The sequence below is a fragment of the Notechis scutatus genome, chromosome 1 (genome assembly GCF_049901735.1).
Source record: "Notechis scutatus isolate UNSWTSFEM ecotype Mainland chromosome 1, rNotScu1.2, whole genome shotgun sequence".
Lineage (NCBI taxonomy): Eukaryota > Metazoa > Chordata > Lepidosauria > Squamata > Elapidae > Notechis > Notechis scutatus.
The window spans coordinates 96,663,505-96,735,593 of NC_142009.1; the positions used below are offsets into that span (position 1 = coordinate 96,663,505).

At 38.7% G+C, this 72,089-nt stretch overlaps 2 protein-coding genes and 1 long non-coding RNA gene across 6 annotated transcripts in view; 2 read left to right on the top strand and 1 right to left on the bottom strand.

Moving 5' to 3' along the window:
- The first annotated feature begins 1,252 nt into the window (after positions 1–1,252).
- KIAA0408 (KIAA0408 ortholog) lies at positions 1,253–18,863 on the top strand. Of its 2 annotated transcripts, XR_015750741.1 has the most exons (6): positions 1,253–1,390; positions 3,440–3,748; positions 6,210–6,289; positions 7,060–8,314; positions 13,482–14,366; positions 14,468–18,863. XR_015750741.1 is itself a non-coding variant. In XM_026666085.2 (5 exons), exons 1-5 carry the CDS (start codon positions 1,253–1,255, stop codon positions 13,626–13,628), a joined length of 1,929 nt encoding a protein of 642 aa, XP_026521870.2. In that variant the 3' UTR covers positions 13,629–18,863. The 2 variants fall into 2 exon arrangements, 1 of the variants encoding a protein (XP_026521870.2); XM_026666085.2 differs by having other exon boundaries at positions 13,482–18,863.
- LOC148132918 (uncharacterized) lies at positions 14,405–41,241 on the bottom strand. The gene is made up of 3 exons (XR_015750743.1): positions 41,151–41,241; positions 40,909–41,018; positions 14,405–14,819 (listed from the first exon to the last, which is right to left on the bottom strand). It is a non-coding gene; the product is annotated as an uncharacterized LOC148132918 (long non-coding RNA).
- Positions 41,242–51,603: 10,362 nt separating this feature from the next.
- The window catches only part of ECHDC1 (ethylmalonyl-CoA decarboxylase 1), a 34,829-nt gene continuing 14,343 nt past the window's right edge, over positions 51,604–72,089 (top strand). Inside the window, exons 1-3 of one of the 3 annotated variants that reach the window (XM_026666083.2) lie at positions 51,604–51,916; positions 59,732–59,953; positions 60,436–60,578. In XM_026666083.2, coding sequence (XP_026521868.1) covers positions 59,734–59,953; positions 60,436–60,578 — 363 coding nt within the window. In that variant the 5' untranslated portion in view covers positions 51,604–51,916; positions 59,732–59,733. Of the gene's footprint in view, positions 51,917–59,715; positions 59,954–60,435; positions 60,579–72,089 lie in introns of those variants that run through there. The other 2 variants (XM_087972350.1, XM_026666080.2) reach the window with 2 other exon arrangements.

Consider the following 72,089-nt stretch of genomic DNA (forward strand, 5'->3'; position numbering starts at 1 on the left):
GGTGACTAAAAATCCAATTCTAATGTTACAAAAGTCTAGAATGTTGAAAATGTATTAATCAATGTTGGGCAATGACCAAAAGGTTATTTTTTAGTAGCAGTGATATGTATATACTTATTCCGAGATTATTTCTGTTTCGGTATACTGCATACTTTCCTATCAAAAACGTAATCATACCTCTAGAAATGATTTGTTCCATAATCATAATCAATTTGTTATTATTACATTCTCTGCACATTGCATTATTCTTGCTACATTTCTAATCGCACTACTTTTCTAACTGAGCTGAGCAATTATTTCAGCTTTAAAAGTATTGTAGTTCTTGTTTCAATTTGTATAGCTACCCATTTTAAATATATAATTCTGGGTAGATCACAATGATTAAAATATATATATTTAAAATAAAATAAAAAAATACATAAAACAGTATTTTTAAAGAAATAAAAAACCAGACAATAATTAAAACAGCTTTCCATATTTTGCATGTTTTTCCAAAATAATGATTAAAAAAAGGTCTTGTTGAACACTTTTGTACATTTTAGAAGAATTATTGTGAACATACAGAACCACTGCATTACAAAAAATGAATAGCATATGTTACAATTATGGAGAGGAACATCTGCTCTTTCATAGATGTAATTCCAACACAATGCTTTGGAATTTTTTTCATTTTCATCTTGTGTCCCAACCCTGTTTCATATAGCTGTAAAGATCTAGCTCTTTTCCTGGGCACTCGGCTGGTGCAATATCTGAGCCTGTTCTGTAATGTTTGCTTGTTGTTGTTGTTGTTGTTGTTGTTGTTGTTGTTATTATTATTATTATTATTATTATTATTATTATTATTATTATTATTATTGCAAGCATCAACAGTATATTGAATGTTTTTATTCTTTTGGGGAGTTTTGTTTTGATATTTTATTGTATTTTTAAACATTTCTTTTGTAAGCTGCCCAGAATCATCAAAATATAGAATGCCATCAGAGGGCTAGCATTCTATATTTTATAAATAAATATATAAACAAACTAGCAGAATTTGTAGAATACAGTCTATAAACTAACCTTTAATGCAATAGAATCTTTTGGTTTTTCAGTGTTCCTTTTCCTTTTTTCCTCTACTGCTCTCATCCAAAAAAAGAAGGTGGAACCCAAGAGAAACAAAGCTTGCTCTAATATCATTAATCCCACTTTCCAAGAAAAGCTCAGAAGAGAAGAGAGAAGGACTCATCCTCTCCTCTACTGACCCAGCAACACTATGGATCTTCAGACCCAGCTAGAGCACATGACTGAGAAGAACTGGAGTAAAGAGAAGATGGAATTGTTGGAACGTTTCGACAGTGAAAGGAAAGAATGGGAATGCCAGTGGAAAGTCATGCAGAAGAAAATAGAAGAGGTATCGTGGATTATTTTCAACACCAGCAAATTAATGTGGTGATACTGTTGTTGTTGTTTTTTTAAGGCACGAGGCTTTAGATTGCAATGGATTGGTTAGTACTTATGAACCTACTGTTTTCTCAAGTTGGTTGATGATACTGTGATCTTAGTCTTCCAATATTTTCTAAGTTCCAGTTTTCAAAATTCTTAGCCGTGCTTGTTGCTGATTGCTTTATGTAGGAATTATAGGCAGGATAATGAAGTTAAGGACATATATTAACTGTATCTTACTTTGAAGCAATCCTGACAATGGTAGCACATACTGTAGTGAAAACCACCATGGAACAATTTTTTTGTAATCACTCTAAATCTGTTTGTTCCTTTACTAACCCGGCATTACAATTTAAAAGGTTTCACTGGCTATTTTTCTATGTAAATCTATTGTGTCTTACTTACTTGTTCCAACAGAACTAATACCTAACATTCCCTACATTATTTTAACCAAACGTGATACTGTATTTCATGTCAACTACATTCTTTAAAACTGAGGAACAGATAATCACAGATAAACCAGTAGGTGCATTTAAAGTAGCTTTTTATTTACATCGATAATTATTGGAAATTACAAAATTGTTGACAGTTTCTTGGCGTGCATTTTGCATGTCTTTTACTGATAAAATTTTAATTATTTTCATCCTACATTTTCATTGTTTAATCACAAAGCAGACTTCAAAGCTAATACTTGGGTTTAGGTATTAAGCAGAAGCAGTGTTTGCTTAGTTTAGGATTTATTCATAAGAAGAATAAACCCGTTAAAATGTATGGAGCTTGATAACGATGTATAGAAAGCCAGTTTGATGTAGTGGTTAAGGCTAGAAACAAGGCTAGAAACCAGGAAACCATGAATTCTAGTCCCTAGGAAGGAGGAAAGGGCAAAGCACTTTTGAAATCTGAAAACTCCAGGGACTAGTACAGGCAATCACCAAGAGGCTATACTTGAAGGAATCAGTAGTCAACAACTTATAGGGACAAAAAAAGATATACTTAACTTCAGACCTATTGATTTTTATAGATATACTTTAAATCCAAAGATAAACAATGACTCATCTTGTTTATTAACATGTTAAAAATACCTAGTTTGTAGAAGAAAGTGACGTAAGATCACAACACTTTTATTCTGGTCAACTCTGCTATAATTAATAACGATATTCACAGTGATTATACTAACCAACATGTCATAGCCAAGATATAAAGCCGCCTAGAGTTACATAAAAGTGAGATAGGCGGTTATATAAAACAAACAGACAAATCATATATATATATCACTCAGCACCCAATTTTGCCACCTACTGTTTCCCCAATTTTCTGTTCTACTTTGGGCCCAGAGCAAGGATATTTTTCTTGTGCTCATAATAAAGCATCCTATTGAAATAAAGATAAAAATAATTTATTGGCCCGAATGTTAAATTAGCTGCCTAGGTCCATTGATCCCTAGTCCTCTCCCTTACCGTTTTTTTTTTTTAAAGAATATCCTAGATCCACAATAAAATTTCTTACTGTAATGATGTCTGGTGCTTTATCCATTGGATGTTTTGTTCATCTATGGTAGCATTTTATGAATTGCCACAGTTTTTGTAATGGATGCTATTTATTTCTCCAAATGACGGTGTACCATTTCAGCACATTTATTTCCATTTGTAACCACTGTAATTATTCCAACTTAACTGAGAAACACTTCAGTCTGAGTGCTAATTTGATACAGTATTAGGGGTATAGTTGGAGTCTGGTCAGAACTCCTTGCAGTTGGCAGAAAACATACATTCCAATGCTATATGTTTGAAACCCAACCAATATTTTAAGAGTTTTGGGATTTTCTTTGTAGTCTATGAAATGTGCTGCAGCCCTTTGTGTAATAGCTATTTCTTAAATAAAACAAAAATGTTCAGATAGTTAAGCTAATCAGTAATTTCAGGTCCAGAAAACTGATGACATCTTTTGTTTAATCAGATGTATGTATGATCATATGTACGATCACCTATCTATGAGAGACATTTTGTTTCTTTTCCAGCTTTACCAGGAGGTAAAATTAAGGCGTGAAAACAATATGAGTATCTCGGAGAATAAGCCCATTCATAACAAGGCAGAGCAACAAGCTTGCTCCCCCACCTTAGAATGGAATGACCCACCAGGATTGCACAGTTGTTCGCCAGATAAAGAGAGTTTGCAGAGCAAACCCGAAAAGGAAAGCAAGTGTGTGAAAAACAAAAGGAGAAACCATGCTTTTGCAAAAGATCATCTCACTTTTCAAACTTCTAAGGAGTCTGAAGACTGTGCAGACTTGAAAACAACCAAGAATTACACACAGGATCTCAATATTGTGAGTATATTCATATTGTGAGTAGTCTCACTGAGGTTGCGTGTTAACCAAGCTTCAACCTGTAATATTGCAATAGTTTTATTATTGAGCACTTAAATGTGGTTTGCTCATCTTTTATAAACCAGCCAGAAAGTAACAAGAGTGGGTCAGCTGACTGTCCTAACTGGAACTAAATCAATATGAGAACATGCTAACTATAGCTGCATGAATATGAATGTAGGTCTTCTGTACCAAAAATATCTTCACTAAATACAGAGTGAAGAGGTTTCAATCAATGTTTTTTTTACTTCCTTCAGTTTATTGTTATTTTGATAGAACTTCTTAAGCAGTTGGTAGCATGATGCAGTCATTATGTTAGGTCTGTGTGAAGCAGGGTTTGTTAATTTGGAACCAATGCTTCTCCATCTTTTACTTTAACCTCTCGGGGCTGAAAAAACATTCTCTTCATGAAATTAATCATAGGGTTTTTTTTTTATTACGTGCCTAATTTCTAATTTTTCTGATCTTATAACTTTTTGTCCCATTTGTCTAATGATTTGTGAATTGCAAGAAGGTCAACACATTCACTATCTCATACACACACACACACACGCAAAGGAATTCCTTCCCCAAAAATCCAGTTTATAAACCCTAATTAATAAGAGGATCTGGACTTTCAGTAATCACAGTTATGCCAATGATTATGCAGTACAAAGCCAGTAAATGCTTAAAAGGAGGAAAAAAAACTCAAAAAATTGGAAAAAGAGGGTATCTCCTCACAAAAACTTTTTGACAGCTCAAAACTGGCTCTGTATATGTCTGATCAGATGATATTCGCTTGATTCTCATGCTGAATCTTCTTTTTTGTCTTCTGGCTTTGTGCCAGTTTATTTAAAACCAGAACAAAACTGGTATTTTATTTTGCAATATTAGAGCTTGCAGGCTACCCATTCCCTTATAAGCAGAAATCCTTGCCTCCCTTTGTTTCCTAATTTCTGGGTTCAAGTAAGCAATTTCATTTTAAAGTAGTTGCTTGGGGTAAAATACCCTAAGTTTGGTATGAAAGAACAGAGAAGGAAGAAACTGACAGAATTCGGTTATCATGCATATGCAAGAAAGTGAAGATCTCAAATATTGAAAACAGTCTGTTTCAATCCTAGTTGCATTTTAAAATGCCTTTCTTGGAACCTGACAGTAGTAGGATTAGAATAGAATAGAATAGAATAGAATAGAATAGAATAGAATAGAATAGAATAGAATACTTTATTGGCCAAGTGTGGACACACAAGGAATTTGTCTTGGTGTAAATACTCTCAGTATACATAAAAGAAAAGGTACATTCGTTAAGAATCAAGAATCATAACGTACAACACTTAATGATAGTCAGAGGGTACAATCAACAATCAAATCATACTAGGAAACAGTCAATATAAATCATAAGGATACAAGCAACAAAGTTACAGTCCTACAATCATAAGTAGGAGGGGATGGGTGATAAGGAGTGATGAGAAGATTAACAGTAATAGTAGTGTACACTTTGTAAATAGTTGAACAGTGTTGAGGGAATTATTTGTTTAGCAGAGTGATGGCTTTCAGGAAAAAAACTGTTCTTGTGTAAATTATATAATGGTTCACAAACCCATTGTTCAGCATCTATTTCTCTCTCTGAATCCATTGTTAAAGTATTGGGAAATAATTTAATTGCCAAACCATCAATAGAGACTATAGCTTCAGATGCTTTCCTATGCAACTCCATGATCATAGCAAAGTGATGTGAGTGTGTCCGAATTTTTTTTAAACAAGCCATCATCTCTCATATAACTTCCTATGTTGTTACAAGTTGTGGGAGAGCCAAAAACCATTTGTTTTATTTTATGATTTGCATAGAGAAGGGGAGAGGAGATTTTTGATTTTCAGGACTAGGCAGTTGAGGGTTATTATTATTATTTGCATTGTTCAGTTGGTGCTGGAGAATTGGTGCTGAGTAGCTCATGGAGTTCTCAGAATATTTCCTATGCTTTGAAATCAATGGCAGTGGGAGGAGTAAACACAGTGAAAGTATGGGTCTTCCCCATCATATATCCTTGTGCTGTGTTGGGACCACAATTTCTAGAATTCCTAGCTGGGAGTTAGCACATGATTTGCAAATTACCCATATAGGTGGTATGATATCCAATATATATTTTGAATTATAATTCTCCAAATCGTTTGCTGTTTGTTTTGCTGAGCTAGTGTCCAAAAATTATAGAAAGCTACTCCTGATTTATTTTAGTAACTTAAATCTTGCTTTTCTACAATAAGTACCAAGGTGGTTCACAAGAAAATACTGTAGCACAAAATCATAAACATAATAAAGCCATAATTTAGTGGCTTGTCTCTATTTCAGAAAGATTGGACATTTCCTATAACATAATTCTGCATTATTCTACATATTCTATAGGAACTGAATTGTACTCAGATATTGCAATTTCTATTTCTCAAGGCCCTTAAAGAACTTGCCAAAGTAAGTGAAGACTTGTGTACCTACCAAGAAGAAATTCGTAAGAAAGCCAACCATCGAAGGTAAAGTTATCAGATTTTTAAAAAGATTTGCTTTTCTAATGAAAGAAGATAAAGTACCCCAAGTCCTACTTTCTACCTGAAATTAAATTGCCTGAGTTGAAAGCTCTCAGCACTTTTGCAGAAGCATTTATCCCAAGATAGATAGAAAGTAGACAGACAGATATCAGCATGTAGTATATTTCTATAATAGACGAGATTGATTAGTGTGATAGAAACCCAATCAGCAGGACTAGTTATGGTTCAAAGAGCTGTGCATACTAATCACTGAGTTAATTAAGTAAGGAAGCATAATTAGATAAATGAAAGATAAGCATGGGATGTAAACCCAGCCCCACTGTCCCCTCCAAGAGCATCCTGTTCCTCCCCAAAAAGTGACTGAGAGACTGACTTCCTGAGTCTGTGAGTGGCATGAAAGGTACTTTTAGGAATACAGATCAAATCTTTAATTGTACTTCTTTGATATCAGTTGAGGAAAAATAATGCAAAAGCAATAGCACTTTGACTTATATAACACTGTATAGTGCTTTACAGCCCCCTCTAAGCAGTTTACATATTGCCCCCAACAATCTGGGTCCTCATTTTACCCACCTCAGAAGGATGGAAGGCTGAGTCAACCTTGAGCTTGGTGGGATTTGAAATGGCAGTCAGCAGAAATAGCCTGCAGTACTGCACTCTAACCACTGTGCCACCAAGGCTCTTATGATGCTAGCATGTTCTATTAATTTCAAATAATTTGTTTATTATTTTAACTGTTTTTCTTGCCTATACAGGAAAAAAATGCTTCCTTTCCTTGGAGAATCCATTGAAAGTGGGACTGCATCGATTACCCAAGAGACAAGCCATGCATATTATAAGAGCCCACAACTGGCTGCGGTTGCCTCTGAGATGGAAAAGCAAAATAACAGAAAGAATCTAATTAGCACCAACAGGCATTTGAAGGAAACACCATCAACTGCTCTTTCTGGGGTTGAGGAAACCAGCTTTTTGCCTTGGCAAAGACGAGAAGGGCCTCCTGTTCCCCCCAGAAGCACCTCTCGGCATTTGACAAGCTCTCTTGCAGACATTTCCGAAGCATTAGCTAAGCATGTTGAGCAAAGAAATAGCTGGGAAACCGAGGAACATCCAGATGGAAGTTCATTAATTTATCCAGCTGCTCCACTGACAGTGTCAGATGAATGTAAATCTCTTAGTGGCCCTACGGAAAATCAGGATCAGTATAATGACCTCAAATTTCCAGCAGCAATTCTTCACAGTGTGTGGTCTTGTGATGCAAGCAAAATTGAAAATGGACCTGAAAATGGTTCTTCCAGACATGCTCTCCAGAAGTGCTCTTCTGATGGATATATGATGACCCCAAAACAGCATCCCAAACTTCAAAGTAGTATACATTGTACCAATAATCCTTACATTGCAGCATGTGATACACTGGAAGATTCTGGGTATGAAACTGGAAAAACTCAACGCAATGAAACACTGGAAGCTAAAATCGATGAGTTCAACCGGACTGTATTTCATACAGATAAAGGTAAAAAATGTTTGCTGCAGAACCAAACAGAGCCACCTGGTGTTCCTAAAGTCCACTGTGGACTGCAGGACAGTCTGAACAATGGGACACAAAATGAAGAGTCGATTTGTGTTTTGAATTCCAAGCTGTCTTCAAAGAAGGAAGAAAAAGCAAACAGGCCCAGTAAAGATGTCAAAACAAAACGACAACAAAAGCAAATAAATGGAGTTTTAAGTAGCTACCAGCACATGCTTCATGAACATGACTGGAGGCCAAGTAATTTGTCTGGTCGTCCACGATCAGCTGATTCAAGGTCCAACTATGGTGTTGTTGAGAAGTTGCTGAAAAACTATGAAAAACAAGTGCAATCTGAGACAGAATTTACTGAGAGCAGCTGCAAAAAAATGGGTCATTATCCAGTAATCCAGACAGAGCAAGGAAAGCAGGAGCAGCAGAAGAATTCAGTGAGACACCTTGGACTATACACCAAGCATGGAAAAGAGAAGCAGAAATTTCCTGAGGTATGCTTTGAACATGACATTGGTTTACTTTTAATTTCTTTAAACTGCACATGTTATCCTTGAAGAATTCTGAAACATGTCACTGAGGCTGTTAAAACTGGACTTCAGGACCTAAATCTGAATTCCAGTCATGAAGTTTGGTGCAGGACCTATGGGGTAGATGCTGATTGCCAAATATCTTTTTCTGCTACCACCTCCTACCTCCAATGTACATCCAGGGATGATGGCTTAGCGCCTGTTCAGAAAGTTGTCAAGCTGAGATTCAGGCATGTCTACTATCTTTAGATCCCTGGAGAGACACTGTCCCTGAGAAATGAATCAAGTGAGAATTTTGAGGTGTTCACTGAGTAGAGTGCCAATTTCCTCATTCTGGATTTAAGTGTGAGAAAAGGAAAGGCGTATTCTTCACCATTAACCATCAAACTGTATAGAAGGGAGTGAGCATGATTATTTTATTGTTTTACTTTACAGGACTTACAACCCCTCCTCTCAGTCCCAAAGAACTCTAGGCAATGTGCAACTTCAAACAAACAGAAAACACAAATCAGAACAGTTTCAAAGACAAAAATATAGAGAGCAAAAATAAAACTTCAAACTCCAACTCTAGGATGGCTGCCCACAGTCAGCTAGGGCTCAGAAGTATTGAAATAAAAATAAAAATAATGGTGGATAGAAATAAAAAGAAAGGTTGAGAAAGTGACTTAATAAGCCAAGGTCTAAGCAGGAAAGTGTCGGAGGACATAGTGGTTTAGTCAAGATCATATAGCAAATAACAATAGCACTTATATACCACCTCACAGTGCTTTACAGCCCCTCTAAGCAGTTTACAAAGTCAGCCTATTGCCCCCAACAATCTGGGTCCTCATTTTACCCACCTCGGAAGGATAGAAGGCTGAGTCAATCTTGAGCCTGGTGAGCCTAAACTGTGTAGCTGATTGTTAAAAGTTAAATATCAGATGCTTGTATTCCATATGCATTTTACATAGATAACCATGGTAAAAATGTTCTTCAGGTTTCTTTATAATTCCTCCCCTGCAAAGAATTTTGATCCCCAAATTCTTTAAAACTACAGCAAAGTTGTTGAAAAGAGCAGAACACGCACAATCTGGGCCAACTACATGAAGGTGCAGAGGTGTGTCTTTAAACAAAAATAGGTCCAAGGGCCTATTTATTCCAAAATAAATGCATAAAGAATATTGTAGATCGTGTATTCAGTTATGATAAGTTGTACCATTAACTATACACTGTCTTTTCTTGGGAATAAACTTACAGCACTAGGCTGAAGTGATAATGCATTCCAATTAGTAATATAATATTTCATTTATCTACAGTATTAACGTAACATCTGTATTGTCCCACTCTTGGCAATCTTATAATACAAACATTAAATTCAATAAAGTAATGAAAACAATAAAACAGGCATGTTGCTCTCCCACTAAGTTTCCAGGGTCTCCAAGGGCTGCTTAACAATAAAGATTTTTAAGAGCCCCCTGTAAGCTAGAAGGGCAGGAGGCCAGCTCTCTCTTGATCTCACAGAGTTGGAGCTACAGCCAAAAAGGTCTGGTTTCTGGTTCCTGCCTCCTCACTTCATGCTGGGGTAGCTCCCTGAGCAGAGCCATTGCTTGATGAGTAACAAACCAGACAAACTCATTTTGTATAGATAGTCTCTGAGAAAGCCAATTTCCATTGTGCAACATCCTAGAGACCAGTATCCCAGTTGAAGGGGCTTTGTGAGTTACCCCATTAATCTTCCTACTCTTACGTTGAAATCAGTTGGATGGACTCAAAGGAATGTACCTGCATGGGTGCAAGGGGAAGGTGATTGTGCTTGCCAGCTCATGTATCACTGGGTCAAGATATAGCAGTATCTAGTAGTGAACTGAGTGCTAAAAGAACTTCAATAGCAATAAGACCAATATTACAGAGAAATAAAATGAACTGGCCTTTTTGATCAAGTATGTAAATGCAGCATTTGGAAAAGTTAGTTATCATGAAGTAAGAGGTCATGAAGGGAAGGAACTCTCAGTATTGTTTCTTTCCTGTAAAAAGATGGCAGTTGTTGAGGCAACTAGCTGGCCAATATGCTTTCTCTCTGCTGGCACATATTTATGTTTATTTAATATTTATTTAATTTGCAGTTCTGATATTTACATACCTGTGAGGAGGAATTACAGTGATTAAACCCAACCATAAAATACAATTAGTACAGGGAGCAGTGCACAAAAGAAGTACTACAGAAGCATCTACTAAAACACAATTGTGCCTAAACCCAGGGACTTTTTGCTCATATGAAACAGAAGAAACAGAGCCCCTTAGTTCTGACCTGTTCAAAGAGCTGGATGCCTAAAACCGAGCAAAGTTGAAAAGTATTTCATGCACAATCAACTCTTTGAGATTGCTTGGATGATCTTCTACCACCTAAAGTGTAAGTGGACAAATTGCTCTGGTTTGCTTGCTTTAAAAGTGGGAGGTTCACTTTTGGAGCAAGTGAAACTTTTGGAGTTTCAGGATTTTTTGAGGGAAGAAATGGTCCTTTAAAGAACTGCAACAGTGTGGCACCCAAATTTCTCCCTTAAAACTACCCCAAACTCTCCCAGATATAAGAAATAAGCTCCGAAGTCCACAGAAAGGATGCAGTGAGTCATGTAAAGCTTCCAGACTTCATCTTTGGGATTTCTGGTCAAGAATCTAGGTAGCCAGCAAAAAATATGCATAGAACAAAGACAGAATTCTTCAGGGCGCAAGCAGCATGCTATTCTAATTATTCTCCTCAGATCCTCCACAGCTGATAAATACAGACAACTGTTTGGAATGTAAGCAGAAGCTAGGTCTGCTGTGAAAAATGATGCTGCTTTATCATTCTGTAGGAACTCAATTGAAAAAAATAGTAATTAGGGTTTTTTATTATTTTAACTGTAAAATGTATTCTGCTATTCCAAGAGGATAACATAGTCTTGATTAAGGCTAGAGTTAACCTTATTTATGTTGTTATAAATGGCTATGGCCTCATTCTTTCTTTTTAATCAATATCCTCAATTGTTAGAAAATGATATGGTATGGTTTTAACTGTTTTGTCCTCAGAAACAGGACAAAAAAAGGATCAGTGGCACTAATACTTTTAGATAATTTTGGTATAACTACCATACATAATATAATGAAAAATATAGATTTGTACATCTAGGAAAATGTACAAATTTTCCACAAATCTTTGTGGAAAAGATACAAGATGCCCTGATTATATGGATGGATGCTTGATGAACTATGTCAAACTGCTGAAATAGAAACTATCCAGAAGAGAAGCTCCAGAGCAGGGTGTGAATTTCTGAGGTAGGCAGCTTTTAGTTTAGTTTAGTTTACTTTATTGTCATTGCACTTCATACAAATTTTAAAATTTAAAATTTTAGCAGTTGCCAGCTCAGTTGTGTTGAAACAGTGATAATTACAAATGGAGAGAAACACAAACATTTCTAAACTGCTTTTAAATTACATCTGTAATATACTACAGTTATTTAGTGATTCCATGACTAAATTTTCATGGACATACACCTGGAACCTGCAAGAAAATATGTACAGTCTCCCTTGGATTGGCAGAATATTCAATATGCAAACCTATATTAGCCAACTTTATATTAGGGCCAGCTTTAAACTAAGGTTAACCAGGCACTGACCTAGGACACTAAAACTTAAAACGGCACCAATGATGCCCACCCTTCCAAATTATTTTAAATATCCACATCTCTGCATTGGCAGGAGATGGCACTATCAATCAATGTAGCATAATATCTCTGAGCCAATTTTGCTCTTTTTAAAAAAAGTAAAAGCTGAAATAAAGAGTCATGTTTAACTGTCTCTAATGGTTCTTTTTGGGCTTGGAACATTCTGGAATTGACATTATTAGGAGATACAGAGAAGCAATAGGTGAGTGTAATACCTTAAAAGAAATAACAATCTGTCAAACTAAGGTGGAGTTCTGGTGGTATCTTCACAACAACACAAGGAAGTGGTTTGCCATTGCCACTTCTAGATTGTTTTCAGTTTCCTACTCTTGCCTACACTCCTGACATTTTGGGGGGTTCTCTTCCATCCAAATATTAACCAGGACTGTTCCTGTTACCTTTTTAAGATGAACCAAGGTTGAACTGTTACTCCGGTCTATAACTCTTTATCTGCACTAAATTCTACCACATACATTTTTCCTTGGGAAGAAGAAAGGAGGAGATTAAGAATAAATACATAATGTCTAACATTCTTATCTGAGGCAAATCTTTTAAATTAAAATTGAGCTAGTATTGTGTGTCCCAAAAGTGCTTTTTCAAAAGGCAGCTGGACTTTGTTTTTCCTTGAAGCCATTTTGTTTCTCATACAGGAAGCTTCTTGGATGAGAAGCTAAATAACTAAGTCCAGTTGCTTTTTGAAAAAGTATCTTTGGGACAACCATGACCTGGATGACTGAGAATTCCCGTAGACATCTAGCTCTAGTATTAAGGATATTTCAACATAACATACAGATTTAACACAAGTAAAGCCAAATGTAGAATTTTTTGCATAATTTGAATTGAAGCTATTTAAGGGGAGATACCAACTGTGAAAACCAGTTTCTCTATTTGTATGTGTGAAAAGGCTGTAAGTATAATGCACACCTGCACACCTTGTCGTGACTTTTTATCCATAAAGCCTTCAAAGATCCTAATGGGGAATGTGCAGACAAGTTGCCATTTAATCCTTCAGTGTCTTATCTTTTTTTTTCCCCAATAGGGTGCAATAAATTGTTTATGCATTTAAGATCCTGAGTACATGTTGACAGAGGACTTGCATGCATAACAAAGTCATCAAATGGCCATTTACTTTGCAGCTCAGCTCTTTCTAGCAGTTGGGGGGGCAAAGAGAGAGAGGGTAATCTGCTTTCATTCTAAATTAAAGCCACTTATGCATTTTGTGTCTTACTTACATGTCACAAACTTCTTTGACATGTGCAAGAATTCTTTGGTCATTACATCTGTACATTACTATGTAAATGGTAAATACATTCCCCAGATCTTTTAATAGCTTGAGGCCACCTGTTATAAAGCCGGCCACATTCACCATGCGATTCTCTTCAGATTCCTTGGATGCTTTTGAAGGGTTTTGTTTGGAGACCTTAACTTAAGCGGACACATTTGTGTTATAGGTATCTCTGGCAGCCAAGCAGTCTAATGGCAAGGCATTCTCACGTCCAGCTCGCCCAGCAAACAGGCGCTTACCTTCCAGATGGGCCTCCAGGTCTCCATCAGCACCACCAGCAATGAGAAGAACACATTTGGACGAAATTGCCTGAGACTTTTCAGTGGGTCTGAACCAACTTGTGGATTCAGGAGTGATGTGAAAGTACCATGTTTTTTGAAACACTCTTCCATATTCACAACCAGAACTAGTTCTATGCAACTCTACTACATTGGTCAATAATAACCATCTTTTTGACTTGCTGAAAAAACTCTTTGGATTCTTGGTTCATTCTTACTGTCTTCAGTGTTTTATCAGTTAGATAAGGATTCCCTTTTCCCTGACTGTGTGGATACATATATTTAACTCATACTAATTTTTCTTTGAATATCATGTCATTATTCATCTCCTTAATCTGTTTTTAATTTAAATTGAGTGCTGTACATTCTGACTTCCCCCACAAAGGGTAGGAAGAAATGCTGTGTGCATGATCATGTCATGTTAGATGCATGTGTTGAAATAAGTGCATTTAGTTTGTAACTACTATAGAAAAGATTATTGCCGTACCAAGATGCCTACGTATAGTCATGTAGTTTTCAATGTTTGAGATTTGTTTCAAGGTTTGAATGAATGTATGTATGTATGAATGAATATATCAATATAGTCCTGGGAGAATGCATAAGAAGAGATCTGCTCAGTTATGCAAAAGCCCATCTAGTCCAACATGCTATGTCTCCCAGGGACCACTATATCCCAGGGAAATATGTCCCTGTCAATACTTACATTCTGTATATCTTTTATAGGCTTTACAGGTCTAGTATTTAATATAAAAATTAACTTTATCAGATAGAAAGTTATTTGCAATGATGTTGTTGAAGCTGAATGGACTGGTTTTTCATTCATGCTTCATGTGTCCCTTTTAATCTGCCATTCTTGAAATGTTGCAATGTTCAGTCTGAAGTTTTACTAGCATTTTTTCCAATTCAAAGCATTTACTTATAAGCGATTAGCTTTTCTGAAAGTACAAGCATTTCTAAAAAGAACTTCTATTATTTCATTCAATATCACTGTATATGGCTTAGAAACTAGACTCAGATAATAGCATCAGAAGAAACTTGTTAGATCATGCCAAATGCCCATCCTGTCCCTGTGACCAACCATATGCATCAGGATATGAAGTGGAAAGCCTCTTCTTTTCACCCCCAGCAGCTAGTATTTCAGGTAGTCTGTTTTTGGACTTGGAGATAACATGCAGTAGTTCTTGACAGCCATGGGAAGCTTATTTGATCAGCAGCATAGGTTGAGTCTGGGGAAAGAAGGAGACAGATGTCTACTCAGCATCTCAAGAGCAAAGCTAAACTTATCAAGAGACACAGATCTTTCCGTGCAAATTATCCCTTGTCCTGATATGACCACTTGTGCCAGCCGCACCCAGGGATAGATAAATGTGCATAGTAACAATGTCCAGACATGCAAACAGATAAATTAATGCAAATGGCGTTTGTGATCGCATGGTGGCTCATGTAGTCCTTTTAATTCCACTTATTAGCCTTTTTTCTCCATTTGCCTCAATGTGAGAGTATAAGAAATAACCCTGAAAGATAGAAGGAAGAGCCCTCAACAAGGAAACGGCCACACAGTCAGGTTTTTGAGCCTGGGCTAAAAGAGCAGTGTGAGAAAATGTCTTTCACACGCTTCTCCCTAGTTCAGATGAAATGAGCAAAGGGGAAGGATGCACATTCAGATTTGCAAGATTCTGTTACTGTAACAGTTACAATAAAAGTAGTCTTGATCTATACGATATTGGTTTCATAGCCTGGTCTACCTTGTACGGCAGACACCCAGTATGTTTTAAAGGTGTAGTGAAGTCACATACAGAATTAACATTAAGGTTTTCCTGGATCAGGATTTCTTCATATGGATTCAGTTAACTTTCTTATTTGATTGCCTACCTGCACTTAGAGACTCTGGTCTTTAGTAAAGCAAAGTTAAAGCACGGAGGCAGATAGATAAGCAACATTACAGCTATCTGCCATGAAACTCCTTTTTTGGACTTGTACTCAGCAGAGGTGGCAGCTACCAGTTTACCATGATAAATAGAACCAGCCTTGCTAAGTACTTGCATAGAAGCTCACCAGGAATCCCAGAGCGCTATATAAGACTGAGAAGTCCAAAACAATTATCTCAGAACAAATCAATGGCAAACCATTCTGATCTGTTTGCCAAGCAAATAAAAGGGTCATTCCTACATAGCTGCTAGAAGTTGAGCTTGATTTAAGGAAGGCTTTATTTTACTGAACTTGACTGATAGAAATGGCTGTCAGTTACGAGTTCACTTGATTTTGGCACAAGCTTGACAGAGTGTGTAAATATTGCATCCAGATGGGATTGCTGTGGTGCCAGAAATCCTAGACGAATGCCATTGCAGGCATGTATTTCCCTTAATCTATCTCTGTGTTGTTGGCTGTTGATATGCTATGTATGTAGCCTGGTTTATTTCTCTTACCAGCAACCAAATGAAATATCAATTCTGCAAAGCTGCCTTATTGAAAGTCATCAAAAATCTTCTTCCTCTTTAGGGGTCCATCCACTCACATTGAATGGCAATTACCTGGCTGAGCTAAAACAAAGAGACAGTTCTCTTACAACAGCTTGGTCTTTAATCTCTCCCTCTGTACCGCACATCAGAAAAAGTAGCATTTCAGGCCATAACATCTCTGACATATCTGCCTAAGGGGGTCTGTTCTTAACATAGCAAAGAAAGGGAGATCCTTTAGTTGTTTTTGTGAAGTAATCATGATACCTTGAAGAAAATTGTTACATTTTTCAGACAGCAATCGTATTATCATTGCCTTGTCATAAGACCCAGACAGAATTGCTTTGGCATGTATAATGTAGTAGTTAATTTTATTGAACCTTCTCACAGCAATCCATAGGTCATACTTGGTGCACAACCCTGTGTCAATGTTTCATTTTCACATTCCCATGTTTTATGAAATTGCTATTCATAGTGAGCAACAAAATAGGAAGCATGATGGCTAGTGGTTAAGATGCTGGGCTTATCAACCAGAAGGTTGGCAGTTCAAGTACCATGTTACGGGGTGAGCTCCCATTGCTCATCCCAGCTGCTGCCCATCTAGCAGTTTGAAAATGAGTAAAGGCAAGTCAATAAAAATGTACCACTTCAGTGGGAAAGTAACAGCATTCCGTGCACCTTGGTATATAGTCATGCTGCGCACATGACCACAGAAGTGTCTTTGGACAATGTTGACTCCCTTGGCTATAAAATGGAGACGAGCACTTCCCCCTGGAGTTGGCATGACCAGACACGGGAAATCTTTACCTTTCTTTTGTGAATAACAAAGAAAAAGCATTGCAAATTATTCGAACCCCTTTTTCTTCCCCAAAATGCTTTGGACATTTTATGAAGAATTGCCTATCAATCCCAAGTCCAACTCTAGTGACTCGATGCACAAGTTGTGTTTTTTCTTCAGGGGAAAGCTGAAATTCTAAGGATGTGGACTTCTGCCAATTTCTATAATCCCCAAGTTACTTTTTAAATTGTGTAACTGCTCTGCATAGTAATATATTCGCGTGTTTTTGTTCTCTTACAATTCTGTTGTTTATTTGTATACTGGCAAAATAACCGTTTATTGTAGCAATGTACAAAATACAGAATGCCTTCCACCAATGGGTTTCCTTTCTTACATGGGAGCCTCAATATGATCTAGCTTTACTGGTATAAGAAGTCTCCTCATTCACTGGCCCGGGAAAGTACTACCAGGATCCTTCACAGTAATTTCAATGGGAAAGATAACTTTTAAAATAATCTCTGCATTTCCCAAGTCACAACCACACTACTGCAATTTAGCAGCTTTAGAAAGTGATGCAAGTTCACCCCTTGTATCTAGTTTTCAATTTGCCTATCAATATCACATCGATTTGTGTAGAAATCAAATCTGACATTGTGCACCTGGCTCCATTATGATTTCTCTAAAATCATTTATTGTTAGTATTGGGAGTTATTGGCAGTCTATATTTTGGATTATTCTTGCTTCTCCACATTTCCTAGCTTCAGATTACAACTAAACTCATACTTAGCAATTTTATTTGTTATTGTAATATTAGATGGGAATTGCCTGCAGCCTTATCAGTACTATAAACCCAGTCTGAACCCTTCTAGTCACTTCAGGATCCCATTTAAAACAGCCTGGCTTGATTTTCTCCACTTATATAAGGAGTGAATTCCTGTTTTGCTGGATCTTTTAGTTTCTGGTTTCTGTTACTTTCCCCCACATACATCAACATACACATATTGAGGCAATCATATGTTGTATCCATAACTAGACCTTTCATGATAATCCGTGGTTGCAAAAATGTGACCACACTCTTCCAACATTGCAGGGAATTGGGAAAGGAAAGTATTGTTCAGAAACATGTACCCAGAATGCTTGTGTATTTCTGTGCGGTGCCAGAGTACAAAGTACAATGGTATCTCAGTACTCATTGTTTTTCTATTGTGTGGAAGGAGGAGATGGGGATTTTTATTACTCCAAGAATTGTGACAGGTCACCTTAGAAATAAATCTCCTTAGGATGGTGGGACATACCACCTAATATCTATGCCCCTATTATATCTTGAGGTGTCATCAAAGTGAGGTTTGTGCCTTAATCGCCTTCAGTTAATTGTATCTTGGAAAGGTATTGTTACTGTAAAGTCTCAACCAAATGGCTGCCCATTTCTCCTTATATAGTGAAATATCTCTGTGTTGTTCAGCCTATAACGATCTGTTGGTTGTTATATTGTCATTTATTAGAACAGGTCTGCATTTTGGTACAGAATATATTAAATCTGTTCCATTTCCTGGGTTGTTCCTAGGAACATAGAGCAATCTTCCTTGTTCTGTGAGTATTTTACAAAATGTGTTTAAAATTTCTTGTGTAGGCGGCAGTTGCACAAATGCAATAGCTCATTTTAATGCCAGTCCTAGCAGAAAACAAAGGCAAATTACCAAAGGATAAGAACTAATTAACTTTGCATGGTAAATTTTTATTCCCAAGACCAAATATGGAAAAATAGCAGAGAAGAAATTTAAGACAGTATTGTGTCCCTCTACAATTCGTTATTTTTTTTTTCAAAAAATCAAAAATATAAAAGGTACAATGAAAAAAACAATATTTTGTCCACAATTACACTTTTCTATTTGTTTTGTTGAAATGTTCTATCCTATTTCTGTTTTGGAAAAGTGACTTGAAATTTTGCCAAGGTATATAGCCTGCATGATTGAGGGGTCAACTATCCCTGTAAACATTGTCCATATCGAGTGTTCTTTAATAAAATGCTTAGCTAATCTTTGTGTGCAATGGCTCCTTCAAGTCAGATATTGTCCCCTTGTCTGAGTTGAAATGGAAAACCCGTCCGCAGCTTAGATTCGCCTGTAATTTCTGCAGTAAAATATGACACCTGCAGCAAGGGGCAGGAGAATTAGATCTACATGTTTTTTTTCTGTTGACTTCTTCTCAGTGATGGGATTCAGCCAGTTCGCACTATTTTGGGAGAACCGGTTGTTAACTTTCTGAGCAGTTTGGCGAACTGGTTGTTGAAAGAAATCATTAGGGCAGAGAACCGGTTGTTAAATTATTTGAATCCCACCACTTCTTCTGCTTCCACCCACTCAGAGTTCTAGAACTGAGACTTAGCAATAAAAAAAATGAGACCTGATACAAAGACCAAAACTCGATTCACATTCACAGTACCTGCAGGTTCCCCCCCCCCCCTAAAATGAACCCATTTTTGGTCCCCGGAGTTCAATTATTCCAATTGGTTAAAAAAAAAAATCTGGGCTGTTTTTAACTGGGGTACCTGAGAATGAACCTAGGACTTTATAGATATGCTGTATGGGATTCTTTTTTTTTTTTTACTACCGGCTCTGTGGGCGTGGCTTGGTGGGTGTGGCAGGTGAAGGATACTGTAAAATCTCCAGTCAGAGGTGGCATTTGCCGGTTCTCCAAACTACTCAAAATCTCCGCTACCGGTTCTCCAGAACTGGTCAGAACCTGCTGAATACCATCTCTGATGCTGTACCATTAAACCATACCTTCTTCTAGTGCAGGGGTGTCAAACTTGCAGTGTCACGGCAGTGTCACATGACGTATCATGATTTCCTCCCCTTTGCTAAACAGGTCAGTGAATGTCAATGTTCCAGAAAACCTCAACTCCAACCAATAATTCTGAGACAGACATCTTCTCAAAGGTCCCTTTTATTAGAGTAGTAAACTGGCACATCTGGGAAATCCCGAACAGCCCTATTCTAGTGGAAGTGATTCAGTGCTTCCTCTTGATTCTGGTCTTAGGTTGTGCTATGATTCATTCACTGTTGATGGCCTGGAATCAATATTTCCATTATTGTGCATAAAACAACAAAAGTTTGGACCGCAGTGTGAAGCTTGTACTTTTATAATTGATGCCACTATTCTTTTACATCTAGAACTAAAGAAAACTAAACTATGAGAACTGAAATCTGTTCCTCCTTGGATCAGATCAAAACCCATTCTCAGAGGGGCCAAGAAGCTAATGAGAAGGATATGATGGTGGCAATCCACTTCCACAATGGGTCAACAGCAGTGGCATTTAAGAATACAGTTTGCGATTAAAGGAGCAACAGTGGAGTAGCTGCTGATATGTCTATCATAAATTTATGTCCTTCTAAAATAAGGGCTATCAGAAAAATTATCTCCATATTTGTATGAGGCTTTTAATTGGTTCTTTCCATTTATTTCATTTATTTGATTTTTATTTATCTACTTTATAAATAATGGTCATTTCCATTTAGTTTCAACAGATTACTTGAGTTGAGGAAGGGGGAAAGAATTTTATCTCCTCTTTTTTTACAGCAAGCATGATTTTATATACAGTAGCTAACTTCTTTCTAAGCAAACAAAAAACAAAAAGCCAAATGTTTTCCTTGCTGCACACCTTTCCCAGTCTTTTGGTTAACTTCTTTTGCCATTTTGCCAGTTCTAGAATTTACTATAAAATGTGCAGTGACCAAAACTGTACAAATTACTCCAACAATTATCACGCCATGGATTTATAGAAGAGCATTATTAATATGGTAGCAATTTAGATTTCATTTTCAACTTATTATGGAATGTACCCTCTCTTTATAGCAATTGCACTTGTTACGGACTAAGCAAACGCACTATTTAAAATCCTAATAGTTTTACTTCTACGGCAGGTTCGTAATCCTGCACTTCTGATTGGCCCGCGAGCAGCGGATCCTGATTGGTCAATTCTGGCTGATCTGATTGGCTGTTAACGGGCGCCACTGATTGGCCGTTCCCAGCGCGGCAAACTCAAAAGCATTGGCTGTTGTGACAGCAGCCAGCCCTATAAAAGGGCTGCTGCCGCCCAAGTATTTCGCTCTGTTCTGAAGTCACTAATAAAGAGTTGAGTCACTACCCGATGCCTCGTCTCTGTTCCTTGCGCCCACGCTCCAGACATAACAGCACTGCTACCTCCAACTCCATTAGGGGAACCGTTGCTGTTGTTCTAATTGCCATAAGCTTGCTTTCATTCAGTTTGCTAATTTAAAGCCCATTTAGCTAGTTGGTAGTCTTTTTAATCTTGCAAGTCTGGAAAAAATCAAGAAACAAGAACCTCTTACATTGTGGAGAGTTATTTACTGCCAATATGGAAACTGTATCTTGAAGGATTGTCAAAGCAGTTCTCAATCCTTGTAGGTGAAGGCAGGGGTGGGCTTCAAAAATTTTAGCAACGGGTTCTCTGCCCGGTTGCTGGGTGGTCGTGGCCATGCTGGGTGTAGCCTAGTTGGCCTTCTGCACCAAGGCTGGTGGGGCGGGTGCTTTTCTCCTCCCCAGGCTCCAGAGGCTTTCCTTGAGCCTCCAGGAGAGCAAAAATGGCATCCACGGGCTCCAGAGGCTCTCTGGAAGGTGGAAATGGGCCCATTTCTGGCCTTTCTGAACTTCTAGGAGGCCCATTTTTTTTTTTTTTTGCCATCCCCGAGCCTCCATGCGCACCCTGCACTTACTGTACCTGCATCCAAACAGGCTGCTTAGGGACTCCTGGGTGGGCGGGGCCATCCAAGAGTGGGATTTGGGGGTTCTCCGAACTGCACAGAACCTTAGCTAGAGGCTCTCCCAAACCCCTGCAAACGCCCAGCAGCCCACCCCTGGGTGAAGGCACTCTGCATATCTCTCCTTTTTGAAAAGTATCCATTTATGTTCTTTCAACTGTTAGCAATTCACAAGAGGATCAGCTCTGATCTGTGACTGCTGAGTTTATACTGGACCTTTGATGAGGGCCTGAAGTGGGTGCCTCCTTCAGGCACTTTTTAAAGCCTCCTTTTAAAAATGAGAACTGAGTTCAGAAAGAGATGCAAAAGGAATCTGCATTTAGTCTCAATTGTAGAACAAAAAACAGGAAATGTTTTATCTATGATTAACCTTTTTCTCACCTCTTCACAGAGACTGTAATTGTCTGCTGTTTGAGGGGGGAATTTTTTTCTTCAATGCTGTGTTATCTGAAGCTGTATAAATCAAGGAGGGGAGAGCCCAGCAGCAGCCAGCTGGCGGGAATACAAAACACAATTCTGGAATTTCCTTCATATCACAGATACATTTATGATCAGTATGTCTGGGCATAGATTGTCCATCCACATTATCGTTTAGAAAAGATTGGCTGTAGAAATGATTTTGTTTCTCGGCTCTACAAAAGGGTGTTTGGTTTTATTTCAAGAACTAAACTTCATTGAACTAGCCAAAATAAATACAGAGAAAAATAGCATTTTTGCATAGTTATTTTAAACCAGCTGCAAGCCCATTCAGTGTGTTTTTGTTATGTATACCATGAATATGTGGGTTCAGAGCACTCACAGCCAGAGAATAAAGGGGCCTTACTCCTCTGGAAGCCTGGTTCCCTGACTATATCAGAGGCCATATGAAAAAGGAGTAAGCCAACAACAGTGATGCAACAGAGAATCAGTGTAGTCTAATGGTTAAATTTTAAAGCTTTGCATCTGGAATGTGGGGATCAAGTCTTCATCTGGATATAAAGCTCTGTGCACATTAGCACAATCATGCACTTTCAGCCCAAATTTAAAGACAGTAGGCTAAAGTAAAAGGAAACCTTCATTGAAGCTGTTCTCAGATCTTCAGGGAAAATGGGATGTCAGTAGAACAAGCCAACAAACCTCCTTGGGACTTAATTTACTTGGCTGCTTCTCTGGATCCAATGTAGTAAAATGTTTAGATGGTAGAATGGTGAAATGGTAAACAGCAGATTGAATTGCTCCCCCTTCTAATTCTGCAGAGACAAGCGTATCATCTTCTCTGTAGGCTAATCTTTTGACCTAACAAAAGCTCTTAGTGGACTATGGCAGTTATTCTGCAAGAGAACAGAAGTCTCTTGTCCACTGGAAATTGGTAATACATGCTGATCTGAGGATCTGGAGAATGGTTGGAATGAGAACGAATGAGAACTGTGATGGCAGCATTTCTGAATGAAGAATGGCTTTGTTGCAGACATCCTATAAAACCATGATTTTTAAAGTAGAGGGGAGGTAGCATTTCCCCTCTGTTGGAAGAAATATCCAGGTCCAATTCCAAGCTGGGAGAAATGCACTGGAGACAAAATGGAGGCTGAAGGCTGATTGGAAAGAAGGGTCCCTTGATTGATGAAGCAGAAGCACACGGGTAATTCTGGGCAGCTGACTACCCGGAGTTGAGAGTGAGGGGCTTTTATACCTTCTCTTGGGCTTTGAACTTGAGCTTCCTGTCCCTGTGCAAGAACATGTATTCTATTGGCTGTGGTCAGATTCCTATGGGGTCATGTTTGTCTGAGCTCCCAGGTTTGGTTGAACTTTGCTGGGTGATGCAATGTTCTCAGGAGATTGCAATGCAGTGGGCTCTGTGTCTTCTGCATAATGGTCCTATTATGTCCTGAAAAGCCATGTCTTAATCCCATCACCCTGGAGCTGAATGTCTTTTGTCTTGTAGATAGGTTGGCCCAGTCTTGCTGGGGCTATTGAGAAAGGTGGGGGCTGCTTTCCAAGAGCATGTTTCTCCTTTAGGGAAATATAATATCCTGCCTTTTTAAATATTTCCCAAAACATTTCATTCTTCTAGGAGAGGGTTGGGTGCTAACTTTGTACACCTCTATATCGTTTCATTACTCCTACCCCTTTGAAAAGCAAAGTTAAAAAGTATGTCTTCTCCTGGCAATTGTAATTCAATTAATAATCTCTGCTAGAGAGAGAGAAAGAAAGAAGAAAAAAAATGCTCATGATGAAAATGTAGAACTAGAAAAAAAGCCACCAGAATCACTTGGTTGAGTTGGGTGGCTATAGATTAAATTAAAAAAAAACAATACATAAATATAGGTAGTCCTTGATGTATCACCACAATTGAGCCCAAAATTTCTGTTGCTAAAGGAGATATTTGTTAAGAGAATTTTGCCCCATTTTACAACTTTTCTTGCCACAATTGTTAAGTAAATCACTGCAGGTGTTAAATCAGTAACACAGTTGTTAAGTGAATCCGGCTCCTCCATTGACTTGACTTGTCAAAAAGAAGCAGAAGGGGATCATATGACCCCAGGGCACTGCAACAGTCATAAATATGAGTCAGTTGCCAACCAACTGAATTTTGATCACATGACTATGGGGATTCTGCAGCAGTCGTAAGCATGAAAAAATGGTCATAAGTCATTTTTAGTGCCTTTGTATCTTTGAACGGTCACTAAATAAACTGTTGTAAATTGAGGACTCCCTGTATATTAAAAAAAAAAAACCTTTGCTTCTCCAATCTCCAGTAAATTTACTTTTGAATGAATCAGGAGAACCTGGTCGGATTGCAGACAACAAAAGAAAGCAATTGGTTGTATTGCAATGTGTTTCCTGGAAATGGTAACCCTCTCACCTCCCTCCCCACACCCCCTGATCTGCAGTATCAAGCCTGGCTATAAGTCATTAAAAAAACATTCTATTATTTTTAAGAATGTATTACTTGACCTATAGCTTGCGGCAACCTACAAGAGAAACTCTAATAACATCCACATTCTCAAATCAAACAAAAGCATTGCAAGGAAATTTTTAACTGCAATCAAGATGAAAAGTCTGTTTCTAAAAAGAAGAATATATGGATGAAATGGTCTGAAAGAAGAAAAAAAAATGTTTCCTGGTTCAGAAAGGATTAATGATGAATTCTCTGAGAGCCAATGTTTGTTAAGCTTGTTAAGATTAGAACATTGCAGATTAGAAGACAGCAGTGATATTAAATTTGAGCGGACTAGGTGTTAAACATTTAACAGCATTTTTTACTCCCTGACTTTCTTCAGCCTTGTTTAATTGTGCTTTGTCTGCTCCTGCAGGATTTATTAACCTGCCCCACAGATCTTTTATTTTTTTATTTTATTTTATTTGGTTTGTCAATTGCTTACAAGATAATAGGCATAAGTAAAAACATAGTTATGAATACATGGATACATATAAGAAAAATAAAAGAAACAATAGGACAGGGATGGTAGGCACGTTGGTGCACTAATGCACGCCCCCTACAGACCTCTTAGGAAAGGGGTGAGGTCAATAGTAGAAAGTCTAAGGTTAAAGTTTTTGGGGTTTGGGGAAGAAACCAAAGAGTCAGGTAGAATATTACAGACATTGACCACTCTGTTGCTGAAGTCGTATTTCCTGCAATCAAGTTTGGTGTGATTAACTTTGAGTTTGTATCTATTGTTTGCTCTTGTAGTGTTATGGTTGAAGCTGAAGTATTCATTGACAGGTAGGACATTGCAATGTATGATTTTATATACTATACTTAGATCGGACTGAAGGCAGTGTAGTTCTAGGTTTTCTAGGTCTAGAATTTCGAGTCTGGTGGCATAAGGTATTCTGCAATGAATAGAGGAGTGGAGAACTCTCCTTGTGAAATATTTCTGGACTTTCTCAACTGTGTTAATATCAGATACATAATGTGGGTTCCAGACTGATGAGCTGCATTCAAGTATTGGTCTAGCAAATGTTTTGTATGCTCTAGTTAGTAGTGTAATATTACCAGAAAAAAAGCAATGTAAGATTAGGTTAACAACTCTTAATGCCTTTTTGGCTATGTAGTTACAGTGGGCTCTAGCACTTAGATCATTAGAGAGGAGTACTCCAAGGTCCTTGACAGAGTTTGGATCATCAACAAGGTCTTGACTATTCAGCCTGTATTTTATTTTCTTTTTTTTTTGCCAATATGTAAGACAGAGCATTTATTTGTTGAGATTTGAAGTTGCCATTTGTTTGACCATTCTGATACATAGTCGAGGTCTTTTTGAAGGGTAGCAGGATTGTCTGTGGTATTGAATAGCTTTACATTATCAGCGAAGAGAACGCAGTTGCTCTTGCAGATCTAAGCTTCTCAGCTCTACTCTGGAGGGTTTCTGTACTCTGATATTCGCTCCAAGCCATTTATCATTTAGTTTTTGTTTAATGGAGGCTCCACTCATCAGCTGATTACATCCCAGATTCATTATCTTTAGGTCGCAATTTGATCTTGTACTAGGAACCAATTCCAATTCCCTCCCAATGATTGATGCTGGAGAAGATGAGAGAAGAGCTGGCAAACAAGATACCTCCAATTTACCAGAGAAGAAGGAGGGTGTCCTAGCTCTAATATTTGGGTTCCAAAACAGAGGAAGAAGGATAAAATAGCAGTTAAATTTAATACAGAGAAAACCATCGCAAAAAATAATAATCTTAAAATGCCTTCAAAATAAAACCTTTTTCTAAAAAGTCCAATATAAAATGGTCTCAAAGAAGAAATCCCCATACATTCCCAGCAGGCACCTGCTGGTATAGTTCCAGCAGGGACAATGGAGGAAATAAATGACAAGAAATCTAGAAGAAAACATAGGAAACCAGTGAAGAACCAAATTGGAGCTTCTTCCCTAACCAACCTCATGCCAGTTCGGATTAACAGAAGATTTTTTTAAAAAAAGGCTGCAGTTGCAAGGCAGCCCTGGTGTATTAAAAGATCTAGAGGTGCTGCTGTTGGGACTTGAATGGTTTTGTGAGTCAGACTGTTGATTCACCTCTCTGATTTATTGACTAGCTCTAGATCCAGAGTAACACGTGCAATATTAGTACTGCTGTACAAAATTCTAGTAAGACCAGTGGTGGGATTAAAACTTTTTTATTACCAGTTCTGTGGGCGTGGCCTGGTGGGTGTAGCCTGGCTTGGTGGGCGTGGCTTGGTGGGCATGGCAGAGGAAGGATACTGTAAAATCTCTGTTCCCACTCCAGGGGAAGATTACTGCAAAATCCCATTCCCTCCCCACTCCACTAACCTGCTTTCCAGCTCCATTCTCCTGTGCAGGGCAACAAAAGAAGACCCAGCCGATTAGCTAGGACATGGGAGGCAGAGAATAGATGGGGGCAGGGCCAGTCAGAGGTGGTATTTTCCGGTCTCCAAACAACTCAAAATTTCCGCTACCAGTTCTCTAGAACTGGTATGAACCTGCTGAATATCACCTCTGAGTAAGACCACACCTGGAATATTGAAACCAATTTTGGTCACCATACTACAAAAAAGATGTTGAGACCTTGGAAAAAGTACAGAGAAGAGCAACTAAGATGATTAAAGGTCTGGAGACTAAAACATGAAGAACGGTTGCAGGATTTGGGTTTGGCTAAGAAAACAGAAAAATTAGGGGTGATATGATAGCAGTATTCCAGTATTTGAGGGGCTGCCACAAAGAAGTGGGGGTCAAATTATTCTACAAAGCACCAGAGGGCAGGACAAGAAACAATGGTTGGAAACTAACCAAAGAGAGAAGCAACCTGGAATTAAGGACAAACTTCCTGAGGACAATTAACCAGTGGAACAGCTTGCCTTTAGAAATCATGGGCGCTCCATCACTGGAGGTTTTTAAGAAGAGACTAGACAGCCACTTATCTGAAATAGTATAGGTTCTTCTGCTTGAGCAGACCTCCAAGGTCCCTTTCAGCTCTATTCTAATTTTAAATTCTAACAAACATAGGATTTCTCCAGGTTTAGTGGGACCCTTAACGTTAGGACTTTTATATACAAAGCAGGCAGTAAAGTGACCAGCCTTCCCCAGCAAAGGTTTGTATCTGGGTTTGGTTGGATCAGAATGCATGTTGAGCAATGGTGGGATTCAAAAAATGTTACTACTGGTTCTGTGGGCGTGGCTTGGTGGACGTGGTGTGGCTTGGTGGGTGTGGTGTGGCTTGGTGGGCATGGCAGGAGAAGGGTACTGCAACATTCCATTCCCTCCCCACCCCACTAACCTGTTTTCCAGCTCTATTCTCCTGTGCAGGGCAACAAAAGAAGACCCAGCCGATCAGGTGGGACTCGGGAGGCAGAGGGGGCGCAGCCAGTCAGAGGTGGTATTTTCCGGTTCTCTGAACTACTCAAAATTTCCGCTACCGGTTCTCCAGAACTGGTCAAAACCTGCTGAATACCACCTCTGATGATGAGTCAAGTTCTTCTCTTCACACAAGGAATACTTTGTACTTGGTTAGAGCAAAAGAGGGAATCCAAGCCAGGACAGAATTGAAGTGAGCATGTTGAACCTGTGGTTCATATGCAAAGGAAGAGAAATCCTCTATGAAAGAGTTGGTGTTATCAAGCTTTGAGGTTGGTATAGGCTCCTCAGGTAAGATTGACTTACTAACAATAAAAAGTATTTGGAAGCAAGATTCAGAATGGATTTGTAACATCTGAGCTTTACAACTGGATGATTAATTATCAGCCATCGCATCTAAACCAGTGGATCGCCTTCCTTTATGCCACAGTGACTCAGAACAAGGCTGTATTCATGCATCCTGCTTAGGTTGCCTACAAGGTTTGTCTCTTTTCAGGGTATATTGAGCTTTGTACATTCCAAACAACCTGGGTCCATGCAACCTGGTAAGCCACACAAAATGCCAACAAAGTTTGCTACTGTATGGTTAACCTTAACTGACTTCAGAGTGATGTTTGAATGTTGCTGCAGAATGTTCACTTGATCTAGTAAATTGCATTTGATTGAAGATAGACTTCATGAAATTCAGCTGCAAATAGGGACCCTAATACCATTTTCAAACCAAATTGGATTTGTCTGATATCATGGAATGGCTTGAGAGTCAGACTGATGGGACTGATCAGAAGTCATTCAATTAGCAAGCTTCCTTTTTAATATAATAATTTATATTTAAGTAAATGTATACAATAATATAAATATTTAATATAATATAAGGCTATTTCTGGCATGTATTATAGCAGAGGTGTCAAACTCGCAGCCCAGGTGCGTCATGCAACTGGCCATGCCCACCCTCATTTTAGTGAAGGGGGAAAAAGTCACAATACATCACATGACAACATGACGCCACGAGTTGGACACCCCTGTATAGGTTTCCCTTTCCAGTGATGTCACTCTATATATAGGTTTCCCTTTCCAGTGATGTCACTCTATAAATGCACATTTGATTAAGGAAAACAACCTTTAACTGAAAGAACAATGGAATAAAGAAATTTTACAACAACAATTGCATGCAATCATATTAATGGCCTTTCATAGGATTTGAATCAAGCTGCACAGGCTTTCTTTTTTTAACTGGGAGCTTCTAGATCTGCAAAAGTACTATATATTACAGTAATTAAACTACAAAAAGGAGTTTGTTTTTATTGGAAGCAATCTTCCAATAACTATTGCTGACAAATTGGGTGAGTGGATAGGAAAATAATGGGGAAACTGGCTTTGTCTCTTTACTGATTTTCTGCCATCTCTCCTACAAGAATGAAATATTTTGAGAAATATTTAAAAGGCAGAATATTATATTTCCCTGGATGAGAAGAGGAGAAACATGCTCTTGGAAAGCAGCCCCCACTTTCCTTAATAGCCCACGGCAGATGTCAGCACTTAAGAGATAAAGAGATAGATAGCTATATTCATAAGCAAATAGCCCTCACTCAAGATCCAAACCAGGACAAAGCCATTAAGCCATAATAGGAATTGCCCAACACCCTTTCAGAACACAAGCCTCTTCATTGCATCATCTCAGCAGCAAACTTCAACCAAATCTGGGAGCTCACACAACCTACAGAACAAGCTATGGCCTCTTTATAACCCGTAAACAGAATACATGTTCTTGCACAGGAACAGGAAGTTCAAGTGCAAAGCCCAAGAGAAGGTATAAATAACCCCCACTCTCAATTCCATGTGGGCAGCTGTACCAGAACTACAAACATGTGGTTCTGTTCATCAATAAATGGACCTTCTTTCCAATCAGCCTCCAGACTCCATTTTGTCTTCAGTGCCTTTCTCCCGGCTTGGAATGGACCAGATGGATATTTATTCTAACAAAGACATTTCTCTTCTAACAAACCAGAGCTAGGCTTTTTTTGGGGGGGGGTGTTTTGGGTTTTTTTGGCTAATGCAAGATTGCAGAACAGAGATCTCAATTTGGCTAATCCAGCCGCTAACAGCTAGGTAGCCTACCTTTGGAGAGATATTTCTCCCCACACTTCTAACCTACCTTAAGCAATTTATAGACAAAAATGGCATATTATCTACTGGTTTGCCATATCTTCCCAACATCCTTTGAAAAGAATAAAAAGACATTCAGATGTTAACCTAATAGCCAATATTGCCATTATGTTAATTAAAATACTAGGTTTATAATCAAGAAAACAATGTATGGATAATATCAATAATATAGTACCTTATTACTATTAATTTTACAAAACTTTCTACCAACACAGATGATGGTGATTTTCCTCAAACTTTTCATTTTTGGCCTTCTCCTTTTCCTTAATGTTGACTAATGGCAGGCTGGGAACTCTGTAGTTATGCCAAGTTGTTGCTTCTACTTTCTAAGCAGGGTGTCCATAAAATGGAAACATCATTTTATTTTGAACTTGGAACACTACAACTTCATTTTAGCAGTTCTGCCAAGCTGTTTCAGATCAATTGCAATTTGGCAGAAATAAACCTAGAACTTTTGAGTTGTTCCAGGATCTGGAAGAAATAAAATCTAGATCAACAAGAGGACAAGTCTACAGTATGTATCATAACTGTCTCCCAGCTGTCAGAGTTACTTTGTCTGCTCTTCTAGTGCCTTCTCTTTCTTCCTTTTTCTATCTGCCAGCCTTGTCTCAGTATGGCATAACCCATCAAAACACCAGAAATATGTTTTGATTTTGGGCACAGATTGCACAGAGAATGTTTTGAAAGAGCAAAAAGAATATTATTGCTCTAATATGACAAACATTGCTTCAGTGATGGCATAACTTTACTGGCCTTATTTCTTCTTTACTTCTTGCTACATTTTCGAATTGTTGTGCCATGAACCACATTCTTAATTCTGAGTAACTATCTTTCCAATAATTTTATCTTACAGCTGAACTTAGATTTAAAATAACCTTATTGTCACTTTGAATGTACACAAATCGGCATACATTAAAATTAAATTTCGTTGCATACAGCTTTCAAAAGGTTTCCACATTCAATATACACTACATAAATATAAATAAATAAAAATAATTAATAAATACATACAGAATTATGCATATACCCATATATATTATATGATATAGAGAAACAACACGGTCTAGTCTGGATGTAAACATGTACATGGAGAGAAAAACAATCTTGCAAGTTTACCAGATGGATGGTATAGGCAATAAAGCTGTTACAGAATCTGGTAGTTCTGCTAGATTTGATTATTTATTAAATAATAATTACATTACACCTAATACTTCCATTTTTGCCTAATTAGACAGTTCAACTGTCATTGTGGTAATTGGCAAACTATAGGAATTATAATCCATTGAATAGGAAGTCAGCCTAGTCTCCAAAGCACCTGAAGGCAAGCAGCAGTAGATGAAAACTAATCAAGGAGAGAACCAATCCAGGAAAAAGAAGGCATTTCCTGACAGAACAATTAATCAGAGTCATTTGCACCGAGACAAATTCTTTGTGTGTCCAATCACACTTGGCCAATAAAGAATTCTATTCTATTCTATTCTATTCTATTCTATTCTAGTCTAGTCTAGTCTAGTCTAGTCTAGTCTAGTCTAGTCTATTGAAATAATTGATTAATAAATAATCAATCAGTGGAATGGCTTACCTTCAGAAATTGTGGGTGCTCCATCATTGGAGGTTTTTAAGGAGAGATTAGAATACAATTTGTCTGAAATGGCATAGAGTTTCCTGCTTGAGCAGAAAGTTGGACCAGAAGACGTCTAAGGTCCTACCAACTTTGTTATTCTATTCTATTGTTATATTTGGAGAACACCAAGCTTGAAAAAAAGATATATAATAACAGGAAAAAGACCTGAGATTATACTTTCTCAATGGAAAAATATGTCAATTATGCTAAACGCTAATGTGGTTTGTTTTATTTTGGTGTTGTACGAATCCAGACAATGTAGCCTTAAATAAACTGTTTAAAGCAAAGTATTATTTAGGAAAGCATATATGACCTATTATTTAGGAAAGCATTTTTGATCCTAGGAGATGATGATCTTTGAGATCATCATAGGCTTATTTCTGTTGACATTTTGTTAATAGCGATAAATTTCCAGAGCAAGAATGTTGAGTATATGAACAGAGGACTGCCAGATATAACTCTTTGTGGGAAACAAAAAAATCATTTTCCAAAACAGAAGACTAGATTTGAAGGCAAGGTGCAATTTTTAGTGAAAAGTGCTATGTTCAATGTTGGTAATGGTTTCCAGTCTTAAATAATTAAGGATTTAGTTCTAGTTTGTTACACTGAGTGATCAGGAAGCTTCAACCAAATTCTTCCTGGAAGGAGAAGCCTGAAGGCATATGACTATGAAACTCTTATCCTGGATTTAAATCTAGATCAGAGTTCTTCTTTCCATATTTTACTCTGTGTAACAGTAAATTGACTGTTTCTCACATTCACTTGATGGTAGCAGATGACTGAATATCCCTTGCGCCCTTGCTCTAAAAATGTTAATTGCTAACAGAATCCAAACAGTTTGTGGCAAAATGTTTGTCAAATACCATGAGTAACTTGCATATTTGCTTCTTTTTGGGCTAGCATGTTGTAGTATCCATGTCATTGTGATTTATTTAATAAACCACATTTAAATAAACCATGAACTGGGGCAATGTTTCTCACCAACCCAACTGATATGCCACTTTTATTTTCCTTACAATGATTACGTCTGTTCAATTTTTGTCCCTTACAATTTACTAAACTAGTAGTATAGAATATTTGGGTGAAGGCCACTTGTAGTTTTCAAGGTTTCTATGCCGCTAAGACATTATCTGATCTTTTATCTCATGGTATTATTTCATGACTATTTTATCTCATGACCATGAATTGAGACCACGTTCTCAATTTACATTTTCAAAGTGATTTAATAAAAGATTAAGGTTGTCCATATTTTTAAAAAATCTGAAATCTATGCTAAGACAGTGACCAATTTTGTTTCTCACAGTTCATCGTAAGAGATTTTAATCAATTGTATTAGTGCTATATTAATAACTAATGAAATAAGATATTTACCAACACATCATCTTTGATCTTTGACAGGGGCTTTCTTGTTAATTTCTAAGACATTTGGTAAAAACAAGCATGTGGGACATTTTCCTGCCTGCTGCCAGAATGTAAAATGCTAGAATAGCTCATGTTTTTCTCTGACAGTGTTTGGTGCCAAGTGGAAAACTCCTTACTCAGGAACAGACTTTGACCAGCTTTTGAACTGTATGTCTGTTTGGCTTACAGTTTTTTTACGATCCTACTAACATTTTGCCTGCTTACTTTTGAAAAAGAATTTATCATTTTCTAATTTTGAATTTTATCTTTGTGTCCTTTAAAAATATATTAATAGCTTCAGTGCTTTTTGTCTTTGTTGTGAGCCGTCTTGAGTGTGATTCATGCAAGAGTAGGACATGACAATTTCTAACAAATAAAGGGCTAGCAATTATTGACTATTACAAATGTATTTGTAACTTCCCCCAGCTTTATTTCCTTGGCAATCTTTTTGCTTTCACTTCCCACCCCACCCACTAGTCATCAGTCATTCTTCATATTAAGAGCATGCAGTGCCCTTCAAGGACGATGTTCTCATTGAGAAATTATTGTCATATGTTTCCAATTAACATGTGTTGAGAAGTTTCTCAGCATGATTTTTTTAATGTATAGCTTTTAAATTCTATACAGATTTGCCAAGTTTGAAGCAAAATATTTATCTAGTGCATAACATAATGCATCTAGTTCTTTATGAGAACTTGAGAGGGGGCATAATGGATTTGCTATCGTCTTATATTGTAGATATCAGATAGGTGTTAGAAGTTCAGTACAACTCATTTCAAAAAATGTAAATCATCTACAGTATTTCACATGACTGTGGATATGGGGATTAAAATCACCTTAGGAAGTCAGGATCTGAACTGATAGTGAATAGCCACCAATAGGCAAATTAAAATGTTGCAAAGTCCATTTTCAATTCCAAGCTTTTTTAAAGTGTGCATCAGTTGTGAAACACCTTGCTAAGAAAACATACCAGCCATAAGCTCAGCACTGTCAGTTTTCAGATTCCAGCTGAACACATTTTGCTTTTTCAGGTATTTTATCATATCAAGAGGTCCTTGGCGCTTTCTGAGTTTGGTTGTTTTCTTACTTTCTGAGCTTGGTTGTACTAGCAGTGATGATGTTACCTAGTTTGAGTAATGAAACAACTGCAAGAAAACAACCAAGCTCAGAGAGCAACAACCCTTCATTTCAACCCTGAGCTACAAATATCGTCTTTTATTTTATCATATTGTTGGTTTTATCTATCAGTATGGTGGGATGGAAGGGGATGGTTTGGTTACTGAAAGCATATATGTTTCGGTATGGTAAATAATTATGAAATCAACATTCATAGATATTAATATATATTTTAAATAAAGGTGTAAATTTCTATCTATAATGTTTAACACAAAATCAAAATAATTACTTCTGAATGGTCTTAAACTACAGCTAGAGAAGTATTCTAAGAAAGGAAAACATAGGTTGAATAGCCTTTGAAATCACCTAGTTAAAAATATAGCATCAAGGTTTCTTGTGAGGATACAGAAGAAAACATGGGAATATCATACTACATTACTGCTGCTTGAGTCTGCGTAAGATATTCCCCGATATATAAGAACCACATTTGCTAATTGAAACCACATTCTTTTAACTTAAAGGTGGGGGGGAATAGATATGTAACAGCAAGAGAACATTTATCTATACAGCTGCTGGCTTGCTGCCATTAGGCAGCAGAATCCTAAAAACGATCCTTGTTTTATATGCCAGTGCAATTGATCTTTTGCCTAGCAGCCAAAAATGATGTTGTTAGTTTTTACGAAGCCAAGTGACTAGAACTTCTCTGCTATGTGATCATGTTGATTAACTCTAAAGCAAATTTGCAGGCATGGCAGCACTGAATAGTTGAAGAAAGGAAAGATCATACAGGAAGGCTGCCAAGAAAAGAGACAAAATTTCAGCTGCTGCCAAAAACATATTGCAGTTGGCATTTGGTTTCCTGCAGATGTCAGACATATCCCATATGGAGTTAAAGGGTGGTCCCAGTGCTGGATCCATGGAAGGAAAATTCAATAGTGGCAGCAACAGATGAGGCAGTGCCAAATTAGGACAAAAATGAGAAGCAAAGATTGGTTTGTCTAATAAATTCTGTTTCAGTGGAGCCCCAAGGAAAGAAAACCCACAGTTTCCAGATGTCCTCCTTGTATACTTCCCACTATATCAACAAGCCAACCTAAATAAGAGATCAGATAAATTCCCAGATGGAAAGGATGCAGTTGTGCCCTTTGACATAATTTTGCAAGATACAAACTACAGCTGAATTATTTGCTCCAACTTATGGTCTTTCAGACATTCCATGCTCAAAGCACATGAAAAGCCAAGAGTTTATTCTCTTTCCCAGGAATGACTGGAACTGGCAATGAGATATCCTTTAAGTATTATGGATAATTCCCATAGTTCTCTATCTGTTGTCATCAATAAAGTTAAATCCAAATCAAAACAAATATTTGACCAAAACAATATTTTATTGGCATATGTAGTATTTTTGATGAATGATAAATATGTACAGAAGGAAGATGTTTAACAGTTTAATTCACAGTTCTTGATTAGGTTTATGCCACAGTATATGGACAGGAAGTCATAGCCTCTTTCTAAAAATACATTTACTGAATTGGGAAGGAGAATTCTTAATAATCAGTATGATAGTGGCCTTCCTGTACCTTCTTATATACCTAATGTAGAAACCTTTAATCAGTTCTGCATGATTTCAATGTATAGCATTTTCAGTCACTTAAATGTATAACAAATGCTCATCCTGATATTGCAAACCTTTCACAAATTCCAAACATTGCATATGTTTTTAAAAGTATTGCAATTATGTGGATAGAGATAGAAATAGCAATCATGCACACATGCACACACGCACACATGCGTGCACACACACACACACACATACTGTTTCACAGTGCTTTACTGCCCTTTCTAAGCAGTTTACAGAGTCAGCATATTGCCCTCAACAATCTGGGTCCTCATTTTACCGATCTCGGAAGAATGGAAGGCTGAGTCAACCTTGAGCCAGTAAGAATCAAACTGCAGTCAGTCAGCAGAATTAGTCTGCAATACTGCATTCTAGCCACTGCACCACCATGGCACATACCATATTGGCACATAACACAAAATCTGTTGCTGACTTTTATATACTGCTCAAAAAAATAAAGGGAACACTTAAACAACACAATGTAACTCCAAGTCAATCACACATCTGTGAAATCAAACTGTCCACTTAGGTAGCAACACTGATTGACAATCAATTTCACATGCTGTTGTGCAAATGGAATAGACAACAGGTGGAAAACATAGGCAGTTAGCAAGACATCCCCAATAAAGGAGTGGTTCTGCAGGTGGTGACCACAGACCACTTCTCAGTTCTGATGCTTTCTGGCTGATGGTTTGGTCACTTTTGAATGCTGGCGGTGCTTTCACTCTAGTGGTAGCATGAGACAGAGTCTACAACCCACACAAGTAGCTCAAGTAGTGCAGCTCATCCAGGATGGCACAACAATGCGAGCTGTGGCAAGAAGGTTTGCTGTGTCTGTCAGCGTAGTGTCCAGAGCATGGAGGCACTACCTGGAGACAGGCCAGGAGGGCCATCAGGAGATGTGGAGGAGGCCATAGGAGGGCAACAACCCAGCATCAGGACCGCTACCTCCACCTTTGTGCAAGGAGGGACAGGAGGAGCACTGCCAGAGCCCTGCAAAATGACCTCCAGCGGGCCACAAATGTGCATGTGGCTGTTCAAACGGTCAGAAACAGACTCCATGAGGGTGGTATGAGGGCCCGACATCCACAAGTGGGGGTTGTGCTTACAGCCCAACACTGTTCAGGACATTTGGCATTTGCCAGAGAACACCAAGATTGGCAAATTCACCACTGGTGCCCTGTGCTCTTCACAGATGAAAGCAGGTTCACACTGAGCACATGTGACAGACGTGACAGGGTCTGGAGACGCTGTGGAGAATGTTCTGCTATCTGCAACATCCTCCAGCATGACCGGTTTGGCAGTGAGTAAGTAATGGTGTGGGGTGGCATTTCTTTAGGGGGCCGCGCAGCCCTCCAGCTTGCCAGAGGTAACCTGACTGCCATTCTGTACCGAGGTGAGATCCTCAGACCCTTTGTGAGACCATATGCTGGTGCGGTTGGCCCTGGGTTCCTCCTAATGCATGACAATGCTAGACCTCATGTGGCTGGAGTGTGTCAGCAGTTCCTGCAAGACGAAGGCATTGATGCTATGGACTGGCCCACCCGATCCCCAGACCTGAATCCAATTGAGCACATCTGGGACATCATGTCTCGCTCCATCCACCAACACTACGTTGCACCACAGACTGTCCAAGAGTTGGGGGATGCTTTAGTCCAGGTGTGGGAGAAGATCCCTCAGGAGACCATCGCCACCTCATCACCGCCCAGGCGTTGTAGGGAGGTCATACAGGCACGTGGAGGCCACACACACTACTGAGCCTCATTTTGACTTGTTTTAAGGACATTACATCAAAGTTGGATCAGCCTGTAATGTTTTTTTCCACTTTAATTTTGAATGTAACTCCAAATCCAGACCTCCATAGGTTGCTAAATTTGATTTCCATTGATAATTTTTGTGTGATTTTGTTGTCAGCACATTCAACTATGTAATGAACAAAGTATTTAATAAGAATATTTCATTCATTCAGATCTAGGATGTCTTATTTTTGTGTTCCCTTTATTTTTTTGAGCAGTGTATAATGTGGATCATTTCCCACTTAAGTAGCAGGAAACTCTGCTTGTGCAAATTTCTTTCAGAGCAGCCATGAATTTGTTTATGTAAAGTCATGTTTTTCATGCAAGTAAATGGCTACTGATACAAATGAGCTGGCAATCTGAGATGGCATGGAATTGCTTACTATTTCATGCCAGGAAGGAATCATATTGTGGTTTTCAAGCAGTGTTTCTTAGGATCTTCAGAGGGTGAACTTGGGTTCCTTGATAAAGTAAAGTAAAGGCAGTAAAGGCAGCTAAGCTTTTCCTTAGATTAGGTTGTATACTGGTCCTAGCTTTCTTAAGGGGCATTTCCTCAGGGATTTTTAGCTAAACCCATTTACAGCAGAAATGTTTCAACATACATGTTCCTTCTAGGAAGCAGCTTCAAAGTTATGTATTAGTGGCAGGATTTCTCTTTCCTTCCCTCCATTCAGCACTGGATATTTTTAAAGTCCCAAATCTTCTATTTGAAGGATGATCAGTTTGGAAAAACATGACTATTTGAATAAAGCTAGTATTACAAAGATTTAGAAAGTTTAGGATAAACAAACTTGCTACAGAATGCTGGCTAAAAGTAGCTTGATTATACTCTTGGCTGTGGCTCAAGTTGGATCACTAAATTAGGAAAACAGTCTATCTACATTAGACTCATATCCATGCTTACTTGAAAGTCCAATTGAACAATGTGAAGCTTTCTTTAAAGTAAACATACATAGAACTGCACCAAACTTAAGCTTTCCAAGTCAATATGAAAACTTTCTTTTGGAGATTAAACCTGATATGGCTTTTGGATGAAAATACATTTTTGGAAATAAGTTGACACTGCTGTTTTCATTATAAACAAATGAATTTCCATAAAACTAAACATCCTTTCAGTGACAGATCAGGCTAAGGTGTGCAGGGAGGGAAATCAAAGCTATTCTGAAATTTACAGATAAATTGTATTTTGATTTAGACCTACATGAAGTAAACATTGTAAATTATTTTTTCCTTGGTGGATTGCATTCTAAATCTGTATGTTATAAGCAAGCACAAGTCCATGTAATGAATCTAAAGTTAGCATTGAAGCTAACCTTTTGGGGTGTGCATATGCGATCTAACTTAAACCAAAGGATAATCTTGACAAAATCAATCATATTTAAAAGCTATTGATTTCATGATTTATTTTACAGATAGAATAGAATATAATTCTTTTTATTGGCCAAGTGTGATTGGACACAAGGAATTTGTCTTGGTGCAAATGCTCTCTGTATACATAAAAGAAAAGATACATTCATTGAGAGTCAAGAATCAAAAGGTACAACACTTAATAATAGTCATAGGGTACAATAAGCAATCAAATCATACTAGGAAACAGTCCATATAAATCGTAAGGATACAAACGACAAAGTTACAGTTATACAGTCACAAGTGGGAGGAGATGGGTGATAAGGAGTGATGAAAAGATTAATAGTAATAGTAGCACAGCTAGCACAACTTTGTAAATAGTTGGACAGTGTTGAATGAATTATTTGTTTAGCAGAGTGATGGCATTCGGGGAAAAACTGTTCTTGTGTCTAGTTGTTCTGGTGTGCAGTGCTCAATAGTGTTGCTTTGAGGGAAGGGGTTAAAACAGTTTATGTCTGGGATGTGAGGGGTCTGTAAATATTTTCAAAGCCCTCTTTTTGACTCGTGCAGTATATAGGTCCTCGAATGAAGGCAGGTGGGTAGTAATTGTTTTTTCTGTAGTCCTAATTACTCTCTGAAGTCTGTGTCTGTCTTGTTGAGTTGCAGAACCAAACCAAACAGTTATTGAGGTGTAGATGACAGACTCAATAATTCCTCTGTAGAACTGTATCAGCAGCTCCTTGGACAGTTAGAGCTTTCTGAGTTGGCGCAGAAAGAACATTCCTTTTTGATGACGTTTTTGATGTTAGGTGTCCATTTTAGGTCATGTGATATGATAGAACCTAGAAATTTGAAGGTCTTTACTGTTGACACTGTGTTGTCTAGTATTGTAAGAGGTGGTAGTATGGGAAGATTTCTTCTAAAGTCTACCACCATTTCTACGGTTTTCAGTGTGTTCAGTTCCACATAACAATGTAGTGTAAAAGTGTGTTTAATATTGGTGGATTTCCACAATTGCTGAATAGTATTTCTCTTTTTATTATTATCTCAAGTGGAACAGGAGACCCACTTACCATGAAAAGATAGAAGATAGATGATGGCAAGAGAACAAACACACATCACTGAAAAGCACTTTTTCTTCAGAGTTATAGAAAATGGCTTGCAGAAGAAATTAATAGAATAAATATTTGTTTAGAAACACTGACTTTGTACTGAGCTACAATGGCTTATCCACAACATATCATGTGCAGTAACTGAAGTTTTGCTCTTGCTTCTGTTCCTGTTATGGATGTCTAATCTATCAAAAATGTCCTCATATGATGGACATCACGGACCAGCTCATCAGTTCTGGTGTAACCACTGCTTAATGTTGGTTTAAAAGGACCAGGTTGGAGAGAAACGTGAAACCTTTCCATTTTTAAAATGCCTTCAGTTAAATAAAAATAATATAAATAATTTATCAAACATGGAATTGAATAGACATAGCTCCAGTTGTTCTTTGCCCAAAAGTTACTTTTAATTTGATATTCTGTTACATGTTACTTTGGTTCCTCAGGATGCACATAACAGCTGGTAAATTAGGATTTTCGCCTCGAAGTGAAAGAGTTCTAATGACAGTCATAATATAAACTAGAATCAGTCTCCCCAAGGATGATGAGGTGAAACTATACCAGAGAGCAGTTGTGACAGCATGAACAAACCCCCCCCCTTTTGTATCCATGTTGATACAGAGAGCATGTCTTTCAAAAGATTTGCATATATATTAATCTCTCTTCCCACAATCTTTTTTGAATTGTCATTCCACTCAGTCCTTAGAAGAATAAGCCAGGCTTATGCGGGCGGTATACTGTCTATCTATCTTGGTTTTGCTTTGTTTTTCCCTCTCCCTTTGTGCTTCATCCAATTTCTCCACTCAGTGTATGTTATATATTTGCATACTTACCTATGATGGGTTGGTCCGTGGCGGCGGGAGATTTGAAGAGCCATCATTGGCCACGAGCCGCGAGCAGCCGACTATAAAAAAGGCTGCTGCGGTTTCTCCGGGTTCAGATCCTAGAAGAAAATAAAAAGAACTGGGTCTCGAGTCTCTTTTCCCACAACGCAACAGTGTACATTCAGGAAGAAGCAGCCAAGCAAAAGACTTGAGGAACTATTAGGAACAAGAACCAAACACTGGTGTACAACCTTCTCTCGCTGCTTATCCTTGAAATATATTGAGATTAGAGCTTCCATCGCAGCCACTGCCACCATCAGGATAGTAGTTTATCCATGTGTGTCCTCTGTTGGACTTGGAGTAAAACATTTACTTGATCAGAAATAACTTGTTTACTACACAGCTATGCCTCCATAATTATTTGACCTTAACTTTAGCTCAAACTTTACCAACCATGTAGGCCTTTCTTTAATTGTGTTAGTAATTTTAGACAGCACATTTTATTTAAAAATAAAAGTGCTACAGACTGTGAAATTATTGTACGCAAACTAGTGTGTGTACAAAATATCTCTGTGCCAGTGTGATGAGGGCTGGGCCATGACTAAGTCAGCCACTTTCTCTCAGTTCAGTTTCTACCACACCAGGAACTTCTTTTGGAGATAAAATGAAGGCAGAGCCTTATTTCTTCACTGCTAGAAATAAAGAGGGATATAAATCTAATGAATAATAACAAGTTACTACTAAAGCATAGGATCAGTTTCACTGGTATCAAAATAATGTTTACTCATAGGGTATAAATAAACTGGCTGATAAGACTTAGTATATTGCCTCCCATTTCTTTCAGACCCTTGGCCTATTGGTGTATGCACTTTCTATGTCTGGATCTTTAGTAATGTCATCCCATCCTACTGATACCTCTGCTGAAAGATTAGCCAGATAGCAGGCTTGAGACTTACATAAGAAAGAAAGAAAAAAAACAATGGAATGATATTGTTTTATCAATCTGATTTCTTCAGTATTTGTTGCTTTATTATCCCAAGCGTATGTCCTAAATCACATTGGACTTTCCAGAATAGTTTAACTAATACCATAAAATAATCCGGACATATTTCAGGGTAACTGCCCTGTTGTCATATCTGTAATCTGAAACTAAATGGCAAATACCAATAGCATTGCAATAAATAGTTTCCTCACAAACAACCATAGGTGCTGAAGTATTCTTCAAAGCTGCACGCATGGACATGGGGTGGAATTACTGAAAGTGATCAGATAACAATATCTGCCCAATGCTGACTGGACAAAAAAAATGCATGCATGGTGATCACAATATGTACAATGACCGTTTACAATACAATGGCTGCTTATAAAAAACATTCTGACACTTGAGTAGAAGTAGAAAGTTTTATTTCATCAATATTGAATCTATATTTTCTGAAGAATAATCCTTCTATTGACTCTTAGTTCTTAGTATTTTATCTTAGCTTCAGTTTTGTTCCTATAACACTACCTAGTTGATTTCTATTTTTTAATCTATTAAGAGGTCTGTGAGCATTTTTCTATGATTTAGAGTTTAGGATCAGCACTGCACCCAATCTAATTTCATAATGTTAGTTATATAATTAAGAGTGAATGCATTTTTAGGTTTGGTGTAGTATCAGTGAAATCCCAACAAAGTTAGCACTTCTCTCCATGACTATTTAATTGTCCTTGATCTGGCATAAAACTATACTAGTTAAACTTACTGTCTTTACTACCAATTCCTCTTCTGCTTTATAATACCAGGTCTGGTTTGCCACCAGATAATAGTTCTCTTGTTTTCAGGTGTGCAAAGCATGTTAAGCAAAGCCATTTGTGAAACCCTCTAGATTTGCTGCCTTTCCCCTTTCCAAATGTCACTGGTCCAGGAGAAACCACCGGCCCAATACAAAACCGCGGTTTTTGGCAGATGGCCTTATCATTTGGGTAGAAATCTGTCAAAACCTGTCCATGCCTGCTGGACAGCTGTTTTGGGAGATGAAGAACCTGCCAATAAATCAGAAGAAGCATTAAACCTAATTCAAAAAATATAAAAAAAATGAAAAGCTCACCAGATGGTGGACAGGGTGAGGAACAGCATATTAAATTTTTCCCATCCTCTATGAGTCAACTGACTGCCTCAGCAATAGAAAATCTGAGAAAGTGCATCAGATTATATATTCAGTAAAAATATGTTGGGTAACTGTTGGCTTAGAGAAAACAGAACTGCTAAGGATAACTTAAGCCTATCTAACTCAGGGTGTCAAACTCAGGGCTGCTTAGATCTGGCCCATGGGCTGCCCTAGAAACAGCAAAGGATTTTTTCTGTGGTCCCTTTGCCAGCAAAAATGAAGCTTGGGAGGGCCCTAAACCATGCTGGGCATTTACAGCCATGACAGCCTCCTGCAGCCCTCTGCCAGCGAAAATGAGCTCCATTTTTGGTGGCAGAGGGCAAGCAATATAAACTAAAAGGAAAACAAAACAAAAGGAGAACTGTTTCCCCTTTTGCATTTGAGCATCCATGAAGGGACAGGAAAGGAGAAAGGGAAACAGGAAAGACAAACAAAAAAAGAAGAAGGAAAGATGGGAAGAGAGCAAGAAAGGAAAAAAGAAGGAAAGAGGGGAAGGAAGAAGAAAGGACAATGAAGAGGGAAGGAGAAAGAAGGAAAGAAGGAAGGTGTCCGGGTTCCGATGACTACAAGTTGACCCAAGGAAGGAAGGAGATTATGAGAGGGAGGGATGGTCTGTGGGAAGTCCTGCCTTAGTACTTGGCCACCATAGCAGGGGTGGGATGCTACTGGTTCTGCCTGGCTCTATAGAACCGGTAGCTCTGAAGAGCAGAAGACATTAAACCAGTTCTGTATTTGCTGCTGTTTGGCCCACGCACCTGCCCGGGCTCTTACTTGTCCTTTATTTCCTGCTTTTTCAACCTCAGCTGCTTTGCGCGGCACAGCTGAGGTTGGAAAAGCAAGGGAAAAAAGGCTTTTCAAATGCTGTGCACCTGCGCACTGTGCTTTTCAGCTGTCTGGGCGGCACAGCTTAAGGTTTTGTTACATGCACGTGCAGCACGCATCTGGCAAAACGTTAGTCACCGAACTGGTAGTAACACCAGTTGAATCCCACCCATGCACCACAGGTGCCCTCCAATACAAGTGATGTCAAGCTGGCCATGCCCACCCTGGTCACCCCTACCCACCCCTGAGGTCAAACACAACCCTGATGCAGACCTCAATGAAATTAAGTTTGACACCCCTGATCTAATTCATGGGCTGAAAAATCAATGTATTAAATAATTAGTTCATTATAGCTGCCCCAAAGACACTGGACAATACATGAATAACAAATGTAATGAATAATAACGAAAAAGGCTTCTTTGGGATATGGCAGAATACTGACAAGAAATTGATAACATAGCTTATAACAAAACTTAGTGTGTGGCTTGACACATCACACTTAGCCAACAAGCAATTGAACTACATTATGGTTTAGTATGATGTGTGAACTTGGTGGTGGGGATGGTAGCTTAGGAAAAACAAAAGAGTGAAGGCTGCAGTGATTTTTTTTTTGCCTGCTTCAGACAAATTTTTGAAATGTTAAAGCAATTTCCCTGCTTTGCTTCTCCTGTCTGCTGCTAACCTTCTGCTTTCACTCAGTAAACCTGTCACCTATAATTAATGCTTCAGTTACTCCTGTGCTTTCTTGACCTTACTATATATGGAAAGAACACAGCAGCAGCCTTCTTTGTGAGATGAAAGAAATGTTAATAATACTGTCCAGTGAGAGAAAGCTCAGTGCTGCCGTGTTTTCATGTGCAGAGTACAGCTGTATGGACTGAACAGCCATCTGGTCACAGACCAGGGTCAGTGTTGGGAAATCCACAGCAGGCAGGCAGTTGAGCTATTTTTGGGGAGGGGGGGGGAAACCTGGCTTAAATATTAACAGGCACACTTCTGTTGGACAGGTGCCTAATTTTGCAAGAGCAAAACTCCTTAGCAAATATGTGGGGAACCTGCAGGACTGATCAGTTGTGCTTAAGCATTGTTTAATGCATAAAAGGACTAATACATCCTGTTGTTTCTTACCATATGTGGCACTTCTTTTAAGATGTTGATATTGAATTGGAAACAGCCATTTCATGTAAAGTGGCTGCTGCACAGAGAGAAAATCTGCTTACACTCTGTTCAAGTTACATTTTCGACATAATGATTTCTATCTAATAAGCCACGAGGATACTGCCTGAAAAGGAGTTACATGCCTGATTTTTTTTCTTCATCCTTTCTTGCATTTGCCACCTTTTAAACTGGACCTTCATGTAACGATTTGTGGTTCTGGATTCAACTCCCTGTTCCATGAATGAATCTAGATAAAACATTCCTGACTGATGGCTGCCAGCAGAGGGATCCCCAGTGATAAGTTCCACTGGGCATCTGTTTTTACTGGAATATGTTTTCTTTTAGTTATTATGCTTATTAAACCACTATGCTGTAAACTGTACCAATAACTTGCTCTGTTTGAAACAAAGAAGCATTATTAGATTGATCCTGGCTTGTTTAGTTAACCATTCTGAAAATTAGCCCCAAACTATTCCAGTTCAATCAAAGTAATAATTGCAGCAAAAATGGATGTTTTCCAATCTCATGGAAACTTTAAAGACAGACACAAAGCTTGGGATTCATCCTGTAGTACTAAATTATTGGAGCACCGTTAATAAAAATTAGAATTCTTCTGTATTGTTCTATAGCTGAGTTCCTCAGCCTGACGGTAATTTGTTTTTATTTTAGCATTATCTGTAAAACCACACATTATGGCATAGTGTTAAATATCAACCAGGCTATTAGCTGGATCTAATGATTTAAGACGTCCTGTTGTGAGAAATACATTTTAAACACATGAGCAAGCATACTTTTGGGGACAGAGAGAAGAGGAAATTCCAGCAGGAGGACTAATATTCCTCTCATATTTTGGCACATTCCAGATGAGTTGGATTGAAAATCTCATTATCCCTACCGGAGAGGTTAAGAAAAAAACCCAAGATGATGGGCAGGACTATGTGCTCAATCCTTTGAACCCCCAAATCTGGGTTTTTTTTCTCCCAAATCTCCCTCCCTTCTGTGAATGCTCCTGATCTCCAACCAGGGGAAGTATCATGATTTTGAATTTTTGCTTTTAAATGCATCAGGAGAGCATTTTGCATCTGAATATCTTTTAAAGGAAAATGAAGCTTTTACTCTGCCATCAGCTCATCTCAGTTATACAGAGGGATTTATTTATTTATTTATTTTTGTCCTTTATTATTTTTACAAACAACTCAAGGCACTGAACATATGCAGCACATTTTCCTCCTCCTATTTTTCCCACAACAATTCTGTCAGGTGGGTTGGGCTGAGAATTGAGTGACTAGCCCAAAATCACCCAGCTGACTTTCACAACTAAATTCTTCTAATTTCTATTTTTCTAACCTTCTTCTGTTTTTTTTTTTCCCCCACCAGGAGCCATCCAAAAAGAAGACACAACTGGAAATATTCCATGATGCTGTTTGTCTGGTAACACTGGGGTATTTTGTCTTAAAGGCACCCTAATAAATTACTTCTGCTATAAGAATTCATTGAAATGAGATGTTTTCGGTCTGCATTTATCTCAAAGTGTTCCTGCTACCATAGAGATTTTGACAAAAAGTCTACTCATTAAATCCTTTCTACTGAAATAACAAGTCATTTTTGCCTGAAAGGATATTAAATCCCACCTTTTCTAAGCACACCCACTGACTTTAGCCTACTTGATACTCTTTACATGTATTAGGCCACAATTCTTATCCTTCAGTCTGAGCCAAGGGAGAGAAAAATGAAACATTCATGGACTCTATTGGGTTTGTAATAATTTTAGATTGATGTAGATCTCAATATCATTACAAGAATGTGTCATATAGGAAGCAATGTAGGCCTTTTTCAAAGATTTCATGCAATCCTTTACTGCTGTCATGTGTGGCTCACTTATTTTAGAAGAAAGTGTGGAGAAATCCTGGGTCAGTTTAACACAGAAAGGAACAGTTTTTGTGAGGTGTTTTTTTTCTCCAAAATATTCTTTCGAAATGGAAAAGGTCACAGTGAAACTTAAAGACCAGCAGGAACTGATTTTATTAGGAAAGATTGAGTTTTCATTAGGTTGTATATGCTTTCATTATCCAGATTTGCCTTTTGTAATTAGATGCCATTGATAGATCTCACAATTCTAGTAAAAAATCCCAAAGCCCTGCAATCCAAAGCAAAAAACAAAACAGATCCATCAAATCTGCCTTCTTACAAGGCTGGATAAAATATAGACTCAATCTAATGAATGACCAGGAAGTGGCTGTTTGCTGAGTCAACAACAATCTACAACAATCTACCACTCTCCTGTAACAAGCTATATCAAATACCTCTTTTGTACCTTGTAGAATTAAGCATTTCCTAATTGGAAATTATGCAGATGGAATTAAAAAAGCAGTTCCTCTAGAATTCTTCAGTGTTTTGAAAGAATGTGTGGGGCTAATTAAAACAGAAATAAGTGATTACCAAGGATTAGGCCTATTTCCTGGTGTAAAAATAGAATGTAGAAGTGCTTGATTATCTGCTGACCCATTTATAATTAAGTGTATGTTTCATGAAGAGCAGTGTGAAATGAGTATTTTTAAAGAATATTCAGGAAATGTGCCTTATTAAACAGGGACATAGTTCTTGATATGTTTGGACTGCTGGATTGGTATTCAGGGCCGTCTTAACAGCATTATGGGCCCCGGGCAAAGCAGTGTACTGGGGCCCCTACGACAACTACTCACAGGAATAAAAATGTAAATGGTTGATAAAATTAAACATATATTTGCATAATATATGTATACTTATATGATACAAGGTGCATTAAAGGGTTAACATACACAAATTAGTATGGCGCCCTTATGCTCGTGGGGACACGGGCAAGTGCCCATCAGGCCCATGCATTAAGACAGCCCTGTTGGTATTGCCTTGGCAGAGATGCAGCATCTTTTATGGCTTAACTTTCCTTGCCCACCCAATGTAAAATTCTTTCACTGACTTTCTAGATCCAACACAACCTCTGAGCCCTCCATCCTCACCCCTCCTCCAGAACTTCCAGCTGTTCAAGGAGTTCGTCTTCTCTATTGTTCTTTTCTTTCCACGGCTGGTAGTACTCACCTCCCTGCAGATTTTTCTGATGCTTTCTCATATGGCCTCCAAATTGTTTCCTAAGCCCCAGCTATTTCATGGCACTACCCATTATTCTCTCTATTCTGCTTTACTGGAACTAAACCTAAATACATGTATACTATGAACTCAAATCATTCCTCTTTCATCTTTGCCTTATTTTCTTCCCTTCCTGTTTTCTCTCCTATAGAATTATAGACCCAAAAGACCCTTGGGGTCAAAGATCTGTCTTCTGATACTCTGTAAGAATACACTTTGGTTGCTTAGCAAGAGCAACAATGTTCATTTTAGCAAAGATCATGGCTGGAGGATTCTTGTGGGCTAGCAAACTGTAACACTTATAAAGTTGTAGAGAAATGTACATATGCCACCAAGTGGTGAGGCATTGTTCAAACATTCCAGAAATGACTGTGAAGGAGATTTAATAAATACTAAGTTATTATTGTAGGCATATACAAAACGCCCTTAAGGCTCATATTATCTCCTTATAAATTGTACTAAGTTAATGAAGCTCTGAGTTCTGGATAGCTGTGTATTTGCTCAGGAAAAGGTGCTTAATCCCTTCCCGTTTGTGTTGGAAGTACTGAGGCACTTCGGGGTTGAAAGGATTAGCGGTGACATCACTGTTGCCCAGGGGATGCCCAGTTGGGGGCTCCTTTCACGTCCCCGTTAATGTGTCGATCGAAGTGGTACCTATCTACTCGCAATTACTCGCTTTCGAACTGGTAGATTGACAGGAGCTGGAGCAAATAACAAGAGCTCACCTCATCACGCAGCAGCACTCCAGTTTCAAATATGGGCTTGCTGATTGTCAACCCAGCATCCTAACCATGTAAGCCACCATGCTCCTATAAGGTGGTTGATAATAGGAATTACTTTATGAAATGAACTCTATAAAGCTGACTGGTTTCTGCATGATGCCTAAGGGTATCTTGTTGATGTTTGAAGCTAAGAATGGTTCATTTTTGCCATAGAAATCATTTATTTATTTAACAAATATATATCACAGCTGACATACAAGATAAAAATGATCAAAATACAATCAAAAGAATTCAAATCCAGTTTTGTTTAAATCCAGTTTAACTGCTATTATACTTGTGAGTTAATCTAGATAAATATATCTGCAACACTATTACGAGAATCACTGATAATAATTGGTTGCTCAAAATGGGCATATATATTTGTAAGATGAGGTTCTATCCATATTTAGCCATTCTTCTTCCCTTTTCCCTGGAAGATTGAGAGCTATAGTATAGCCCTGTCTCTTTTATTACTCAGGTGGGGCAGGAAACGACTGTATGTTGAATTCTCATTAGTTTAAGAATACAAAAAAGGAAACACCACAAGATTATTATTTATCCATGGCTAATGGAAAGGAAAATCTTCATATACTTAAGACTTTCATCCCATATCTATACTTATCAAAACTCCTTATATCAACTTTTTGTCTTCCTCATGGACAGAGCTGTATTGAAAACAAATAATTGTGATGGAATGATGGCTTCCCAAGGGGGAGGCAGCACATTCCAGAAGAAGCCCAAAATAAGAGACTGTGCAATCTCCAACTGGATGGGGTGGTGGCGGGTTTTTTTTCAGAGTACCTGCACCTTAGAATCTTCTACAATATATGTATTAGGTTACAAGGTTATAGCTTTACTCTGGCAAGATTCTGTCTATTAGGTATAAGCAAATGAAGAACTGGACTCAGTTGGATATCACTGTGTCATCTCAAATGCTATCCCTCCCTCCTGGGAATCCAGACAACATTCCAACAAAAGCCTGACATCTCTGTTGTGAGAACAGCTGGAGAATATGATCCATTACTTAAATATATTAATTCTTTGTGAATCTTGTCTTTTCAGTTCAGATTAAAGTTTTCCATTTTCCAATTTGTTTAAAGGTATTCCTGGAACTCACCTCCATATTTTCTAACTCTTCCCCACCCCTCCACTTCTATTGCACCTATAAGCAAATACATTTCAATAGAAATGAAAAGACCTGTGAATCTGAACTGTTCTTCTCAGAAGAGAGGCAGGATAATATTTCTTATGGAACAACATTTGTTTCTCCCCTCTTATAATGTAAAGATTACAAAATTATCTTTTTATAAATTTCTAATGCTACAGTTCTTCCTTCTCCTGTTGGAAGAAATATCCTTCTGGGTTCAGTTCCAAGTGGGTAAAAAAACACTGGAAACATGGAGGCTGTTTGGAAAGATGGTTTAATGGTGGACAAGACCACATGGCTTGGAGCTCCAAAGTGAAAAGAACGATCACATGCTTCAAGATGAAGGAAAAGAAGGAAGGGCTAAGATGCTGAAAGTGCCTGGGTTTTATACCCTCTGTTGGGATTGGAATTTGAGCTTGTATTCTGATTGGTTGTCAGACTCCCATGGCGCCATGCAGAGGCAATTCTGTAGGATGTCCTGAGTCCCAGGCTTGGTTGAGCCTTGCTGGATGATGATGTAATGAAAGGGCTTTGGGCAATTTCTATTATAGCTCTACTTGGAGATCTTTGTTATGTAAAATAGGTTGGCCTAGGCTAGAGTAATGGCCCATTAGCAAAGGTGGGAGGGGGGCTGAGTTTCTGCTTCTGAGGTGAGTTTCTGCTTCTAAGTTTCTACTCTTTTTAGGGAAAATATTCTGCCTTTTTAATATTTCCTAGGATATTTCATTTTTCTAGGAGAGGGGTGGGTGCTAACTTCCTACACTCCCAATGTCCCTTGTAATGATCCTTTTAATTGTGTCACTAGGTTCTATTTCAGAACTCAAATCTAAGACTGCAATCCAAAATAGTCTTAGATAGGAGCAAACAGCACTGAAATCAATGGCGTTCTTGTCTGGGACGTAAGGTCTATAAGACCACCCAAACCCCATATAATCCTGAAGTAATAATATGAACTTGGAAACTAGCACCATTAATCAACAAATTGAGTTCTGACATTTGTAGGAATTTCTGAAATAATGTTGGAAATTCTGAGCAACTATGATTGGATTTCCATGTGAAATCTACATCTTACAACCCTCTCCAAAAAGGATTATTTAAGATTTTTTATGTGCGCCTCATGCAGACAGACTCACTTTTATACAGCCAGTGACATTATTTTTAATTTAGTTGACACTGTAAAACCTGCTTGCATATAATATATATATTTCTTTTTCTTCTATAAAGTATGTACAAATAGACAAGTTGCTTAAATCCATTATTTTGTTTTTACTAAAACTGCTCTAACGAACAGAAATTAAATGGAAAACACTAACAATGCTTATTAAATTATCTATAATTTTCCCATTATGAGGAAATCAATTTGTGTTTCTGGAATTATTCTGTGATCACAATTATTTTTGGTTTTTAAAGGCTGTATACAGTACACAATTACCAAATGTCAAACCACAGAGCTCAAGGGAACTTTCCCACAATTGTTTATGTTCCCTTTTTGTGCTGTGACTTAATTAACGCAATGGGCAAAAATCCCTCGATCTACTGAAAGGATGCCTAGAAAGTTTGCCCGCTGACGTGATGGACAGGAATTTTGAACAAACTCATGAAGCTCTTGGTATTGCTGAATTACAATTGCCAGCATCCATCACCCTAGCCTAGGCAATACTGGCTTAGGGTTACGGAGAGTTCTGATCAAAAAAATTTTTTTTTCTTCTCACCGCACCGCTTCACTATATGGATTTTTCCCTACCGTCTGTTGGGCTGAGGATTTCGGTTTTTTTGGAGTGGCGCTTTCCCTCCGGAGCTTATTTCCTGTAACACCGGAGTTTTGCTTTCTGGGAAGCGGCGGCGTGTATTAGAAGGAGGTTAGAGATCTGGGCTCTTTTTCTCCCGTGGTGGATTCCTCTCTTCTCTCCGATGTTGCTCGCACCTTATTACTAGACACTAGGCAGCTTTGGGGCATTATTGGGAATTGAGTCTCAATTGCCTTTTCTTACTTGTCCCCCCCCGTTTGTCCGTAGTAGTAGTAGTTTTGCAGGATCGCTCAAGTAGTTCATTTAATGCATATAACATGTCTGGTTGAAAAGAGCTTGGTCGACTAGACCTGAAGGGGAACAAAGTTTATTATCTTTCGTTTTGAGTTTGTTTCCTGAAGTGAAATCGTGTCTGTGTCTGACTTCTAGTCTAATGGGAGACTAAGTTGGCAAAGTCATACTCCGCATAAACTCGAGGAAATAGTTGAAGATTAACCGCTGTATAGTATGGTCCCCAAATTACGTTTTGTATTTATGAAGGAAGAGAAAGAATTAGGTATTTTTCTCTGTTGGGCTGTGGGCGTACGTGGGTGTGTTTATTTTTTGTGTGCTTTTTATTCTTCATGCTGCTTGATTATTTATTTACTTATTTTATTTATTTGGATTGTCAATTGCTTACAAAAAAGGTATAAGTAAAAACATAGTTATGAATACATGAAATGTATGAATACATGAAATATACAGACCTCTTAGGAAAGGGGTGAGGTCAATAGTAGACAGTCTAAGGTTAAAGTTTTTGGGGTTTGCACAAGAAACCACAGAGTCAGGTGTATTCCAGACATATATTCTCTCTCTCTCTCTCTAATTTTTCGAGTTTCATCTGTATGTTGTATTGATTATTTTCAATGGAAAAGTTGCATCTTTTAAAGTAGAAATGTCTCATTTTGGTTTAATGTATATATTGATTAAACATTAAATATAAAATTAAGTGGTATATTTATTTTTTACCCATCCCTAGCACCAATGAAGTCATTCAGATTCATTTATCATTTTAAGGAATTATGGCATAGCAAAGTTTAAGAAGCTCTGCTATAGTAAATATTAGTTTTTAACAAGTTAATTCTCTCCAGACGTTAAGGGCTACAACCTCCATTATTCATGAAGATTGCAGTCCAATATAACTAAAGTGCACCATCTTAAAAAAGGCTGGTCTATTATAAGCAATGTTTAATTGATTGATTATATGGTATCAAGTCATTGTCAATTCTTAATGACCATATAGATATATTCTCCATCATAAAGCGATATAGTAAACAATTAATTTAGTGTAAATTGGAAAACACTTGATTAACCAACCAAAATATTGAGCTCTTCAAAGTAATGGTGTTTGAACAACAAAAATCAAATGACGTTAGAGAAATGAACTTACATGATAAGTTTTGAAGAAAAGCAAAAAAAAGCACACGGGTTTCTTTCTGGTTATGATGACTATTTTGGTACCCCTGTCCCTTATTTCAAAAGGAAGATTGAATTTGTAAAAAAAAAATAAAATACTTTTGCGCATTTCATTTCTTATTTGTCTAAGAGCTTAAATATTTTATTATGGGAGTTGAAAGATAGAGTTTTGCTAGCTTCTAATGTAATTTCTATTAAAAACAGTAATATAGTATAGTGCTTTAGAAAAAAGTATTTACTGGTTTGAGTGTTTAAGGTATTTCACAGCATAAGGAACGGAATTATGCTCTTCATTAGTAACTGAAATTGTTCAGTTATAATTTGATGTTAGTTAAGGTGGGGGTGGCTTTGAGCATACACTTAACCTTCCTGTTCTCTAAAATATCTCTGTGATATTTAATTTTTCCTTCCTCCTGATGATTTTTATTCCACCCATACCCCTTGTATATGCGTGTGAAACTGAGAAGTGGTATGAAATAAGGGTGGCTACTTGCAGCCCAGTAGATATTGTTAACATCTCCAGGTTCTGTTGTCCATCACCACTTCCCATAAGTCTAGGAGTTGCTGGAATTAGAATCCAGTAACAATTGAAAGCAACTAGTTTCTCATTTGGTAGAACATACTGTTTTATATGGGGAAACAAATTAGACGTGTTGTGGGCCAGCAGCTGAATCAGGTGAGGTGGCGTGGGAGTCAGGGCCAGCATCAAGGCAATTTGAGAGCTCCACGGGGGAAGAGGAAATGGAGCTGTCAGAGATAGAGACGGAGCCTGGGCCATCCATCAGCCCTCAGATGGAGACTCAATAGCCCCCAGGTCTGAAGGTGGCTGATAAGGAAGAACAACAGCTGGGTCCAATGCCTGAAGTGCGGATGTGCAGAAGGCAGAGGAGAGAAGAGCAGTGGAAATCTATGGGCTGATCCTTGGGATGGAAGAGCCACCACTGCTAGTGAAGTCCCACCCTAGCTATGGGAATAAAAGGCAGAGGATGGAGATGAATAAGTGTGGCAGAAAACTATTCATCTCCCTGCTAGACAGACTTGTTAGCCTGCTCTGGGAGAAAGAGACTTTTTGCCAGGCTGCTGGTGCTGCTAATAAAGGGAACATTTATTTAAGAGGCTTTGTCGTGTTTGGGAGCTGGGTCAGAATTGCAGGGTTGCTCTATATAAGTTCAAATGTCATTAATATGTTTTTCTTTCTTCATCTGATTATAACATTCCCATTCCTTCCTTGTTAATATGAGACACGTTGCCCCTTAACACTTATTTTTGGCTATTGGGGTGTACCTTCTAACCATATTTGCTGAAAAACTGGTAACATGTTTCCATATCATGAGATGGGCAATAGAAGGAAACTAATGTGAGCCGTAAAAGTGATTTAATACATTTCAGATAAAAAGCCACAAAACTATTAAATAACTGTATGGCTACCAAAAAGTTTGCTCTTCCATTATTAGAAATAAAACGGCAAAACTTTGAATCAATAAAAGCAATTGAAAATGATAGCAACAAATCATAAGGAAAACAATTGAAAGACTACAGTTTTTTAAAGTAATCATATTGTTGAAAGGTCTTCCAAGATAATCTACTCTTAACTTCCTGCCTATACAGGAAATTCATAATCACAATTTTCTTGATAAGTAGCCATCTGACCTCTGTAGCCATCTGACCTCTTAAATGTTCTAATGAGGAAAGGTTTCTTTACAGCAGTGGTTCTTAACCTTTTTGAAAGAATCACCCCCTTGAGCCATTGAGGAAGTTATCATCACCCCCCTCCCCCAACATAACCTCTCAATCACAACACAGGGAAATAATTCTTCAATTTAAGGATTGGAAAAACGATATCGGTTTGTCGGCTTTATCCGAATGAATTCTTACCAAATGGTCTTTCAGTCGGGAAGGCTTCAATTGAAAATGTTTTCTCACAAAGAAGACAAAATGGAAGCTGTACGTTGGAATGAGATGGAATGAATCCCAATTTCAGGTATTCCATCGAATATTGGTGACACTTCCTCTTCTTGGCCATGTTGAGAGGTCTTCAAAATGAAAGGCACTAACTGCAAATTAAATTATCGACTGCACTGGAACACTATAAAACACGTGGACGTCGATAAACCTAGTTTCAACAGTTATGTTGACATCACAGGGGACAGCCACTCAGCATGCGATGTTTCCAAAGAAGCGCTCACCCCTCCATCACTGCCCATTCTGGCCAATGGTGCGCCACTGTATGGGTAGAGTAATAGAGGCTGCTGCGCAACGTGCATGAAGATGAGTGATGCGTATTCACATATGTATGGTGTTCTGTACTGAAGCTAGTTGGAGGAACATTTTAAAACACAGTTCAATCCACTAATAGCGAGCGATCTGATGTTTTTGTATGACAGATATACAGCGGTTCACTGTATGAAAAAAGTCTCAAAAGTGTCCCCAAAACTTCTCGCTCCATCGCCCCCATATCGCCCCCTTCCATTCCTTCACCCCCGCGTCGCCCCTTTTCGTTCCATTGCCCCCCTGAAAAATGAAATCGCCCCCTGGGGGGCGATATCGCCCAGGTTAAGAACCACTACTTTACAGTATAGTATTCAAAAATGGCTCAGGCAAACTCCTCTCTGATTCTCTAGGGCTGTGATGGCGAACCTACGGCACATGTGCCACAGGTAACATGCAGCGCCCTCCCTGTGGACACATGAGCCGTAACCCTAGTTCAGCTCCACAGCGCATGCACACACTTCTCTCGCTGGCCAGCTGGTCATCGGGTCTCTGCTGCACATGCGAGGGCACGTGTGTGGGAGCCATGTGCGCATGCGTGGGGGGGCCGTGGGGGCATGTGTGTGGGGGCTGAGTGCGCATGCATGGAGGGGGCGTGTGCACAGGTGCTACGTGCACATTACATTTTGGGGGTTTGGGCACTTTCAGCTTTGGGCACTCTGTCCAGAAAAGGTTAGCCATCACTGCTGTAGGGTGTAAGCGGGAGGGGAGGTAAAGTACAATCAGGCCTGCAGGATTGATTCTATTGTAGATAGTCATTGACTTACAACCATTCGTTTAGTGACTGTTCTAATGGCACTCCAAAAAGTGACTTACAACTGTTCCTTGCACTTTGACTGCCACAGCATCCCAATGATCGTGGGATCAGAATTTGGACACTTGGCAACCAGCATGTATTTACGAGGGTAGCAGCATCCTGAAGTCATATGATCACCATTTGCAACCTTCCCCACCAGTTTCTGACACGCAAAATCAAAGGGGGGGTGGGGAGCCAGGTTTACTTAATGGTCACATGATTCACTTAACTACATACTTAACAACAACGGCAACCATGGCAAAAAAAAGGCCGTAAAATTTAACTCATTTAAGAACTGCCTGGCTTAGCAAACAAAATTCTGGTGTCAATTGTTGTTGTAACTTGAAGACTACCTGTGCTGTAGCTTATTTCAATAAAATATAGTTCTGATCTTCCTGTGGCATTGGCTTCCTGATATGGAAAGCAGCAGAGAGCAGGAGTTTGCAGAGATGCCTTGGCAAGATCTCTCCTCCCCCCACAACAACCGACAAATTGGTTTTGTGTCTATTTCCACTATTCACCTTAGAATGAGCTAGATACTTTTTATCCTTACTTTCCCTAATCTTAATATCCCTGCGATTGTAAAAATGCTTCATTTTAAACTGAAAAGGAATAAGATTCAATATTATGCTCGCTTTGCTCTCTCTTTGTGGGGTTTTAACTTAGATAATGCCATGCAGCGACTAGTGTAATAGAATAGTGGGGAAAGGCAATTCTGCAGTAGAATCCGGTCTAAAGTATTTCATTGTGATTCATAGTATCAGTTGGTGTAATGCCCTATTTATCATCTGCCTTTTCAATTCCCATAGTGATTACCATAGCAATGTTGCTGAAAAGCCTGTGAACCGCTGTGACTCTATATGCATTTTGAAGAGCCCTCCTCTGTTGCAGACCCGAGTAGTTTTGCCTTGTACAGTGGAGTGAATTCTGCATAGAATATAGTAGAATCAAAAGTCCAAACATGGCATGGTTTTCAGAAAATACGCGTGTAATAAGAACCTGAGTGTATAGCCCAATTTTTATTTCTAACCCCAGAGAATTAGGGAACTTTTATTATACCTTGGTAACTGACAGACTTCTGATAAAAAATTGATGCAATTATTGGCAATTAAACCTACTGACCTCTATGGATTCAGAGATCAGCTTATTCAATTTGGGACTGAATCTGAAATGAGTTCGAAATTTAAATCTTCATGCTTCTCAGTGGCTATTATGGAAGTCTGGACTGCATTTTTCCCCCTGTCTCTAGTTTTCAATAAAATTGGGTTATACTCTCAGGTTCTTATTACACCAATTTTCTGACAAACTGCTGCGGGACTTTTGATTCTACTATAGTCTCTCTTTTTACAATTTTATATAATTGTATTCACCCATATATACATAAATTATGATTTTTAAATTATTACACATTGTGTGGCGTGAATACCCTATGACAGTGACATCTGGCCAGCAACTCCAGTTGACTTGTTAATGAAAAACATTCTTGTGTTATTTAAATATTGGGGAAAACTTCAGCCAGAGGAAGACATGGACACATTCATAAGTTTGATTTCTGAACTCTTGATTCAGATAATTTTGAACTTGTCCTAAATCAAGAAGGCTTCTGATTACATTTAGCCTGCCGTGCTTCATGTATTCCTTTTGATTGGATTCTATTTACATGAATAACATGTTCCTGCATTTGTCTGTTCAACCTAGACTCCTTTATAAGTATGATGTGTAGAATTAATGTTGCAAGTTAGAGTTTCTCATGGTAGAAATGATAGTTATGACAGGAGTCAGAAGTAGCCTAGCTCCAAGTGCTATAAGTAAAGAAGAATCTCCATGTTGACAGAGGGCAAGTAATGTTTAAGGGTCTTCAGCCTAGTAAAGTTTTTAGTCGGATTTGGGATTTGGAAGATGTATCTTCCTTACCATGGTGCTTGTCTGTGGAACAACATATTCCTAAAGATCCTGATGTCTGTGACACTGCTAAAGCTTTGATTGTTCCTGAGGTATTTGGGCCAGGATATTAGGTAAACCCTCTTGATTGGTTTGCTGTAAAGGTGAAGATAAAGGTTACCCTGTCAGTCATGTTTGACTCTACAGCATAGTGCTCATTTCCATTTCTTTGCCAAGGGAGCCAGCATTTTCTGAAGACAATTTCCGAGATTACATGGCCAGCATGGCTATATGCCAAAGGTGCACGGAATGCTGTTTTCTGTAGTTTCTCATTAATTGTAAGATGGAATGATATACAGTGAAGCCTTGGGTTGTGACCGTAATCCGTTCCAGGACTATGGTCGCAATCCGATTTGGTCGTGACTGGAAGCATGACATGCACGGACAAAAAAAATGGCACAGAAGGGGAAATAGGCACGGAAAGGGAATCTGCCACGGCCGGGTTTGTTCGCCACCTGGTTTTCGAATCGTGACCCGATTCAAAAATCGGGTGGATTTTTTGGTCGGAACCCGATTTGGTTGCGGACAGAAGCATTCATGACCCAAGGTTCCACTATATTTATTCATCAGAATCACAGTAGTGAGATGGAGAGCCATATAAATAGTTTAAATAAATAAAAAAAAACCAATGAAAATAATACATCTGGGTAGCTTCTATAGAGTTCAGGCAGGGGTCTAACCTGCCCATGTCAGAACCAGTGCAGCCTCTCTGACCCAGGTTTGTGGTGGAACGATAATGAAGGAGGGAAGACATATCTGAGCAGCCAAAAGGCCAAAGCCTACAGGCCAAAGCAGTCCACATAAAACTCGGGACCTCCTGGAAGTTGATGGGGACAGGAAGCAAAACAGTGAAATTAGTCACAACAATTTCATCTATCGTAAAAGTGGGAGCCAGCTTTGGTCCAGCCGTGGTGACAAAACTGCATGCTTTGAGCCACCTAAGGGGAATTTACACCTGAATTTTAAACATTAAACAAAAACAAGTGCTTGCATATAAAATTACCATTGTCTACAGCTCTCTGTAAAAATAATTCACATAGAGGTCAAGTATGGAGTTATTAAAGCTGATCGCACCCTTCCATACACTCAATAGACTGAGGGTTCCTATGTAGATTTTTCTTCATTGTGTGGATTGATGGCTGAATTTATTTCAACTGATAACAAGGGCAGCAACAGCGTAAAAGCAGGGTTGCTATGAGTGACCAAGAACTCAGAAACCTGCCTATTCCTAGCATGTTTATTCTTAGCCTAATATAGAGGAGAGTCCTTGTTTCTCCCCTAATCAGTTCTCCCTATTAGTTTGTACCAGTTTCTGTTACTTCTTCGTTCACCGTATCTAAGACTGGTTTTGAGACCTTGTTATTAAGTTGAAGGAGATGTTGATTTTCTTCAGCAGAACAAGTTGCTTGATTTGGAGATACTGTTGAGATACACAAGATTACCACTGCCCATGTATTCCTTTTCAGATATGAATATTTTATTATGGAAGAATTTCCAAAGGCTTCCCAAGAGCAGGTTGTTCCAGCCAAGAATGCTGTGTCTGTATAACAATACTCATGGTTTTGAAGAAGATGAAATAAAGAAAAAGCTTCAGCAGTTTAAGGGTGGATCTGTCAACCTGTCCAAAGAAGATCATGGGATTGGACTCCTTACGCTGAACAATCCAAGGTTTATGAATGCATTTACAGGTAATGTCAAAATCTGATAGCAGGCAAACTTAAATGTGAAAAGTGATGCCTATCAGTTATGGGGGAGGAAATTTAATCACTAAGTTGTGCAATAGCATTCTGACTTGAACAAGGATGGAGGAAATCTCAATCCCACCCCCTCTCTTTCTCTTCCCCCCTCCCTCTTTCTTACACACACACACATACACTTTCTTGAATTTGCAAGAGCATCTGCTTTTCATACTCAGATCTCAGCAGTGTCACTTGCTGCTGGCAGTATGTTGTTTGATGTGTGGATGTAGCTGACACTTATACTGCTTTGGTAGAGAAGCTCTCCTATCTCCTCTGTCCCTTTGATTTAAACTTTGCCTTGCAACTTTCCTTCCCAGGAATAATAATTGCATTTATAAAGGGATAAATGATACATTGATATTCAATTGCTGTTATAAAGCTGTACCCTAAAGATGTTATTTGACTGGTTTTTTTTCTTCTCTTAACGGCAGGCACAATGATGATAGAACTACAGGAGAGAATTACTGAATTAGAAGATTGGAAAGATGGGAAAGGACTTATTATCCGTGGTGCGGGAAATACTTTCTGCTCAGGATCTGATCTGAATGCAGTGAGAGCACTTTCCAGCTCTCAGGCAAGTGATGGCAGAAATTAATTTATAATACAGACCTTAAAATTGGGACACATTTTTTTCCTTTAAAGAAAGTTGGCCCCGAACGTTTTACAAAATGTAATAATAACAGAACAGAACTTAAACATTGCCCTAATTTTGTGTTTGGTGTTAAGTTTGCAGTTGGCATACCAGAAACAAATGGCAATTTGCAAGTGTTTGAGTTATTGCCTCTTTTCTTCAGTGTATTTAATTTGGATAGAAACAGGTAGCTGATAGTTTAATAGATAGATGATAGATAGATGATAGATAGATAGATAGATAGATACCGTGTTTCTCATAAAATAAGGCCGGGTCTTATATTTTTGAGCCCAAAAACAGCTAGGCCATCTTTTCGGGGTGACTTAATTCCCCCTTGCATCCTCATCTAGAGCGCCCGGGGCAGCCTCGCCACCAGCCGCTCCTAACAGGTGATCATGGCGAAGCGCAGAGAGCTCCTACTCCCACCAAACACCTTTGCTGCAGACCCAAGACCTTTGGCACCCGCCGCTGTTGCTTTCCCTTCTGCCCATTCCGCCGCCACGTTTGGAGCTGCCGCTTCCGTGTTTGGAGTGCCGCTGCCATTTGGAGCACCGCTGCCACGTTTGGAGCTGCCGCTTCCGTGTTTGAGTGCCGCTGCCATTTGGAGTGCCGCCGCCATTTGAGTGCCGCCATCATGTTTGAGCTGCCACTTCCGCATTTGGAGCTGCCGCCGTGTTTGGAGTGGCGGCGGCGCTCCCAAATGGCGGTGGTGCTCCAAACAGCGGCAGTGCTCCAAACGCGAAGCGGCAGCTCCAAACGCGGCGGCAGCTCCAAATGCGGACATGGCAACTCCAAACAGCGGCCGTGCTCCAAACGTGGAAGCGGCAGCTCCAAACGCGGCGGCAGCTCCAAACGCGGAAGTGGCAGCTCCAAACAGCAGCAGTGCTCCAAACAGCGGCAGCGCTCCAAACGTGGAAGCGGCAACTCCAAACGCAGCGGCAGCTCCAAATGCAGAAGCGGCAGTTCCAAATGCAGAAGTGGTAGCTCCAAATGGCAGCAATACTCCAAACAGCAGTGGTGCTCCAAACGTGGAAGTGGCAGCTCCAAACGTGGCGGCGGCATGGGCAGAAGGGAAATCAACAGCAGTGGGCGCTGAAGGTCTTGGGTCTGCCGCAAAGGTGCTTGGCAGGAGTAGGGAGCTCTCCGTGCTCTGCCATGATCACCCATTAGGAGCAGTTGGTGGCGAGGAATTGCTGCCGCGGGGCACTCCTAACGGCAAGTCCCCCCGCCCTTCCCCCATTTTGCATGTTTTAAAATAGACCTAAATTTGGGGGAGGGGCTTAATTTCATTTTATGCCTAGAAAACATGCTGGGTCTTCCTATTGGGGGAGGTCGTATTGTTGGAGAAACACAGTAGATAGATAGAAAGATGATAGATAGATAATAGATTGAAAGATAGATGATAGATTGAAAGATAGATGATAGGTAGGTACGTAGGTAGATAGGTAGGTAGGTAGGTAGGCAGGTAGATAGATAAAATAGATAGATAGATAGATGATAGAGAGATGGGGGGGCAGACAGACAGACAGACTTGGTTTAATTTTTCATACCATTCAGAAATATAAAACTCTGCATATCAAATGATTGATTTCCCAAGCTGTCAGACATGATTGCTTTCCTTAAATTGCAGTTTAGCTCATGGAAAAGAAAGCAAATTGGAGAAAGAGAGATCTCTCTGTCTGAAGAGAGAGATAATTTTTCCTCAAAGAGAATCTCTGAACACCTTTCACACCATTGTGGGAACCTCCATAGACCTTACTGTATCAGTCAATCCTTGGTGATCTGAAGTGAGGGAAAAGATGAGACGGACAATTTTGGTGGCTGAGATTCCAATAAAGAAGAATATTTGTAGCTCAGGGTTGAAACAAGCTCTCTGAGCTTGTTTGTTTTCTTGCAGATGTTTCATTATCCTGACTAGGTAACATCATCAGACTAGCTGTGATGATGTTACCCAGTTAGGGTAATGAAACATCTGCAAGAAAACAAAACAAGCTCAGAGAACATCAAGAATACCTCCTTTCTGAGATTGCATGGAGTTCCTTTTCAAACAAGAATACTATCAATCAGGTGCGATTCAACCGGTGTTACTACTGGTTCGGTGATTGCGCATGTGCCCAATGTAACATAACCTTATGTAACATAACCTTAGGCTGTGCCGCCTGGACAGCTGAAAATCACTGCGCGCAGGTGCACAGCATTCGAAAAGCATCTTTCCCCCCCCTGCTTTTTCAGCCTCAGCTTTACCGTGCAAAGCAGCTGAGGTTAAAAAAGCAGGAAATAAAGGACAGGTAAGAGCCCAGGCGGGTGGGTGGGCCAAACAGCAGCAAACACAGGACCGGTTCTATGTCTGCTGCTCTTCAGAGCTACCGGTTCTATAGAGCCGGACAGAACCGGTAGCATCCCACCCCTGCTATCAATCCTCCCCCAAAGGATTCAGGTTTATGTTTTGGATCGGCGTACATTATTTTTCTCCCATTGCTTGTAGTAATAGGATAAAAGAAAGATGGAAACATCAGTCAGGATCTGACAACAAATATAAACTCTGGGATAGGCCAGTAGGACTTTTAATATTTTGGAACTCCATGGGGCAAGATGGTTACCCTGTTAGAGTGTAATCCTAGGACTTTTACTTCAGCTCCATTGAACTGAATGGAACCTGATTTCTGAGTTTTGTAAAGGTTTGCTAATTCTAAAATTAGAGCCCGAAGCATGCCTGGAAATAAGTTCTACCTTGGAGGTTTCCCCCCCCCCCCTTTTCACAAATACCCTAAATCCAGGAGAAATTGTCCCTGAACTCAGCAGGTATTTTATCAATTTTCTTTTCAAGCACCTCTTTCTTTCTGCAACTATATTCAGCCACTGTCTTTTGTTTACATAATTACAGGAGGCAATGAGGGGCTTGGCTGTAGACAGCTGAAAGATACTCTTGGTGTTGAGTGCTCCACCCACTTCTGTAATAGTGGCAATCAACAATGGATTGCAAAAAAGTGCCGTTTTTCCTGAAGGCAGTAACATTGGGTTGAGCAAGAAAGAGATTTGTTTGTTCAGGGAGGCTTTGAGCCTTGGCCTCAGTCTTGTTCTGATCCCTACTGCTGTAGGCTCAGTTTGCAAAATATGAGAGTTAATATAAAATATGCTCTCTTAACTCATTAAATTGTGCACTTACCATCATCCAGGTTTCACTGAAACACATGTGTACACACACACAAACACACACACATATGCTCCAATGGATGTAACTGCAGGTAGTCCTTGACTTATGACCGTAATTGGGACTGGAAGTTACATCGCTAAGCAATGCCGTTGTAAAATGAGACATACGTGACCGCTTCACCTAGCAGTGGCCATCCTAATAGTCCTGGTTGTCTTCGTAAGTCCAGACATACACAGGTGGTTAAGTGGGAAGCAGAGGGAATGCCAAGTTAGGACTACAGAGGGTGGGAGGTATGCAGGAGTATGGGGGAGGGATTGGGAGGTCGGAAACAGGCTTGGCAGGAGTTGCAATGCTGCAGTGCGATGTAAACAAAGGGAGGTCAGGGAGAGAATACGCTGCAGTTCTGTGGCTCCGGGGCTGCAAGAATCCCCTAAGCTTTAGCCAGAACAAAGCCAGAACTGCCCTTGGAAGCTTCAGCTAGCCCAATCTAGCTGCTAGTGCAGCATAAGGGTCTGTGACTGCCAAATGTCAGGGAAGTCCCAGTGGCATGGTGCAAAGCAGCCCTTCTTTCCCTCCTCCCCCCTCCCCCCAGGAAGCCCCAGCCCAGCCACCCTGGCCCAGCTACACACACTGCCCTGCACTCTGAGACCCATGCCGCCTTGCTCTCTGCAATACCAGCTAACCTTCATCCTTGCTCTCTGCAATACCAGCTAACCTTCATCACCAATACCAGCTAACCTTCATCCCTGTGGCTAAGGCCTGCCTGGCCTGGCCCTTTGCAAAGCAGCTGTTGGCCATGTCAAGCCTCCTTCCCAAGTTCATACAGCCATTGTTCAAATTGCTCATGGTCTTGTCCAAACCACGTGCAGCTTCTTTTAAAGGCTTCAGAGCCTTGCAAGAAGGATTCATTCATTCATTCAATCGATCGATCAATCAGTTTATTAATAAATTCCTTTAAGGTTTGATGGATAAAGAGTGTGAAAGGAAATTTGGAACTTTGTTACTACATATACTATAACAAAGCCTTGTGAGAAGGTTGCACACAATTTGGACAAGGCTACAAGTAGCCTCTAGAAGGCCTGGCATGGCCTGCATCTGCTTCAGAAAGGACCAGACCAGACATACTTAGTAGCTGGAATAAGAAGATGGCGAAGGTCACCTAGGATGGCAGGGGTCATGAAACACAGGGGCCAAAAGTGCTTAGATATGGCAGAGAGGGGAGATAGGTGGTGGCAGGAGTTGAAGTGATTCTGCATTCCTAAGTGAGTGCCAGGCACCGCAATTTTGATTATGTGACCGTGGGTGCTTCAGTAGTCGTAACTTTTTCAACATTTTTCAAATGGTTGAAGAATAAATGGTCATTAGTTGAGGAGCTACCTGTAGAAACCCTTTTGCTAATTATCCCAGCATTCATGTGAGATTTCCAAAGGATGAAGGAGTGAGGACAAGAAAAGCATAGTTGCAGTCATGTGATTTCCTATTTATCAACTGCTTTGCTTTACGACAGAGCTCCCAATCCCAACTGTGGTTGCTAAACAAGAACTTCTTGTAGACTGCTTGGCCATTAAGGTCAGAATAGTTTGCCCATTTCAGTGGCAAGGACAGGATATAACATATTCAGTTTGGATTTAACATCAGACCATAATTTACATGGAAACTTAGGAGAACAAAAGCATACTGCATAGAACTCACTGGCATAGCGCTTACCCATATACAGGTGAAACTCAAAAAAATTAGAATATCGTGCAAAAGTCAATTTATTTCAGTAATGCAACTTAAAAGGTGAAACTAATATATGAGATAGACTCATTACATGCAAAGCAAGATAGTTCAAACCGTGATTTGTCATAATTGAGATGAATATGGCTTACAGCTTGTTAGGGATAACATTGTTTTACCCTAACTGTTTTGGGTAAAGATAATAAAATGATGAATCATGGTTTGTCACATAAAGTGTATGTGACTTTAAGCTAAAGGAATGTAATTAAGGGTGCAGCTGTAAAAGTATATATAAGCAGCAAGGCACTCTCTGTCTCTTACTGGCTGGCTTATTGAAGACTGCATTCTTGCTGGATCGGGAGGAGAAAAAGTGTTGGATTACTTTGAAGATATTTCTCAACGGAGAGAAGATAAGTTTTGGACAGATTTATTATATGTGTACTGACACTGGCTATTCGACACGGACTTTGCAATTAGAGTATCCTCGACAAGACTTGACTGAATTTGGTATTTGACTAATGGACTGTTTATAATGACTATGCTATAATTCTTAAATGGAATAAATTATAATTTTTGATAGCACAAGCGTATCTGTATTTTTACTGCGTGTTAACTAGAAAACTTATCTCACACATTTACCTGTCTTCCTATCTGACTTCGCTGTACATTCTGTTTAGTTTGTTTTCCTTAACACCGTTGGGGAATCCAGGCTTAACACTGGTTATGGGCCCAGAGAGACTGCAAAGTCAGTTTAACTAGGATAAAAACAGGTTTATGTAAAAGTGAGATTTTGTGTTGTTACACGTTACAGTAAACAGACAGCTGTGTTTTATCAATTATATTTTTATATCCATATATTGAAACATGGCACAAGTCAGTCTACAAAGTTTGTCCCTTATATCCAAGCTGGATGGAACAAACTATGTTTCATGGTCTATGAAATGTAGTCTACTTCTACGAAGAGAAGGTCTGTGGAACATAATTGAAAACCCACCAAACGTAGAAGAATGGGATCCTGAAGATGAGGAAGATAGTAAAAAGATAGAAGAATTTAAACAGAAAAATGAACAAGCACTTTGCATCATAGGATTAACATTAACTGATCAACAGCTTGTTCATATACGCGGAGAGCAAACTGCTGTTGGGTGTTGGCAAAAACTGAGGAGGATTTATGTCCGAGATAACGTTGGTGCTCACATAAATCTAACACGGAAGCTTTTCCATGCACGTATCTTCAAAAGAATGGTGATATGCTGAGTCATTTGAATACTATGAAAAGCATTTTCCAAGAACTTCATGAGAAGGAGTTAATTTTCTCTGAACTACACCAGGTCTACATAATTCTATCTTCATTAGACGAAAGTTTTGATGACTACGTAACTTCCCTTGAAATATTGCCTAAAGAAAGCCTAACTTTAACTGATATCACTGGCAGATTGATTGAAGAGGCCAGAAGAAGGCTTGAAAGAGATCAGTTAAGGAGGAGCAACCTCAAAAGGAAAATAATGAATCTCCTACTGCATTCGCAATTAAAAATGTTTTAATTGTGGGGGAGAGGACATTTGGCAAGATTTTTGTAAGAAACCAAAGCGCCAGAATGCAAGCCAGAATGCTGTAAGCCATCAAAGAAGAAATAAGAATTATGAGTTAGCAATATATAGTAATGGAGTTGTAAAAAATAATTTATGGGTGGTTGACAGTGGTGCGTCCCACTGTATTACAAATGATAACAAAAAATTTGTAAAAATGTCCATGAGTTCACAGCATATCTCATTGGCAAACGGATGGAAACTTAAAGCAAAAGGTGAAGGTATAGCTCATTGTTCTTGTATAAATGAGAACGTAAAAATGTTATATGTACCTCAACTTAAATTTAATTTGCTTTCAGTTAGAATGTTGGTTAGATTAGGATACATAGTTACCTTTAAGGGAGATACTTGTTTAATTGAAAAAGAAGGTAAGAAAATTACTGCATCTTTAAGAGGTGACTTATATGTGTTAAATGATAATGGTTTAAAGGTGGCTAACACAGTTTATGATAATAGAAAACCTCATGATGAATGTATTCACTTGTTACATCGAAGGTTAGGTCATTTAAATTTTAAAATGATTAAGAGAACTGTTCAGCTATCTAAAGGAATAAGTTTGAAACCTTGTAATAAGTATTTGCAATGTTCTGCTTGTAATCAAAACAAAAGCAAAGTTATATCGGCAAATAGAATTGATGGATTTACTACCAAAGAGCCTTTAGAGGTAGTATTTGCCGATATAATAGGTCCTAAAAAGCCAAGTGTAGGTGGTGCTAGATACATATTAAGCATAATGGACCACTATTCTAGGTATGGTTTTTGTTTTTAATGAAGAGAAAAACTGAAACGTATACAAATTTCTTTAATTGGTTAAAATTTGCAGAGAGAAAAACTAAAAAGAAATTAGTAACTCTTATAACAAATAATGGTGCTGGAATTTACAAATAATAAATTCCAGAGTAGACTAAGAATGGCAGGTATTCAACATAAAAAGTCTGCACCATATAGGCCTCAACATAATGCATTTATAGAGAGACGAGGCCAAACACTGCAATCAATGGGAAGAACTATGTTATCTGATTCTGGATTACCTGACAATTTGTGGGGAGAAGCTATAATGTGTGGTAATCACATATTAAACAATGTTGTTAATTCAACAACAGGTGAATTACCATTCACTCTGTGGCATGGTAGGAAACCTGATTTGAGTTATATTCACACATTTGGTGCACCAGCATGGGTGCATATCCCTACACAACTCAGGCACAAAGGACAACGTAGAGCTAAAAGATTAATTTTTGTTGGATATCAAGCAAACCATAGATCTTATAGATTCTGGGAACCAGGTACATCTAGAGTATACTGCAGTGCTAGTGCACAATTCCTAGAACATATAGGATGGAATAGATTAGAGCAAGATTCAGATAATGATGTTATTATAGAACCCTATAAGAGGCAGAAAGAAAAGACTAGTTATAAGAAAAGTCCAATTAAAGAAGAAGTCCATGAAGAGCAAATAGAATCAGATCAAGAGGAAATAATTGATCAAGAAGAGATAGATAGTCAAGAACAGGAAATAAAGGAAAGCCCACCTGTAAGTCCTATTATACCTAGACGCACAACGCATATAACCAGACCACCTGAAAGATATCAGGCGAGTATTGTTTGCCAAGTAAATAAAGTTCCTAGTAGCATAGATGAACTTAAGATGTATCCTGCTAAGGATCAGGAGAATTGGCAAAAGGCAATGGAAAAAGAGTTAAATTCATTAAAGGAAATGAAGGTTTATGAAGAAACCAAATTACCTACAGGAGAAAAATCCATTGGGTGCAAATGGATATTTAAAGTAAAGACTGGAAATAATGGGAAAGTAACTTATAAGGCTAGATTAGTAGCACAAGGATTTAACCAAAATGTATTTGACTATGATGAGGTATTTGCACCAAATCTTAAGGCTACAACTTTAAGAGCCGCTTTAGTGTGGGCAGCTAAGAATAATTATATAGTTAACCATTTAGAGGTAGAAACTGCATATCTACATGCACCATTGCAGCATACAATATATTTGAAAAACCGGTTGGTATAAATGATAATAAAGTAAATAGTAATGATTGTTGGAAACTCAAGAAGAGTTTATATGGATTGAAACAATCTGGCTATGAATGGAACCAATATATTGTGAAAGAATTAAACAATATAGGGTTTAAATCTGGTTTAGCAGATCCATGTATGTTTAAAAGAGAAAATAATGGAACGGTGTCATTATTGTTATTATTTACAGATGATATTGCTTTGATTACTAAGACCAATAATGAAGCTACTGAGATTATTTCATTATTAGCCAAAAGGATAAAATTAAAGCATTTAGGTGAAATTAAAAGTATCTAGGATTGACAATTAATAAAACCACAAAAGGATTTAAGATATCTCAAGAGGATAAAATTTGCCAATTAATTAAATTGTATAAAATGGAACTTTGTAAGCCTGCAAAGACTCCAATGAGTCAGGAAATTTGCAAATGGATGCTCAAAGTCCCAAATTTGATAAGACCATATATCAATCTTTGATTGGTAGCTTATCATATATAAGCAGTTGGTCAAGGCCAGATATAGCTTATAGTGTTAATCAGCTGGCACGATATAATAATGATCCACATCAATGTCATTGGCAAGCATTAAAGAGAATTTTAAGATATCTTAAAGGAACAATGCACCATGCATTGTATCTAGAGCCAAAAGGTGATTTGAATCTTAGTGCCTATGCAGATGCAAGTTTTGCAACTGACATAAACACTAGAAAATCAACATCTGGGATGGCTATATTACTTGGTAAGACACTAATAGGATGGAGGTCAATCAGGCAACAGCATATTAGCTTGTCAACGATGGAAGCAGAATTTTCATGTCTGTCATTACTATGCACTGACTTAATTCTGTACAAACAGTTATTATTAGACATGGGTATAACTGTTAATGATTCTATTATTGTGTACGAGGACAACCAGGCAGCTATACAGTTACCTACTAATATTGCTGTAAAGACTAGATCAAAGCATACTGATTTAAGATACTTAAATGTTAGAGAATCTGTTAAAAATGGTTTAATTAAACTTGAGTACTGCATGACGGAAGAAAATATTGCAGACCAGTTTACAAAAGCACAAGGTGTTGTAAAATTTAAAGAGAGTTGTGACAATTATGATTTGAAAGTGTAAATGGATATATTATTGTAATATTTATTATTATTACCAAAAGGGGAGAATGTTAGGGATAACATTGTTTTACCCTAACTGTTTTGGGTAAAGATAATAAAATGATGAATCATGGTTTGTCAGATAAAGTGTATGTGACTTTAAGCTAAAGGAATGTAATTAAGGGTGCAGCTGTAAAAGTACTATATAAGCAGCAAGGCACTCTCTGGCTCTTACTGGCTGGCTTATTGAAGACTGCATTCTTGCTGGATCGGGAGGAGAAAAAGTGTTGGATTACTTTGAAGATATTTCAACGGAGAGAAGATAAGTTTTGGACAGATTTATTATATGTGTACTGACACTGGCTATTCGACACGGACTTTGCAATTAGAGTATCTTCGACAAAACTTGACTGAATTTGGTATTTGACTAATGGACTGTTTATAATGACTATGCTATAATTCTTAAATGGAATAAATTATAATTTTTGATAGCACAAGCGTATCTGTATTTTTACTGCGTGTTAACTAGAAAACTTATCTCACACATTTACCTGTCTTCCTATCTGACTTCGCTGTACATTCTGTTTAGTTTGTTTTCCTTAACACCCGTTGGGGAATCCAGGCTTAACATGAAAACCCCAAATCCACAATCTCAGAAAATTAGAATATTACATACAATCAATAAAACAAGGATTATACATAGAACAATATCGGACTTCTGAAAAATATAAGCATGCATATGTACTCAGTACTTTTGCAGCAATTACTGTCTCAATGCAGCGTGGCATGGAAGCTATCAGCCTGTGGCACTGCTGAGGTGTTATGGAAGACCAGGATGCTTCAATAGCGGCCTTCAGCTCTTCTGCATTGTTCGGTCTCATGTTTCTCATTTTTCTCTTGGCAATGCCCCATAGATTCTCTATGGGGTTCAGGTCAGGCGAGTTTGCTGGCCAATCAAGCACACGGTCATCCCATGGTCATTGAACCAGGTTTTGGTGCTTTTGGCAATGTGGGCAGGTGCCAAGTCCTGCTGGAAAATGAAGTCAGCATCCCCATAAAGCTCGTCTGTGGAAGGAAGCATAAAGTGCTCCAAAATCTTCTGGCAAACAACTGCATTGACCCTGGACTTAATGAAGCACAGTGGACCAACACCAGCAGATGACATGGCTCCCCAAATCAACACAGACTGTGGAAACTTCACACTGTACTTCAAGCATCTTGCAATGTGTGCCTCTCCATTCTTCCTCCAGATTCTGGTCCTTGGTTTCCAAATGAGATGCAAAAGTTGCTCTCATCAGAAAAGAGGACTTTGGACCACTGAGCAACAGACCAGTTCTGTTTTTCTTTAGTCCAGGTAAGATGCTTCTGACGTTGTTTGTTGTTCAGGAGTGGCTTGACAAGAGGAATACAACATTTGAAGCCAATGTCCAGGATCCGTCTGTGTGTGGTGGCTCTTGATGCACTGAGTCCAACTTCAGTCCACTCCTTGTGAAAGTCCCCAACACTTTCGAATGGCCTTTTCCTGACAATCCTCTCCAGGCTGCGGTCATCCCTGCTGCTTGTGCACCTTTTTCTTCCACTTTTCCCTTCCACATAACTTTCTATTAATGTGCCTGGATACAGCACTTTGGGAACATCCAACTTCTTTTGCAATTACCTTTTGAGGCTTTCCCTCCTTATGGAGAGCGTCAATGATGGTTTTCTGCACAACGGTCAGGTCAGCAGTCTTTCCCATGATTGTGATTCCTACTGAACCTGACTGAGAGACCATTTAAAGGCTCAGGAGCCCTTTGCAGGTGTTTTGGCTTAATTAGCTGATTAGAGTGGGACACTTTGAGCCTAGAATATTGAACCTTTTCA

Coding starts and splice junctions, on each gene's coding strand:
- KIAA0408 (XM_026666085.2), top strand. CDS start 1,253: ATGGATCTTCAGACCCAGCTAGAGCACATGACTGAGAAGAACTGGAGT. Junction 3,749..6,209: donor ACACACAGGATCTCAATATT/GTGAGTATATTC, acceptor CTATTTCTCAAG/GCCCTTAAAGAACTTGCCAA. Junction 8,315..13,481: donor AGAAGCAGAAATTTCCTGAG/GTATGCTTTGAA, acceptor TTTGTGTTATAG/GTATCTCTGGCAGCCAAGCA.